The 72,089-nt window shown below is 32.5% G+C and overlaps 2 protein-coding genes, 1 long non-coding RNA gene and 1 pseudogene across 3 annotated transcripts in view; 3 read left to right on the top strand and 1 right to left on the bottom strand.

Annotated features, from left to right (window-relative positions):
- Positions 1-25,661: 25,661 nt before the first annotated feature.
- LOC115983972 (transcription factor MYB63-like) lies at positions 25,662-29,264 on the top strand. The gene is made up of 3 exons (XM_031106841.1): positions 25,662-25,998; positions 27,873-28,002; positions 28,228-29,264. The coding sequence occupies exons 1-3, from the start codon at positions 25,860-25,862 to the stop codon at positions 29,078-29,080; spliced, it is 1,122 nt and encodes a 373-aa protein (XP_030962701.1). The 5' UTR covers positions 25,662-25,859; the 3' UTR covers positions 29,081-29,264.
- Positions 29,265-36,439: 7,175 nt separating this feature from the next.
- LOC115987561 lies at positions 36,440-40,708 on the top strand. Its single transcript, XR_004091146.1, has 2 exons — positions 36,440-36,631; positions 40,151-40,708. It is a non-coding gene; the product is annotated as an uncharacterized LOC115987561 (long non-coding RNA).
- Positions 40,188-42,488, bottom strand: LOC115987560 (annotated as a pseudogene).
- A 28,044-nt stretch (positions 42,489-70,532) lies between these two features.
- The window catches only part of LOC115985898 (putative wall-associated receptor kinase-like 16), a 66,871-nt gene continuing 65,314 nt past the window's right edge, over positions 70,533-72,089 (top strand). Inside the window, exon 1 of the mRNA XM_031108791.1 lies at positions 70,533-71,421. Coding sequence (XP_030964651.1) covers positions 70,560-71,421 — 862 coding nt within the window. The 5' untranslated portion in view covers positions 70,533-70,559. The remainder of the gene's footprint in view (positions 71,422-72,089) is intronic.

The raw sequence follows: 72,089 nt of genomic DNA on the forward strand, positions 1-72,089 counted from the left end.
AGTGATGGATTAATGTAAAAAATTGTCCGCTACTCATACTTGACAACTTCAACAATTGTGAAAGATATTGTTCAAAAATTTGCATATGTACCATTACAATTTAAACAAAACCGATATGGAAAGTAGCAATTTTTCTTTTTATGTCATGTTGACGAATCTCTCTCATATGAGGAAGTGAAAGAAATTTGATATATCAATGTGATACTAAATACCTTCTCCTAAAGTAAGCTTCAAAGGAAAGAGTCTTTGGTTAGCTAACAAGAATATATGTAAGACTAAATAAATTCATTTTCACCAATGTGAGACTCAAAGAAAGGTCGGAACACACACCAATAAGTCCTACACAATAAGTTATAACTGGACTGGCTCTCTCTCACATCAAGGTCAGTGTGTGAACTCTGTTCTATTATTTATGACCCATGTATTTTCACCATCCAAAATTAAACTTTCGATGTTGAGGGCACCTAACGTTTTCCTTGGGAATTGTCACAACATGTTAGGTAAAGCAATGACCCATCAGGAGATCTTAATTTAAAGGAAAAGAACATAAAAATTAGATTTATGGTAAGTAGTATCTATTAGATTGCATTTATTGCTTTGCTTATTTACAAAATCAGCCAGGAAATAAATTTATCATTTATGTTTTTTCTATTTTATTTTGCTAATCAGAATCAAAGTGGCCCATGTTTTTTCTTACTATGGCCCAAACCACAAAGTGGTCAAAATTAGGGAAATTGAAATCTGAGCGATTTTACATTCCTGTTTGAAGATTTCATCTTGGACCAGCTCCTCAAGTATCACTGATATCTTTAATTTGTTTCACTTTCTTTGAGTAAACAAGCAATTTAATGAGTCAAACTCTATGCTTTAATTAGTAACTGCTTTACAATCTAACCAAAAAGTAGATGAGGATTCCCTCAAAAAAAGAAAAATTCCCTCACTAAAAAAAAAAAAAAAAAAAAAAAACAAAGCACCTAAAGAAGTTCAATAGGAATTTGATACTAATAAGAGGAAGAAAATAAGGAGCTTTGCTGTTTAGCTAACTACCAAATTGGGTCAATGTTGATTAAAAAAGTAGGCTATAAATTAATTCATTTTGGAAAAATTTTGTAACGTGTTGAAGTGGTTCTTTATATTTTATTTCTACATCTTGAAATAGTATAAAATGTTCCTATAAAAGTAAAAAAACTAAACATGATTACCGTGTAGATTAAACAACCCGACTATAATTTAAAAATTGTTACCTGTTGAATTTTAATTTAAGGGACACATTTGGTGCCTAAAATTTGGTACAAGTTCAATTTTAATCCCGCAAATTTGGAAAGTTCAATTTTAGTCCATTAAATGTTTAAAATCGAACAATTTAGACTTTTCCATAATTTTTCACCCATTTTGTTTGCTTAACAACATGTTGGATAAATTGATGATGCAACAATTTTAATTGGAAAAATATAGAGACACAATTTTTATGCCACAACTTTGAAGTGGTTGACTATGAATAATAGAAAAAAAAAGTGGTGAATTCATATGAAAATGGTTGTATACCACTGTAATCCACCACAGTATTAAGTTGTGGCGAATTGTGTGGTGACATGGCTTTCTTTAGTGAACATGCATGTATTAAATACATTTCTTTTTCCAATGAGAGGACCTATTAGAGTTAAAAGGAGTGGGTTTAGTTAGCTCAACTGACTAGTAATGTTTTTTTGTTATTGAATAAGAAATATGGACTTTAGCCCTGCCTACACAAAAGCTAATTAATATCTTAGCTAAATGATAAAGAGTAATCGTTATGAAACAGACGTCATAAATTGAAATACTATTGTATATATAAAAAAAATTGATGGAAAATTAAAGGCTAATCATTGTTTTTTAAACATTTGAGGGACTAAAATCGAATTTTTCAAATTTGAGAAACTAAAATTAAACTTGCACCAAATTTTTAGGACCAAATGTGCAATTCATCCTTAATTTATTATAGTATTAGTAAAGAACCAAAGTGAACCAAATATGTGGTTTAAACAATGACTACTTCATGCAAGTGCAAAAGGGCTAATGGGGTTCCTTATGGCAGGTTCAGTCAATTCTAGTAGAAAGTTCTCCAACCTGGGTTTTGTCTATTTATTAATGAAATTGTTGTTAAAGTTGACTTGATGTTTTCCGAATTAAAAGAATCTTTGCCAAAGTTGCTTTGAAGTACAAGTTTTCATGACCAGGTTTAGTTAATCTAAATCTACCAAGTTGTATTGGGTTGCTGTCACTACCATCTTTGGCTCCACCGTTTGACAACAGCAGGTCGAATATTGAATTTGATAATGTATGCTTACTTGACAGATTTTGCAACCAGACCAAATACATCTGACCATTCAAATTTGAGTCAGATTTTTATTATAGAAAAACAATGTGGAATTTTTTTTATACAATAAAATTCAACACATATATGACGTTAGCTTCATGATTGCTTTTATCATCTAATTAAGACACCAATCAGTTTTTGGTGTAGACTAAAATAAAATACAAGATCTCTTATTTGACAAAAAAATGACTTTACTAGTTGAACTAGTTAGACTCCAACCCCATAAATGCATGTGGAATTAGAATAATCTTTTAAATAATAATTCAAACCGGTTAAATAATTGTTTATATAGGTAATTTTTTGGTTAAAATGTATAAAACTATGTCTAGTTTAAATATAATATTCTTGAATTGGATATAAGTTTATAATGATTACCCCCAAGGGCACGTGGAATCAGAATTTAAACCTGGAGAGACCAAAATAGTTGTTAGAAATTCTTAGAATAGAATTAAGATTGTCAAAGACCTCTTGGATCTATCTTGCTTTATCTAATGGCACCTCCAACTTCTTTCAAAAGGGTGATCCGGGATTCTATATGGTGGTGAGCTAGACATCCCCCAACAATATATATACACACACAATTAGACTAAAAAAAATCAAGGAAAAAAAAAAGATTGATAGGGTTATAGAAGAAATAAGAGAAAAATTGAGCACCATCTTGCTATAAAGTCTCCCTAAAAAAAAATAAATAAATAAATAAAATAAACTAATCTAAACTAATGGGTTTGATGTTGAAAATAGACTAGAAAAAACTTTGATATTATATTGTATTAAAATAAGAAAAGAACAAAGTTTGACCCCAAACATATTAGAGTTATCTTTTTCAACTCATTACATGACAATATTTTTGATAGATATGTTTGAAGCTTTCTTTTTCAACCCATTAAATAGCAATATTTTTGATAGATATGATAGAATTTCAATTTATGATATCTACATCATAATTATTACATTTTATCATCAGACCAAGATTTTAATTGGTTTTTAGTGTAGGTGAGGATCAAAACCCAAATATCTTGTTTGTTGATAAGGAACTTTATTCGTTGAACTAACTGGAACCCACACATTACATAGTAATTTATAAGACTATCCATATATATCATATAAACAAGTCGATGACTTATTAAAAAAAGTTAAATAACTAAAACTATACAATGATGATCCCTTTAATAACCACATTATGGACAAGAACAAGATAGTTTCAAATGAGTTTGGAGTCAAGTTTTTTCCAAAAGAAAAATATTCTAAACAAAGTTATTTTATTTTATTTTTTAGAAACATATTTTAAATAAGTTGAGAGAGAATTGACACCTTTCCATACGCAAAGTACTTGTAAGTTTAGGGGATAAAGTGTTCGAATTGCGGGATTAATAGCCTAGGCAGCTATATATTTACTATGAAAGTTTTTGTTACAATGAATCAATTAAAGGGTTTATAAAAGAATACAATGTATATAATGCGGTAATTAGAATATAAAATTTTCCCCCCAAATTGGAAGGAATCTTCTCCAACCATTACATGGTAATATTTTTTTAATTACATGACTTACTAAGTGATATGTTATGTGGCAACTAAATAGGATATGTTATTTAATATACACATGGATGATTATTTGAATTACTACGTAGTGGGTTCAACTAGGAAGAATATTCCATTGAACTAGTTTCAATTAAAATTTGATCCTCTAATATATATAGGAATATAATAGGCCTAATCTTGCAACCCAAAATCATGGTAGCTCATGATATTATACAAAATCAATCCATTGTATTCATGATGTAACCATAGTTATCAAAATATGAATCATATCGTGAATTAATTTAATTTTTTTTCCCCTTTTAGTACTGTGTGTCATAAGATACACAAACTCTTAACAAAACTTATAAAAAAAAAAAAAAGAATTGTCGATATATATATATATATATATAAAGATTTTTATATTATAAATTCATAATATATTTAAATAATGAATAATTTAATAATCACTTATATATTAATATTTAACAAAACTAACTAAATGAACCAAATTAAAATGTCTTTATAACAATCATACTCAAATTGATCAAATGCATTAGTGATAATACATTATATATAAATCAAATGAATAATTTTTTTTCTTACATATTCATCATGTTGCTTAATATACATCGTATAAGTCAATGTTATCATCATTTTCATCATCTTATGAAATTACTTTTTTCATTGACATTTTCTTCATCGCTATCAACATTTACTATTGCATTATTATTTTTCTATTTTATTAATTTTTCCTTTCTATTTTTTTCTACACATTCTAGTTTCAATGAAGAATAGATCAAGACAAGTTTGAGGATGGAATAGAAATTTTTTTATTTCATATTGATGGAAACCCTTGATCTAACTAAACTAAGCTTTGAAGAGTTGTAAACGACAATGGTAAGGACACCTAACTCTAACACCATGCTAGAAAATGCAAGACATAGCTCTCATATCATGTTAGAACAAGAAAACACTAGTGAACTTAGAAAGAATATAAGGGATTAAAGTGGTTCAACCTTAATGGTCTACATTCATTGCAGAAAGCTTGAATAACTACATATTTACTATTAATTTCTATTTTTTACATTAAACTTATTCAAAGGTATTCTTCTTAAAATAAAAAAAAAAAAAAAAAAAAACTTATTCAAGGGTATGGATAGAAATACAAGGCCTTATATATATATATATATATATATATATATGAGAAAGGTTAACCTTTATTTATTTTTTGGTAAAAATAAGTATTGAATTTATAATTTTCACTTAATTATCTGTGGCATGTATGAGATGCTTATATTATGGGGTAATTACACTTTATTATCCTAAACTATACCCCAAATTACATTTTGCAACATAAACTAATAAAATGCACGGTTAACACCCTAAACTATAACATGTGTAATACTTTGCACCACGCCGTTAATTTTGCTGCTGTCTTGGATGGAAAAGCAAAGTTTATAGGGTGCAAAGTGTAATTGAGAGTATAGTTTAAGGTGATAAAATGTAATTTCTCATTTATTTTTAAATGATTGAAAAGAGGAAAATTGAGTCTTTTCACATGATTCTATCAAATAACGGTATAATTGATGATAGAGTGCAAAGTGTAACATGAGTTATAATTTAGGGTGCTAATCGTGCATTCTAAAAGTTTAAAGTGTCAAGTGCAATGTGTAATTTGAGATATAATTTAGAATGATAAAGTGTAAGTTTCCCTTAAAATTAATAAATATTTACTGTTATACAGAAAATGGTGTGATTTATAGGATGTTGTTGAGGTCTAAAAAAGTCACAATACCCAAGCTCAAAGTAATAAGCGCAAGGGGCCACAAAAAAGAGAAGAAATGGTAAGCCCAAGAGGCTTGAAGCCCAAAAAACATCAAGAAGAAAAAAAGGGGAAGCCCAGAAGCTTATGAGAAAAGAAGAAAGAAAAGGAAAAGAAGCCCATGTCAGAGGATTGAAGAAGAAAGCTGAGCCAGGATCCTCAAAGACTGCCAAAAGGCTCGGGATCCCCTAGGCGTGTAAGCACAGTCAAGAAAAGATTAAGACAGTTCAAAAGAAAAAGACAAAAAGAAATACAAGAAACAGAGGAGAGGCCACGTCCTTCTCAAGCATCAAACGACCTAGCAAGAAAAAGAGGAAAGAATCAGCGACCTCTCATAGCGCAAGTGGGTAGCACCTCAGGGAACTAGAATGAAGAAGTATAAAAAAAGGGAGTAGCAGCGGAAGACTTTCAAACCGGCAGAGTGGGATTCCGCCCATTTGAGAAAAAAGATAAAAAAGAAGGATGGCCAAAAGTTGGATCGAGAAGAGCGTGACTTCAGCATATTTTGAAATAGGTAGTCAGCCATGGACTTTCAAAGAAACAAAACTAAAAGGAAGGAAAGGATGAAGAACAGAGAAACTGAACCTACTGGGCGATGGGCACAATACATACTCTAGTACCCAGAGGGCAAAATAGGGGAATCAATAGTTCCCCTGGGACTCCAGAATATCACTATAAAAAGGGGAAAGGATTGCGAAGAAAGAGAGAAAAATTTGGAACGGGAGAATCATTGATAAAATTCTGTCAAGAAGAAAAAACCCAGAGAAAATTAGTAAAATTATTTCCCGGTATCCTAGAGAAAGCCATTATAGCACATATTCGGATTCAAAAAGAATCAAATTTTGCAAGTCTTAAAGGTTAGAATAATCATTTAAGACTGTAATTTTTGAGCTTGCTTGAACCTTGTATCACGTCTTAGTAAGTGTAAGGACTCGATTCGTAACAATCCCAAGATAATATTGGGCTCGTACGTAAAGAGGGCCTAAACAATATCATTTGTAGAGCGTGGGTTTGAAAGGCTAGGTCTTAGTCACCAGACATTAGTTCGAGTTGGCTTCGGTCAGTGAATCTCGTCCGAGGAGTCTGGGGAGCTCTAAGCTCTTCTTATTCTCCTTGTTTCTAGGACACCATGGCTGGGAGGACGGGTTGTCCCCCCCCCCCCTTTCACACTACCTCTCTTAGCTTTTTATACGGGCATTTATCTTCTTACCAACGTCCACATGTAAGCTCAATTTCCTAGGATTTAAGACTTATCCTGTCAGCCCATACCTAGAGTGGTTGGGGGTGGTTGTAAAAGTTGAAGAGCATGGCTCTGTCAGGTACAGAGTATTGAATGGCAGTGATAGCAGCTTTCCTTTTGTCTTTGGTCGTTATACTATCCAGCCTCTCCTTCTCTATTAATATAGATATTTTAGATTTTTTCCTAAACTGTTCTTGTACCATTTTTGCCCTTTCTTCCAGGAGGACCTCGGATATACCGATGATAGAATCATCCTCGGCTATGTCTCAAGATTATTTGGACTTTTATTACACATCCTCGGCTATACCCTTCCTTGGCTCGGGCCTTGGGCCCCAATGTGAAAATGGGCCACGGCCACAAATTATTGGGCCTCACAATAGCCCCTCAAAATCCTGCTATCCAAACTCTTGGTCGGAGAGGAGGGTTTTGGTGATGCCAAGCCTTTATTACGGTTCGTTTAGCTCTGCCCTTCATTAATGTTGGTGTCTCTTCATCTGCTTAGGAAATGCGCCGGGTTACGAGATATTCTTCTAGATTTACACACGATGCGCTCCTATCGTTTCAGTGTACGAAGCGCGTCTTTAATAAATTTCCTTTATGAGGCCAATCAAATCTGACGGTTACAGATGACATTGGGGAGTTGAACAGACGCTACCTTACTTGCAGGTTTTCTTGGAGATATGTACGGATTAAATGCCACTGAATTCTCCTTCCATATAAGAATCCAAACGAAAGGATATTTCCCTTCGCGTAAAGACTCTTTAACCTTCCTAAAACCTCAACCCTCAAGCTGTGCTCAAAGTCTTCCTTATCAGCATAGCCAAAGCTTATAGTGTGACACATTTGAAATAGAAGTGGGGATGAAAAGATTACATCCTTCTCAGAAGCGTTCTGTCACTCCGAAGCTTAAGATGGCTCGGTCAGGGCAGGGATGACAGAGACTCAAGATACCTCTCATCCTCCCTTCAGCCAAAATCCGAAGCAGGGGCTTGTCGCGTCAAACTTTTGGTGCGATTGAGCTGGGGTCACCCATTATCAGTACCAGCCGCTCTCTTATGAGCATAGCTAATATGGCACCAGCATGTTAGGAGTCAGGACTAACGCAGGGGCAAAGTACCCCTGCTTCTTCCTCTCTTCCTTCACTGATGCCTCTTTTTGCCTCCCCTTCTTCTTCTTTCCCATCACCAGATCCATCCTGGTGCTATTCCTTCTTCCTCTTCTTCTCCTCTTCCACTTAGGGGGGTCCTCCTCTCAATATGGGTGCTACTGGGGCAGAATTTGGAAAGACTTCGGAGCAGAGCTTAAAAAGACTTCTGGCTATTTGTTTGTTTTTTTTTTTGTTTTTTGTTTTATTGTTTTTGTAATTCATTTTCTATATAGGCTTATTTAAGCCCTTCATTGTACGCTGTAATACCTCTTGATATTAATAAAAGTCAACATTGCTTTATTTTGTATATTCTGCATCTTCTTTCTGAAATAGTTATGCCATGAATAGACGTACTACCCTATGACCTTTTTTTTTTTTTTTTTTTAATATTCTAAACAATGCTTAGGGCCAAAATCCCAGTTAATAAAAAGATCTTGCTCTGTGTTTATCGAAACTATCTAGCATAATAATGCCAATTTGAACAAATGATACTTAGGGCAGAAACCCTTACTAAGAAAAAAGAAAAAGATATTATGATGAGCTTATTAGAGCTGTCTGGCATAATAATGCCGACCTGAGAAAACAATACTTAGAGCCGAAATCCCTTACCAAGAAAAAAAGATGTTATTATGAACTTATTGGAGCTATCGTGTACAATAAGACCGACCTAAAAATGGGTTGTATACCCTAAACTTGAACGAGATGATGGCTGAATGCTCAGTGCTGTGTAGGAAGTGATCATCCGAGGATATATAACCCAAAATGAACAGCCCCTGCAGGTCGCTGAGTGATAAGGCGTTTCGCCATCTTCCTAATGACCTTCATAGCCTTAGCCCTTTCTGGTATTTGGTCCGAGGACTGAACGACTTAGAATTCTTTTTAAGTAGCTAACTTTTCCATAGTTTTGAGTCCGAGGACCATGCAATACCTTGGTTCTGTTCAAAACTTAATTTTTCAACTAGTTGGTTTCCCCATAGGTTTGAGTCCGAGGATCATGCAATACCTTGGTTCTGTCCAAAACTTGATTCTTTAAGTAGTTGGTTTCCCCATAGGTTTGAGTCTGAGGACCATGCAATACCTTGGTTTTGTCAAAAACTCAGTTTTTAAGTAGTTGGTTTCCCCATAGGTTTGAGTCCGAGGACCATGCAGTACCTTAGTTCTGTCCAAAACTTAGTTTTTTTAAGTAGTTGGTTTCCCCATAGGTTTGAGTCCGAGGACCATGCAATACCTTGGTTCTGTCCAAAACTTGATTTCTTAAGTAGTTGGTTTCCCCATAGGTTTGAGTTCGAGGACTATGCAATACCTTGGTTCTGTCCAAAACTTGATTTTTTAAGTAGTTGGTTTCCCTATAAGTTTGAGTCTGAGGACCATGCAATACCTTGGTTCTGTCCAAAACTTGATTTCTTAAGTAGTTGGTTTCCCCATAGGTTTGAGTTCGAGGACCATGCAATACCTTGGTTCTGTCCAAAACTCAGTTTTTAAGTAGTTGGTTTCCCCATAGGTTTGAGTTCGAGGACTATGCAATACCTTGGTTCTGTCCAAAACTCATTTTTTAAGTAGTTGGGGGACTTAACCCCTCGGCTATGACGTGGGACCTTGGTTTAGGGGGATTACCTCCTCGGCCAAGCCCCTAGAACCATCCATGCAGCTGACGCTACGAAGTGCAGCCCCTAGTGAAGAAACGTAGCCCCTAGTGGAACTTTACGCTAGAACACTACAACCGGCTGTTGGAAATGACAAGGGGACCGTCTCAACCTACCACCTATGCCAACACACAAGCCTTTCTCACAGATGGCGCCAATTGTAAAGACTCGATTCGTAACGACTCCAAGATAATATTGGGCTCGTACGTAAAGAGGGCCCAAACAATATCATTTGTAGAGCGTGGGTTTGAAAGGCTAGGTTTTAGTCACCAGACGTTAGTTCGGGTTGGCTCCGGTCAGTGAATCTCGTCCGAGGAGTCTAGGGAGCTCTAAGCTCTTCTTATTCTCCTTGTTTCTAAGACACCATGGCTGGGAGGACAGGTTGTCCCCCCCCCCCCTCTTACACTGCCTCTCTTAGCTTTTTATACGGGCATTTATCTTCTTACCAGCGTCCACGTGTAAGTTCAATTTCCTAGGACTTAAGACTTGTCCTGTCAGCCCATACCTAGAGTGGTTGGGGATGGTTGTAAAAGCTGAAGAGCATGGCTCTGTCAGGTGCAGAGTATTGAATGGCAGTAATAGCAGCTTTCCCTTTGTCCTTGGTCGTTATACTATCCAGCCTCTCCTTCTCTATTGACATAGATATTTTAGATTTTTTCCCAAACTGTTCCTGTACCGTTTTTGCCCTTTCTTCTAGGAGGACCTCGGATATGCCGAGGACAGAATCATCCTCGGCTATGTCTCAAGATTATTTGGACTTTTATTACACATCCTCGGCTATACCCTCCCTTGGCTCAGGCCTTTGGCCCCAATGTGAAAATGGGCCAAGGCCACAAATTATCGGGCTTCACAGTAAGCATACTGTAATCATAATAAAAAAAATTCAATGAAATATTCTCTACCGATCTGAGGATCCCTAACCATTACTTTGTGCTTTTACTATTTTGTTCTCTGCATTACTTTGGTGTTTTGATTTGTTGTTCAATACAAATATCCTTGTTTGTTAGATTATATGTATTGTAGAAGGCATGCCCTGTGCACCACTTGATTCTTAAATAGCCCTTTAGCTGCGGTGAATCAAAGCCCGATCAACCAAACTACAACTATTCGGCCTGGAATCCTTGGGCCTGAGTGTTACAGAAAAAGCACTCTCACAGATGTCACATCTTATTATAGGTTGACTATCACACATGTGTGCACACACACTCAAGATAGGCTTCATATGATAACTCTAAAATCATAATAGTATTACAAAACTACAATGGCCCATAGTATTATACAAAACCTTTGTTCAAAATATTTATGATATACTCTATATGATTATAATTTCAATGGCATTATACAAAACCAACTACTGCAATATTTTATGATGAGTGATTATAGATATCCTATATTCTATTATATAAACCTTACAAACTGCTTGTGTCTAAAAGTTGACATACAGGTTTATAAGATTTTTGTAATAAAATTGGTAGTAACTTTCGAAATTTCCTTTTCATTTTATGTCTAAAAGTTGACAAATAAATTTATAAAAATTATATTGTAAAATTTGTAATATCCCTAACACCACTCTTCTATCATATTAAATTGAGAGATTGAGGACATAAAAAAAAAGAAAAAAAAAAAAGAAAAAAAGAAAACAAAAGATAGTTCTCTTTATTTAAGTCAAATGGAAAGAGTTCATTTCATAGTTCAAATTTAGTTTTCTTGAATCTAAGAGTGTATATGGTGTCATATTATTTATAATTCCATTATACAAAATAGTAAATAGAAATTGATTTTAAATAAAATAGTATTATATTCACTTTTAAATTTATTAACTACTAAATCTTAATCATAGAATGCATTCTCTCCGTTTCCAAGCAAATAGAGAGGATGCCTTTGGAATTGAAAAGAAAGATTGATGATTGCTCTAATTTTTAGAACCAAGTTGGTAACAAAAGATTCTCGGGAAAGCTTAGGAGGTCAAAATTCTTTAAAGATGATAATAATTTTTTGTCAAGGTGTCAACACTCTTTTAAGTTCAGCAAAAGAAAAGACCAAAAAAGAAAAGAAAAAACTCTTTTATTGAACCAATGGCATAACCTTTTTCCTTGAACAATTTAAAATAAAAATGGGTATGTGGGGCTACAGGTACATGAATCACATGCAATTGCGTGGATTTGGTTTCCAATATGCATATGAAGAATTTTTTTTTTTTGGTTAGGGTGGTGCTAACCAAATGCAAAGGTACACTGGGATAAGTTAGGGTTGCGCAATTGATAGTAGGGACACCCTCCATATGACTGGTTGATATGTATCAAATTAAACTTGCTACATCTTATCAGATTTGGCTCGAGTTTAGTGCTCCTACCTAATCTTGACGTATCTTAGTCTTTATAGATTCAATGCATAGGAGCATTAGACACAATCTGTGCTCCATCTTACTTAATCTTCCCAAGTTTGAATTTGTTTATTGGATTTTCTTTTTTAAAATTAACTTGTTTGAGTTGTTATTTGCTAAATTTGAAAATATTATTAGCGGGTACCCATTAAATTTTGGAAAATCCAATTTCAGCATGCTTTTTGTTACATGGTTCTGCCAATTGTATTTGTCCTTGTTATATCAAGTTTAGGCTTACCAAATATGATTTCTTAATAAGGCATACCCAATTAAAGGAGTGTGCTGTGAATGTGGTAGCCCATGTATTAGCAAAAAGGGCAAAGTCTATTTTGGAGTTTCAAGTCTGATCAGAAGAAGTACCAGCTGATGTTTCTCCTATTGTAACCTGGGACATTTTTATTAGCTTTTCAACAATAAGATTAGCCTTGTTTATCAAAAAGAAAAAAGAAGAAGAATATGATAAATAAATTTCATAATTACTTTTTTGTTGTGTGTATCGAAATTAACACATCAATTTATAAAATCTATATAATAAAATTATAATATCCTAACATCACTTTTTTTATTAAAAAAAAAAATCCTTTTAAATCACTAAATACCAATAATAACCAAATTAATTGCCAAACTCCCAAACCTAGTAATCTTGGAGGATAATTGAAAAAATAAATTAGGCGATTGAAAAAATAAATTTGAGATGCACCAACTAATCTTGGATTTTTTTAATACTAAAATAAAATAATCTTGGAGTTTATAGAATACTACTTGGAGCCGACTTATCTGGGAGAATATTAGTTATTTACTATTTGGATAATCTTTTTTTTTTTTTTTTTGAACTGAAAAGGCTTTCTGCTTGTCATTAACTAGGAAATAATTTATGTTGATCATCCCATTAAAAAAAAAAAAAATTTATGTCGGTCATACTTTTTGTAGGGATTTGAAGTGCATGTAAAACATTTTTTCTCAATGAGCTGTTATAAAAATATCTATTTATCACCTTGAAGGCTTGAAAGCTATCGGTTCAACAATTCACACTCCAATTTCACATCTTAACAAGTTATGGACTTATAATGAATGCAACGTATCGTTTCACATAGGTGAACTACTAACATTTAATTTATTATGTATCAATCACAATTTGACATATTAATTAGGTATAAATTTAAATTCCAATAGGCTTATTGTTGTGCCTTTTTTTTTAGAAAGAGTTTCAACATATGACTTCCGTTCTTGATAATAGCTCTTTATCATTAAATTAAGATACCAATTGGGCATATTATTGTGCTTAAACGCATAAGATGGTTCAAATTTAGATCATTGTGAACTAGCAGATGAGAAAGCAAAATTACAAGTCTAATTAAGCAGCCGTTGAAGAAACTAAAATCTTGAAGTGTGGCATCATTGATGAATTGACTAGATTTCATAATCACTCAACATGTCAAATGCCCTGATATTGGTGATTTCTTGCCATTGGTGATTTCTTACACAAGTTCTTTTTATACATTAGGTCATGCAACATGCTGTCATGCTTTTTACCATTGAGACTTTGAGAGTGTCCCTATATATATTAAATACCCATACGTGTCTATTTAAAAACCTCATCAAATGAAGTTTTAAATTCAAAGCAAAGTCTAAACAGTACCAATGTCAACATATATATGTCTCACAAATTCAGAATATTAAGTCATTTCATTTGAAAATAAAAGGCATGGATTTGTCTCTGTTTTTAAACTGAAATGACTTCAAAAATACCCCGGCATGGATTTGTTTTACTCTTTGAGAGCAACCATTACATTAAACTCTTGGTTAGCAGCTTGTCAAACTCAAACACCCGTGTATAGGGGCAAATAGCCAGATAGGCACTTTTTCTCGTGTTCACAATAACGTTGCTGTTTGTCAAACCCGTATGCATCAATCTTTGTTATGGGTTTAACACATGGATCCACAAGCCTAGCACACATAAGATGTTCGTCATGCATATGTTATTATTTTTATTATTTTTTTTTTTTCTGGTTATAATTTCTCTCTCTTTCACTCTCTGTCCTTGGACTTATCTAGGTAGGTAGTCTTGAAAAGTCTTCAATGGTTAGTGAAACTCTACTAACCCAAAACAAAGATGTCAAGATTAGGTGCCAAATGGTAAAAGCCTTATAATGTTAGTTTCCCTAACAAAAGACTTAAGAGGTGGGGGATTAATCAATGCTTTATTTTAGTCATTGTCAAATGGGTAGACTTGTTAGACTAATTTAGCCTATTTAGGATTGCATGAGGCAGGTTTTTTTGTCATGAAATAAATATTTAAAATGTTAATTATATTATATTCAAGAGGCACTATATTGAGCGGGTGACCTAAATCATAAGACTTGTGGCTTTATCACCAATCACCATGTAGTTTGATTGACATGCACACCATGAATCTCACAACATTCCACTTGCTTTAATCAAACAAAATTTGGTGAGAGTAATCAGGAAAAGAGATAAGATCTTCTGGTTTGTTGCGTAGGGATGAGTATGTTTCATAGCCTTCTTTGACCTATTATACCTAGTCGGTGAATTTGACTGATTTTTGTTTCATAATGAAGTAAAACTCACTCGGTATTAATTACAACTATACTTACACTAATCTTAAGTCTTAACAAGATTAACAAAGTGAGATGACACCACCGCGCACCCTTGGTGCGATGGTCACTTCATAAATTTAAGTGCTTGTGTGGTGTGGGGACAAAGGCCGGAATTTAGGTCTCTAGGAGGAAGTTTCATATATATATATACATTTAAATTGTGCTAGAGTAGAAATTCTATCTTGTAAAAAAAAAAAAAAAAAAAAAAACAAACAAACAAACAAAGTGAGATGACAATATAATTAGTGTCATATTAACTACTTAATAAATAAATTTGTAAATCGTGTTTGGAAACAGGAAACTAACCTAGGATCTATTGCTGGGGGCAAATAATTAATCAAGTAGCGGAACATGTGAGTAGGGATTAACCATGTAACAAGTAGAGAAGATGTGGATGCCCAAGTGGAAAATAATTAAACCAAAGATTAAAGCTCAGAAGGGCAACAAGTGGCGTTAATCTAAGGTAGTTACCTCGAGGAAAATATGGAAAGTTATCTCGAGTGGTTAATGAAAATAGTCAGACATTAAGACACATGCTAATTAAACGAAGATAGGAAAAACAAAGATAGAAAGGAAGTAGTTTCCTCAAGGTGCGTTATAAGAGGTTATCAAGTTCTACTCATATATAACAAGACACTTGCTAATGAGTGTTAATTAAGGAGATACACGTAGAGAAAGGAATCAAGCATAAATGTAGGCTTAGAGCCTCAAGTATAAATAGGGTATGATTCTACCAGAAAAGGACATCATGTATAATTGAGAACACACCAAAACACTTTTTTGAGATCACATGTGGTTCAATTCTTAGGAGATCTAGTAGTTCTTAGGCTTTGTAGAAGGCTTTATTCTTGTAAGTTCATTTCCTTTGTACTTGTAGTGTTTTCTAATCAAGTATTTATCAAGTTTTGATGCGACATTTAGTTATTTCCTTATATTTGATCTTAAATTCGTGCTTACTTTGGATCAATTTAGAATTAGAAAAATTTAGGCTTTAATTTGTTAAATTTCCTGCAATTTACTTTACTTTGAGATGATTTATGTTAACTTGGAGATGATTTACTTTAAATTAGTTTAGTCCAATTAAACTTGTTAACTTAGACTCAATAATTTAACTTGGTCATTTAGGAACTTAGTCACTTAGGACTTTTTATTCTTATTGTTAACATTGGTTTCTACTAAAGAATGTATTGGATGCAAACAACATAAAAGAAAGAGTAACAATAATATGATGATATATTGGTAGAGATAGAAAGATGCAAATAATTTTACAAATTGTTTAATTATTAGGGAGAACAAATTATCTCCAATAAATTTTGAAGAATAAATTATATATTGTATCATAATCACAAAATAATTATTTATTCCCACATATCGCCTAAGTTTGTGACTAGTTAATAATAATAATAATAATAATAATAATAAATAAAGCCGTCTTCAAACTAAAATTTGTTGTATCAATTCTTCCACTACAATTAGTATGCTTTTGTGAATCTGCAAAATCCTTTCTGTGCTTTAATGATTTACAACAAATTGACTACTAATGATAATTGTATAATTCTAAAAATTACTAATAAAATTAATTAACTATTAAGGTGGCGTTTGGTATGGGGTAATCTTTTAGTATACTTGGGAATGTTAAAAAATTCTCACGTTTGGATGCAAACCACACAATGGAATCACATGCCTAGGGGAATTTGAATTCCCACTCAAACCCCTTTTTATAGGAATGTGGTAACCCTTTATAAAAGATAGATATCCATATTCCCATGCTTGGAAAAATTTACATTTTTTAAAAACTGATAATTTTACCCATTTCTTTTTGGCCTTTAAGCAATAAAAAATTAAAAAATTAAAATTATTATAAATTGAAAATTTAAATAATTATTTCCGGATTATACATATCATTTAGAAAATGTTGTACTATAATATTATTGGTTTTTTTTTCATGATTTATAGTTTATATTTATTCCTTTTAGAATTTATTTGGAGGAAGATTAAAAAAAAAAGGTTTCATAAATAATTATAAATTGACGAATCAAAGAATATTTTGGAAAAAATAAATAATTCTTATAAGATTCCTAGAAATAAATTAAATATAAACACCTCATATTCCTAGGATTCTTATTAGATTCCCAATCAAACCAAATATAGAATAATTACATTCCCAAATATCTAAATTGCTAGACATCACATTGACTAAAATCTAGACACGGGAGTAATATAGATTTTCCCAAACCAAATGCCACCTAATAGTTGATTTCATTCATTATTGCTTTATAAGACATTAATTATTTCTATAAAAGAGAAAAAATGTAATATTTTTTTGTTTGTGTGTGAGTAGAATGAATCAATACTTTTTAATCACCGTATTTTAATTGATTGAACTTTCATCGAGTTCTTATATCATTCGTATTATTCTTATCATAATTTCACACCTCTATGAATTTATCATGCAAAAAATTACTCTTAGATAATTATGTTAGTTTACAATTTATTATTATTATATGGTAATAGATTGAACTTTTACTTAATTCTTATATTATTCGCATGGGAGTCAAAAACACTTGATAGAGGTCCAAAACAAGAATTCTTGACTAGCACAACTAATTTCTAACACATGGGAGAGAAGAGTCTACAATGGAAAGACTAAGTAGTTAATCAAAGACAGAAAATAGCTGGATCATGTGTTTATTTATGAAGAAATGATATTCCTATGGTACAAAGATGGGTTCTAAGTGATAGATCCAAATAAAAAGTTCTAACTATCTTTCTCTCTCTTGTTCTTGATCAAGTTCTTTCTTTTTTCTCAATCCCCCTTCTCGGTATTCTCCCCCTCCTTTTATTTCCATTTCCCCCTCATATGCTAGCCATCCTGCTCTTAGCTGGATTTGGGGAATACTTGTCCCATCACCTTCTTACCCTGCTATTTCTAATCATGAAGGAAGACTTTTTGAGGGTGTTTCTACTATTCAGGCCGGTCATTCAGCATTTAATGTGACTAACATTAGGTGGGGGATCTCATTAATGTGGAGGTGACTGTTACATTAGACTCTGCATTTTCTTCTTCTTGTTCCTTAGGGGGAGTGTGGGTGACAGGTGGTCCTGGTTGAGGGAGAAAATTGTTCTTGGGTGATCTTTGTGGTCTCGGGAAAGATGGTTTAAGGGATTACCTTGGTAATGGGAGTTAGGAATAGTAGGTGTGGGGGCTGGTTAATCGGTAATTATTGAAACCGTGTCAATTGGGCCTGTGGTCCATTCGAGGACGTAAAACCATCTGAGGAGGTCCATATTAGATTATAAGGGTAACCAAATAAAAAGAAGAGTAGATACCCACGGAGATAACTTCAGCGCTCGTCCGAGGACAAAATCCTTCTCGGCAATATGTGTCCGAGAATGACCTGAGTGCCAGGTTGTTGCAAGCACACTTCAGAACTACATTACCACTAAAGGTGGGATATGGGACCAAGGGTAAGAAAGAAAAGGTAAAAAAATATCTATAATAACAGTTGTCTCCGCATTAATTGCCTCTCAACCAACTCTCTGGCCGCATTAATGTGGAGGTGATGCTTGAACAGTGATGAAGCAGCCTTACAGCTGCTGGTTGGAGGTTCTAGAAGGTGTTAGATGAGACAGAAAGAGATCCCTCGAATCCAACTTATACGTGTGTGGTGAAGATAATATCAAGAGGGCAGTATATAACATGAAAGAAGACATTGAGGGAAAAGGATCGAAACTTCAAAACAAAAAGACTGAAAAGAAAACCATATGAAAGAAAAAACTGAGCTTGTTTCAAAGGGAAATTAATCGTTATATTAGGGCTAATCCATCTATAAACATGAAGAAAAATCATTTTTCTTTTGGAGTTAACCTAGTTCTTCAATATCCACGCTCTACAAATTTATTATTTGGGCTTTTAACGTTTGAACCTAATACGAATTTGGGATCGTTACAAATCGAGTCCTTACAGTAGGTATCATAGATTACCTTGGTTGTGGGCCCAGATGGCCTCTTTCTACTAGCAGACCCTTTTATCCCTCATCGGACTCTAGGCTTGGTCCACTCCTCAGATTTACCTCTCGGGCTTTTGTTCTCGAGCTGGATTTAAGTCTACCCTCTCTAAAATTTGTATCAATTAACATTTTTTGGTATTTTTAATAAAGTTATATAAAGTTCAAATCGCGTTACTCCTAACTATTCATGTATAAAAAAATCACATTAATAATGTTGAGTAGAGAGATTGCATTTTATTAAATGTTAATATACTTTTGCATATGAAAGTAAAGGTACAATAAGTTTACAAAATTTTACAATTTTTTCACATTTGTTTGTGATATATTTTGTTATTGGTGCTGATACAAACAGTGACACAGTTGTGAAAAGTGATGTACTCTTATTCTCAAGGAAAAAAAAAAATGTTACTTTTTGTCTCATTAGAAGTGTGTTTGAATGAATTTATTTATTTTTAATTTAGACATGAATTTAAATGAATTTATTTTTATTTAAGAAATAATTATATAAATATATAATTTTACTGATGATATAACACTTTGAAAGATTATATAAATAAACAGAAAATTTAAACTAAACCAACATACTCTCATTTTCAAATTTAGAAGCATTTTTTTAAAACTACAAATAGAGTTTAATTGATTTTTCTTCCATGGGCCCCCATAGGTTTTTTTTTTTTTTTTTGGTCTCACACTCACCATATAGGTACAATTGGGGAGGATTCTAAAAAAAAAAGAAAAAAAGAAGAAGGTACAATTGGGGAGGGAAGTTACAAAGTTTCAATCATAGATTTCTGTTGGCAGTTTTTTTTTAATGGTAAATTGTTTCACCTGGTATTTTATTCAACCGATTGTCATTGAATTAAGTTCAAAGTAGTATTAACTCCGAAGAAGAAAGAAGAAAATGACTAATGAGACTGTGGTTTTTTTTTTTTTTTTTTTTTTTTCCTATATGTTGTCAAAGTTTGAATTTGATAAGGTAGGGTGTAAAACCCATATTTCATACTATCCAATAAAAGATTGTCATGTTAGCATTTATTTAAAATTTAATATATCCTACCATACTTAATCAGCATTTTACTTTTTTTTTTTTTTTTTTATAGAAATAATTACAATATGCTGTTAATTTAACTCGAACTCTTTCCCTTCATGAAATATGGTATTAATGAATGTTATCACGTGCGATAAGATGTATTTATATTTTTAGTAATATGATGATGTGATATGTCCTTATTGGATTTTGCAAATCAAAGTATTTACAATAAATACAAATAAACAAGTTAAAAAAAAAAACCAAAAAGAAAAGGAAATTGGTTTCTTTATTTATTTTTATTTTTTCAAATGTTAACAAACACGGTGTCATGCTTGTTAAGGTTAAAATGATATGGGATTCACTTCATTAAAAAATGAATAAATAAGGGAAATTGAATCAATCTGACTCTACAGTGTATAAAAATAACCTTAAAGTGTATAAATAAACCTGAAAAAATACTGACACAAAGACAATTTTTGATACAAAGTTTGATGTTATCACACTTAAGAAAGTTAAAAAGAAGAAAAGAAAAGGAAATTAGTTTTTTTTTTTTTTTCTTGATAAATGTTAACAAACATCAGTGTAATTTTTATTAAGGTTAAAATAATATAAATTCTACTTAATAAAAATAATAAATAGGAGAAATAATATAAAACTGACTATATAAAACTTAATGAAACTGATTCTATAAGTGTTTAAGGCCGACAAAACACTGATATATAGACAAAATGTTAACAATTTATTATTATTATTATTACTTTTACCTAGTCGGTTTTGTGGTCTCTGTACTTTTCAAGAATCCTGCCAATTAAGGTGAAACAGCGTTTTGTACTTTTGCATCATGAGTCATGACTAGCCAGAGCAACACGTGCATAATACGTGCTCTGTTTTTGGGTAAAGGTGATTAAAGCTTTTTTTTTTTTTTTTTTGTTTTTTTAGTAAGCATCTCGATTCTCGAGAACACTTACTTTCATAAATATTTACGATCAGGAGTTTTTTTTAAATATTTTGGTCGGTTAGGATTCATTTATTTTACTAAAATTAAAATTTTTTTTGGCTGAAAATATTATAGATAAAATTAAAAGTTAATATTTTTTTGAGAAAAAAAATTAAAAGTTAATTGAAATAGTATAGTGAGACACATAAATAATATCAAAAAGTATAGTGAGGCTCATAAATAATAGTAAAAATAAGCTGAATAATAAAATAAATTGACTTTTGATATTATTCATAAGTCTCATTGTACTACATTAGCTAATTTTTATCTTTATCTACAGTACTGTCAACAAAAAATTTTTAGTTTCAACAAAATAAGCAGATTCCAAACAGACCATTAATTGAATCCACATGTTATGATTGATAATTTGATATGAACAAAGTTTCTCTTTAAACTAATTTGGAAAGAAACTCTGAAGAGAAACTCTACAAACTCCTCATATATCTTTATATTGAATGTGAATTTTGAAAATCTAACCGTTAGATTGCATGTTCTTATTATATTCTTTATGTATGTAAAATTTCAAAAAGATCAAATATCAATTGTCATCTCATCAGACAAATGTTAAAATTTCAAATTTTATGATCTAAAATTGTATATAAAAATAAATTTATTGATCGAATATATCCAATTTGAACGAAACTTAATATACATGTTAAGAATATGAAATTCAACGGTTAGATTTTCAAAATTCATAAAAAAAGAGATATATAAGAAGTTTGAAAAGTTTCTCTCCAAACTATTTTTAAGAAAAACTTTGTTCATTTAATATACAATACATGTCATTAAAAGAATTACATGAAAATGAAATCACACCACTCACAACTTCATATTTTAAGAAGTAATAAAATAACCAAATAAGTTGTGAAAAAAGATTGTGTTATTAGTATTACTTAACTATGTTGAGCAATGTTATGAATACTGTTTTTGAAATTTGTTTCAGTTTGTCCATTGGAATAGAATGTTTTGATATCAATTTCAGCATACTGTTGCATACCATTTTGAAGTTTTGCTATTTTATAAATATATATTGATAAAAAAAAGCATATGAATTATTAAGGGTTTTAAAGTTTTTTTTTTCTTTTTTGATAGAAAGAGTTTTAAAGTTGTGGATCTAGTTAACGTATGTTTTAAAGGTACATATTAAATTATCTAGTTTTAAAATTATTTTTTTTAAAATTAAAAAAACTATCAATATTTTTTTAATTTCTAAAAAAAAATTAAAAATAAAAATTATTATATACCCTTAAACCACACGTTAACAAAATCCAATAACTAAATCTCACTCTGGAGACACGACTACTCTCAAATCTTTATACACTATTCCATTCCAAGTTACTGAAAAGGTTGTCAGTGGCTCTATAAAAATTTGTCTGCTAGCACACTACCCAAGCCAATTGCATTTCCTAATTCCAACATTTTTCTTATTTTTTATTATTATTTTTTCCTTTTCTTTTTACGACTCATCCGTTTAACACTTGTATACTATCCTTTTTACTTTTTCTCTAGTTGTCTTTGAGGAGTAATGGAAGAATGTACTCATTTTTAATAATGTTTGCTCTGTATTTTCTCTTTCTTTTTTTAAAAGGGGTGAGAATTTGTTTTTTATTTTTGGAAAAATACTAGAACTACAAACAATAAAACAATTTTACTGCAATTAACCATGTGGCAAGTAATAAGTGATGAAAAAAAGTAATCATATAGCAAGTTATAAGTGGTGAAAAAAAGTGATCGGTCCATATGAGTCCACATTTCAACCACTCATAAATCATCATATAGCGAGTTGTGAAAAAAAGTTGTATGATTGTTTATGATCCTAGCATTGATCTTATTTTTGGGTGAGAATTTTGTTCTTTTAATAATAATTTTGTTTTGAACATAGTTCTCTTTTTATTTTTATTTATTTATTTTTTCCGAACATTTGAGCACCATTCAAGTTTTATTTTATGCCGCATTCCTATTTATAAATGGAAAGTGCTGCTTCCATAATATTTTTACAATACTTTCATAATAAATCATAAATGGTAAATTGCTATTGTCTTATTGGTTCAAATTTAAATTTACAACTTAAATTACTTTTTTGCCTATCCATAATAACCGGTAACAACTTACTACTTAGAATTTGTTGTGAAAATATTATGGACATAACATTTCTCATTTATAAATAGAAGTTTTAGGTTTTAGCAAAAATACTTGGTATTAAGTAGTAAGACATTATTTTTTTCCATTTTAAACTTTGACTATTTTATAAGGAAAGTTAAACAAATACATGACAAGTTGTGATTGGTGAAATATAAAGTGGAACACAAAAAATGGTACAGAGGATTTGTATTCGAGCATAATACAAATCTTCTGCTTCATTTTTTATATTTCACTTTATGTTCTACTAATTACAAATTGTCATGTGTTTATTTATTTATTTTTTTTCCATTTAAACTTTGATTATTTTATAAGGAAAGTTAAACAAATACATGACAAGTTGTGATTGATGGCACATAAAGTGGAACACAAAAAATGGTATAGGGGATTTGTATTCAAGCAGAATACAAATCCCCTATACCATTTTTTGTGTTCCACTTTATATTCCATCAATTACAAGTTGTCATGTATTTATTTTTTTTCATTTTAAACTTTGACAATTTTAGAAGGAAATTTAAACAAATACATGACAAGTTGTGATTGGTGGAATATAAAATGGAACACAAAAAATGGTACAAATGATTTGTATTTAAGCAAAATACAAATCTTCTGTATTACTTTTTTATACAACTCGATCAAACCTAGTCAGGACCGAATGGGTTTATACAACTCGGTTAGATTTGTAAAATTTGTAAAATTACATCTATGGGTTCACTTTATTGACTTTTTTAATGTTTAATGTGTTATAATATGGTAATTTAAAGAGGAGATAATGTAAAGAATTTTTTTTTTTTTTAAATGCACTTCTTTGTCTATCTACCTACCTCCAAGTCTCACATCCTACAAAAGACTACTCTGTTATTGTGAAACCTGAATTTTGAATTATATTTGCAAAGTTAATTTAGGCATATACCTATTAATTTAATTTACATATTTTTGTTGTGATTTCTCAAACTTATTTTTATATATATACATTTATTTTTAAATTTTTTTTATTTGACCATGCAGTTCGACTGGTAATCCACTGGTTGAACTAATGACCCGACTCATAGACCAGGTTAATGTTCAGGCCGAGTTTAATAACTATGCTAGAAATGCCGTTTTGATGGTAGTTGGCTAAACCATTATTTCGGCTGCTTGTTTCTATAGTCCGGTCACTAGACCTTCGACACCAGTGGCTCTAGTAGTCGAGCTATCTGTTTTGGTGATTTGCTTGAAAAATTTTACATATCATACCAAACACCTGAAAATAATTTATTGGAAATTTTTTTATATTTCAATTTTTTCTTACATTTAAAAAAAATTTACTTTAGAACAAGCGGAAAGTTAATTACACTTAGGGTCCGTTTGGATACAGCTGAAAACTGAAAACTGAAAACTGAAAAACACTGTAGCAAAATAATTTTTAAATGTGTAAATAGTATCGTGGGTCCCATTTTTAATGAAAAAGTTGTTAAAAAGTGAAATTTGTGGGTCCGTGAACAGTACACAGGACCTACATGTGGCTGAAAATCAGTTGAAAAGTCAAGCTTTTCGGCTAAAGAAAAAAAAAAAAAAAAAAAAGGGAATGCAGAAACGCAAACGCGTCTGGGAAGCGCAAAAAACGCGCTTCCCAAACGCACTCTTAATAGAAAAGAAAATTCCAGCAGCACAACCCAAATCTAAATATGAGACAATATTTGTTTTTCATGTTATGCAATTACTCTATGGTCAGACCTAGTGTCCTTCGTCCCATTCTGTGGGAGTTAAATTCGTGAATTGAATTCCCTTATAAACTTTTGAAAAACAGAAGATCGGGGAGGCTTTCAACTTTAAAGGGTAGGGATCTTTTTTTTTTTTTTTTTTTTTTTAATTTTAATTTTAATTTTTTAATTTTAATTTATTTTATTTTAAATATGTTGGAGAAATTCTAGTGTAAATGGGTCCTAATGCATTCTGTGGAAATTAAATTCGAGGGTCGAATTCCCTTCTTTGCAATAGCATGAATGTGTTCCAAGCTCTAACTCCTAATGCATTGTGAGTGCCTATAGATTGTTAGTGCCTATAGATCATACTATTGTAGTTAAAAGCTCTCGATAATAATTTTTTATTATCAGACCAAGACACTAATCGGTTTTTTATGTAGGCAGGAATTGAACTCTAAATTTCTTATTCAACCATCAGATACTTTATCAATTAAGCTAACTGAAACCCACAAAACTATGAATGGACTTGAAAGAATGAGATAATCATAAATCCTTTCATTTCTGGTTTAGGATATGTTCTAATATTCACCCTGACTTGGTAAGAAAATCCTATACTATTGACCCTACCAAAAGTGAAACCCACAAAATACTGACATTGGAAGAAGCACAAGTTTAAAAATGGCAAGGTCAGACTAAACTTTAAAAAACATCCAAAAGTCTTGGATGTACATGCACTAGATAATTTACCAACAAATGTTTAAAGATCAATTAAGAAAACTCTATGTGATGTCATTTTTCAAATTGGATGGCTCTGATTTAGTCTCATGTGGACTATTATAAGGCTGTGTACCATGCCAAAATTTTCTCACTAATTATAAATTCAAATTCCAAATTGGATAACTACAGGAGAGCTTAGCTTAGTGAAGTAAAAGAAGACTATGTCATCATTAGAGCACAATATATATAATAAATGAATAATTAATTAATTTGTGGAATTATGGATTTCAATAATCTCCCTGGATCTACCCTATTTATTGCAACATCGGGTATGCTACTTCATGGCATGACCCGTGTGGCCTATTTGGAAAGTCCTCTCTCCATTTCTATATATATCTCTAGCTGTGACCCCTCACCACATATACAGACAAAGTTGATGCAGTTGAATGAATCTGATTCATTTGCTAGACTTGAACAAAAGTGGTTCTCTCTTTGAGTAAAGTGGTGAGAGAGTTCAGGTCAAGAGAGAGAGAGTGTGAGGGAGAGATTATATCATGGGAAGAGGAAGAGCACCATGTTGTGATAAGAGTCAAGTGAAGAGGGGTCCTTGGAGCCCTGCTGAGGACTTGAGGCTCATCACTTTCATTCAGAAGCATGGCCATGATAACTGGAGGGCCCTTCCTAAACTTGCAGGTAATTAAGCTCTCTCTCTCTCTCGTGCACAAACACATTTGTTTTTGCTTAACTAGAGTATCTGACCTCTTCAAGTATCTGATTATATTTAAAACTCCCACTGGCTTTCTTTCTTACACACATTATTTTTGTTAATGCGACTGTTCAGGACTTTTCTGATTATATTGAAACAGTGGTATGCATGCATATCGATCAATTTTTCACTTCATTTTTCTATGATACTCGAAACCTTGCATTTTCCTTGGTTTTTTCTGGGTTGAGTTTGGTACCATTCAAATAATATCCCTTTCGCAACATACAAGTCCCAAATTGTTAGATTCTTTAGTCTTCTTATTGAAGGTTCAATAACAATGATTCTCTCAACACTTTCATGGCCGAATTCGTAAGCCTTATTACATATCACCCTATAGTCAATGACTCAATAGTGCCGAATAAAACTGACAAAACGTATGCAAGTTATTTTTACGTTTTTCAATGTAACAATAGGCTCAAGTTTTTGACAGTCAGGAATCTGTATTGACAGTTGTTGGCTCATTAAAACCAATAGCATGAATGTGTCACAAGTGTACAAACTGAGTTGACCGTTGTCTTTCTTACAAGACAATTTTGAAACGTTTTTGCAACTTCTTTTGTCTTTTTTTCCCACCAATAAAAATTGACACAAACCAAACATGGATGGTATTTGAACAAACATGAAAATCACAATAAATTACATAAACGAAAACGAAATATTAGTTGTTAGTATTAGATATATAGTATATACACAGAAGAAATCTGTATTTGTTAATTTTAAAGCTATTTATTAAGCGTGCGTTTGGATTAGGTATTTTGCCCAATTCACGTGATTAACGTTTTTTTAGTAGATCCAATAAATACTGTTCACGTACTACCAAACTCAATAAAATACAGATTTAAAAATTATTTTATTACAGTATTTTCAACAATAAATTTTCAGTTTTCAACAAATAAGCGGTATCTAAATACACCTTAAATATAACAAATCACTTAATCACGGTTCCTCAAGTTTTGGAAATTGTATACACAAAATAGCTCATGAGTGAATTAGGTAAACCTGCATTTGGACCCAGTTTTTTCCTTTATGATCAGTGAAATCTTTATAGGTGTTAATTGTTTTTTCTAAATTTAAAATTTAAATTAAATTAAGCTTCCTTATTCTTACTTTAGTCCAATTGTGGGTCCCGTAAATCAAGTGTACATAATAATTTCTTGATTGGTTGGTCTTAAATAAAAGTTGAGGACATATAAAAAAAAAAAAAAAAGATTGCCACATACAGTAAGTAAAGGAAATCTCACCTAAAAAAGGCCAAGTTAGGAATTGATAGCAACTTCTACTCGACCAAACTTATTGAATCAAATTTCACAATCTAAGTTAATGTTACTTTTTGCTTGATAGCGAAGTACAAAAAGTAGAATTTAGGAAGATAAATAGACAACAAAGAAAAAAGTGATTAGGTAAAAATTGTCAATGCACGTCAAATTTGGAACACGTAAATATAATAATGAAATAGAAAAAACAATTGTATATGTGACGGCTAAAACACTAGGTATCTTTTGACGCCCCCACTATCAAATGTAAAGTCGTATATACATGATTATATATATAAAAAAAGTCATATTATACATAAAACCTTTGGAAATATTAGCCATTTTCGAGTAATGATTTTGAAAATGCACACTTGTGACGAAAAAAATAAGCTGTTAGTATCAAGGTGGTTGGAGAGTAGAAATTATATTTATATGAAGTCATTATATACTATATGTCAATTGTGAACAATATTTTCTCTCTTTTATTATTATTTTGTTACTAAAAATGTGAAGTGTATGTTCACATTAATTTCTTGTTTGATTTGTAGGATTGTTGCGATGCGGAAAAAGTTGCCGTTTGAGATGGATTAATTACCTCCGGCCAGATGTGAAGCGAGGGAACTTTACAAAAGAGGAAGAGGAGTCCATAGTGAAATTACACAAAGCTTGGGGGAACAAGTAAGATACTATGTACTTTTTTTTTTTTTTTGGTTGAATTTAAAATAGGTAGAGGGGGTGATCTTAGTTGACGTCTTCCACCTGAGCATGACCATAGTAACACTTTACTACTAGGCTCGGGCCTGCGGGATATCTTTTGCAATACTTGTAGATAGTTGTATATTTTTCTTTTATTTTGGGCTTACTATTCTTTATGATGCTTAATATGATCACATTAATGTGCAGGTGGTCCAAAATTGCATCTCATTTACCGGGAAGAACGGATAATGAGATTAAAAATGTGTGGAACACTCATTTGAAGAAAAAATTGACTATGAAAGATGGTAATGTTCATGGAGATGAGTTATCATCCATAACCTCCTCATCCTCATCTTCATCTAGTTCGTTTACATCGCGCAAGAAACAAAACATAGGTGGTGGAATTGAGCATCAATCTGAGCAAGTCCCTATGGACAAGAAACCTCATGAAGAATGCAACTTGACACATGATTTTGAGAAAATTCAAGGTTCACAAAAAGAAGACACCGATCAATTTAGCCTTGGCAAGGACCTTATAGACCAATCAAGTTCTTCTTATTCATCTTATGATTCAAACGTTTCAAATTCTAGTCCGGTTGATGCGTTAAGGCCCGAAGAGCAAATGGTTTCGCTGTTCGATTATGGAGAACCTTTTGATGTTAGCAACATATTACAGGAGGTGAACAAACCAGATGTGGATAGTGTGAATGAAATCCCATTTGAGGCTGATGTGGACTTTTGGAACATGTTAGATAATTTAGATTCTGTCATGTCTAATGAAGTCCAACATAGTGAGGTGAATGCTTGCCAAAGCTCCAACTTTGAGGAGGAAGGTAGCAAAAAAGTTGATGAGAACAAGAAGTGGTTGCGTTACTTAGAAAATGAACTTGGATTAGATGCAATGGAGGAGGAGAACAAGGATATTTCAACAAAGGATGCAGCTCAGCCACTAGTCCCAGAAAATGTTTTAGTTTCAGATATTTTCAAGCCAGAAACCAATCCAGATATGGGTTATTTTGAAACGTGGCCCTCTTTGCCTCACAATTCTTCTGCTTTTTGAATAGGCCAGTAAAGTTGTGGTTCTAAGAGTATGTCAAAATTGACAACTATAGTAGGATTCCTAACTTTGTGATTGTCCATTAGGTCCTGATATATTATGAATGTTATTAACACATTACACAGTTGTGTAGAATGAACAATAAGCATGTATTGTTTATGAGTAAAGACTTGTCATTAACCCGTTATTGCACACTTCGTACACATTCCTTTTCAATTCGTGTTTTGAAAAAACGATTTTACAATTCTAACTGAAAATTGTTCCTCGTCCGAAGTAGTGGCTGTCAAACGTCTGCTCAGTGGGTTGGTGATATACTCCACTAATTGCCATTTTGTGAGACATTTTTATCTTCATGTTGACGGAATGATGACAAGTATAATTTGGAAGTATATGCTCTAGTTTCCCACATGAACTTAAATTGCACATACTCTTAATGTCAAGTCAACCAACAACTTTGATTGACCTTGATTTGACACTATCTGCTCAACAACATATTTGAAATATGATAGAGAACCTCGACGAAGAAAAAACTGGTTTTGCTAGAGTTTTCCACTGAAAAATTGGCTTGTAATTAATTGGTATGCCCGCATACAACTTTAAGCACACACCTTAAAAAGTAAGGACAACTTAGATGTAGTTCCCTAAATTAAATGACTGATAAAGCATAAATAACATTATTTTTTTCCAAGAATAATGAAATTTAATATAAAAAAACACAGCATCAAAGAAAGGGATTAGTGATTCTACCTTTAAGAATACCAACAGTATGAGAGTAGATTTAATTGATTTTTTTTTTATTTAATTATTTTTTTTTATGTGAAGTTTAAAGTGTCTCGTATAAAAGTATGGGGTTTATTATATCCCTTAGGGGATAAAGTTATGAATTTCTTTTTTTAAATATATATTTTCTATTAATTTTGGTTATAGAGACAGTTGACATAAAATTAGAATAGATTTATCGGTCAATTTTAAATACCTGACACAAAATTAAAATGGATTATCTTAACCTCTATGCACCATCTAGTACAAGTAGATGCCTAAACCAAAAAGAAAATAAAAAACAGAGGTTGAAAGTTGAAGTTCTACCTACCAAGTATTTATTTGAAGAAAATCTTAACAAACCAGAAGAAATGGTCTCAAATTTCGCTGCCAATTAATCATTCGAACAGAATCTCACCAAACTAAGTGAAGGTCTTATTTTGCTGCTTTGTTTGGAGCTAAGCTAGTGGCATCTTGTCAACGAAAGAAGGATAAAAATTTCTGGAAAACGATATCATCAAATAAAATGTGATTTGGTAACGTCAATGTGACTAGTGTGTAAAACTTGGCTTTAAGAGATGTTAGAACAAAAACAATGAATATATCCATTGACTGTTTAAGCACTACTATTACCATACCACAATGACTGGGTTTATGGTATTGCACACTCAAAGTCTAAAGTCCACACCTACTTTGATTTTCCATAAAGGCATGCATTATCAAATTGAAAACATACTGGATTTGTGTCAATTAATCATTTATCATATGTAGTAAAAGTAAAATACTATTTTAGTTTCTAAATTTTATCAAAAGTTTATTTTTTATTCTTAAATTTTAAAAGATTTATTTATTGCCTTTAAACAATTGAAATGTTCGTTTTTTGTCTCTAAACTATTAAAAATGTTTTATTTCTATTCTTAAACTATAAAAAAGATATTTTTTTTTCATCTTTAAACTATTGAAAAAGTTCTATTTTTATTCTTATTTTTGTCTCTAAAGTCTAAACTATTTAAAAAAACTCTTTAAAAAGTTTAAGGATGAATTTTTATTATTATTGAAGGACAAAAAATAAAAATATTTTACCCAATGCAATTAATATATCAAAATTCAAATATGCCGTGGGATAAAGAGAAACGTGCACAATTGTTTTTTAGACATGATGAAATTCTTATTCTGTTCTTGAGTTATTGAATTTGTTTCATTTTAACTCGTGGTTCGTTGAGTGATAATGTAACTAATTTTTCCTTAATTTATCCGCAAAATCCCAAATTTGTCATTGAGTTATCTTTATTATCCTAATATAAATAAATAAGTGATGCTATTCTAAACAAAAAGAACGTATATGTTTTTCTTTTACCAGGAAAAAACTGAATTAGTATTTTTATGACAAGAAAACCGTAAGTTTTTTTATAGACACTATGAAATTCTTATTTTGCTATGGAATTATTTAATTTGTTTCATACTAACTTGTCATTGGCTAGTGAAAATATTCTTGATTTGCTCTTGATTTAGACATTGTTCTAACACAATTTTTCACAAGCTGTCATAAGCCCACCCAAAGGAGAAGCCTAAAACATACGGACCCTATTAATAGGGTAAGGCCCAAGTCTTCAATTAAAAGCCAGCAAAGCGGCCATAATCATAAATTCTTGGCAGAAGCCCATAAAAGGACTACAAATACAAAATGATCCAAGAATCCACTTTAGGCAATGTACTTACATCTTAAGACAAGTTGAAGAAAGCCCATATAAGGCCCAAGAAGGAAAGCAAAGAGATCAAGAGAGTATGATGAGTTCAGCTTAACTAGACCAGCACAATAGAAATTAGTTTGCTTTAAAATATTTATTACCATCTCATCCCTAAAAAATCCAAAGTACTGAAAGTCCAATGAGTCAATGACATGCACCGCTAACTTCGTCCAATACACTTTGAATTGAGTTCCAAGCCACACACTTTGGGAGTGGGAGTGGGAGTGGGAGCTGAAACTTGGGGAGATAAAGACTTAGGGGTGCTTATTTGAATAATTAATATAACACATAGAAATACTTTAACCCAAAATGTCTAAGCCCAATGGGTATGTGTTTGAATAATTAATATAACACACAGAAATACTTTAACCCAAAATGTCTAAACTCAATGGATATGTGTTCAATTATGTTATATTAACCACTCATTTTTTTCTTCATTATTCAATGTGAATCTTCAATCATTATTCAATGTGAGACTTCAATCACATTCAACATATACTTGGGTGACTCTTTTCACAATCTGAATAAAATTTCCATTACTTATAAAAAAAAATACTATAAAGTGAGTACATAAAAGTGAGAAGTGTTGAAGTTAAGTCTTTTACTATTTTACATTTTCAAAGAATATGCCGACAGTGAAGCAATGAGAAAACAAGAACAAATAGCGGTCTTGTTGATCAGAGTAATGAGAAAAGTTAAGGCCCCTTAAAAGTCATGCCTTGGCAGCTTTAATGTTGGTTGAATTTGGGAAGACTTCATTGATGACATGACACCTTCAAGACGACAATGTTCCCCTCCCTTACAAAGCCTCATTTTTGTTTTTGTTTTTGTTTTGTTTTTTGTTTTTGTTTTTGTTTTTTTTAACTTTTACTTTGGGCCAAAATGTAAAATTAAGCAGGAATGACCAAAATAATTTAGAAATTCTGGAATCAATTGATATAGTTTGTTGCTTTGACTGTGATGGAATTGTGTGGTTGTTTGTACTGGTTTTGTGACCTGTACAAAAAAAGTCTAGCCATAGTGATATGTATCGTATTCTTTAAAACATTGCTTTAAATACAATAAAATGGGAGGAAAAAAAAAGATGACATGCGGCAAACCATGTCTAGTCTTTTGAAGATTCATAACCAATACAAATTTTTAGGATTAGGCCTTATTATGATATTTCTGGTTAAGGAAGATAAATTCTTTTCGATATGTCTTTATTTGCCAAGGGTGTTGCAACTTGGTGGCATATTTGACTCTCCTTCTTTAGGAAAATCAAGGTTCAAATCTCACTTCTCCCATATTTGTGACTAAAAAATAGAAGAAGAAGAAGAAGAAGAGAAGAAGAAGTTTCTTTATTTGTGTACACTCCATCACTTTGGGTTTGTTTGGTTGGGGAAATAGAAAAGTAGGATTATAGAAAAAGGTGAGAGGATGGAAAAATTAGAGGATAGTAAAAATTAATTTTTCCTTTATGTGTGTTTAATTGGAGGGATGAAAAACTTATTTGTTTGGTTAGGGTGAAAGGTGAGAGGATAGAATAAGTATTTTATATAAATTTACTTTTATGTCCTTATTTCATTATATATAAGAAGTAATTTATTTTGTAATAAAATATTATTTATTTATTAGTTAATAAAATAAAATTTTATAAAAATTAAAATATTAAGGCGAAAAAACCCATTTTAGTCCCTACATTTTCACGCGATTCTCACTTTGGTCCCTAACTTTTTTTTCCACCGATTTTAGTCCTGTGGGGACCGGCTCAAAATAACAGGCTAGCTGGGCCCTAGGCTCGTCCGAGGAGTCAGCGTGGCCCAAGCAATCTTTATTCAGGCCCACTGAGGCAAAGAGAACATGTCCGAGGGGTAATTTCTCCTCGGATACTGCAAAATCTGGAGCAAAGATACATCCAAGCCACTATAGTCCATCTTCCAAATACGTAAAAAGGAAGGAAACCCGAAATATCTCAGCAAAGGCTGCCACCACCACATTAAATGCCTTACAACTACTCTCCTGGCCGCATTAATGAGGAGAAGACCCCTGAACAGTGCTACCTTGGCTACCGCAACTCACAAAAAATTGAGAGGGGTGTCTGATGAGACAGGTGCTCAAGTGGGGGTTTGGATGATCAACAAGTGTAAAGCCCAGATAATTGGAAAGGGCCTATATAATATGTAAAGGTCCCCCAAGAGAAAGGGGGGAGAGAAAGGAGAGAATACTGTAGAGAAGTCTTACTGCATTGATCTATTAATCAAGTTTTTAGCTTTATCATTTCTGGAGACTTTTCTACACAGTGGCATTTTCGTTCTTGTTTGTGCATTCCCTTAACCCATGCATCAAACCGTTAAAACTAACTGAAATCGAGTTCTTTAGCCCATACTCTACAAAAATTCATTGTGTGGGATCTTTTGGACCAAGACTTGAGCGACAAGGATTGGGTCACCAAATTGTTCTCCTACAAGTCCCTATCCTGGAAAACACGTCTTGTTTTAGTCCCTGACGTTACATCAGAGATGGAAATTGCACAGCTGGCAAAAGGAAAAAATTAAAATTATTAAAATAATGTCCACTGTGTCCACGTGGCTTTCCACGTCAGCCTCTAAATTAAAAAAAATTAATTTACTAATTCTAACTAAATAAAAAAAATTAAAAACTGAAATAAAAACCAAACCCAACAAGAACAACAAATTTAAAAACCAAATTTAAAACCCAGCAAGAACAACAAATTTAAAACCCAGCAAGAACAAGATCAACAAAACACAAACCCAGCAAATTTAAAACCCAAAAAATTAAATTCAAACCCATATTCAAACCCCCACACCACCAAAACATCAAACACAAAAATCAAATCCAGATTTTCGGCCCCCAAACTCAAAACTCAAAACCCAAATTTTCTTATACTTTATGAGAAACCAAACACAAACCTCAAATCCAAACCTTAGAGTTGAAACCAAACCACCTCCAACCTCAGATTCAAAACTATCAAACCCAAACGAAATCAACCTCACCTGACAACAAAACCATCTCCTCTCTTAGCCGACGCTGCTTTCTTCTTGCTCGTGTTTGCCTGGGATGTGGGTTTGCATGGAGGTGCTTTCATGGTGGAGATCGTGGGTCTTGGGTTTTGGGTCTTTGGTCATGGAAATCGTTTTGTAGATCGGTGGTTTGGGTTTCTTGCTCATTCTCTATACGAAACTCATCGAAGAAGAAGAATCATAGCGTTGTTGTTATTGTTGTTGTTCTTCGTCTTTGTCTTCGTGAAGTTCTCTCCAACTCTGCGTTCTTCGCCACCTCTCGCGCCGTATCGCTTCAAGAACACGAGGAAGAACTAGTCTTCGTTGGTGGCGACTCGTGCCGTCTCCTCCCACTCCACCTGTACCGGCGTCGAGGTAGACCGAGAACTGGTGCGGCGATATTCCGATCTTTCGGCTCAAAATTGATTGGAAACCCTTGAATTGCAACAACGGGTAAACCAACACGCTTCCAATCTTCCGATGTCAGTGTGGGGGTGATGTAGCCGTGGGTATGGTGGATTCCGGAGTGTTTTGTGGTGTGGGGGTTTGAAATATGGGTTTGAATTTAATTTTTTGGGTTTTAAATTTGCTGGGTTTGTGTTTTGTTGATCTTGTTCTTGCTGGGTTTGGTTTTTATTTCTGTTTTTAATTTTTTTTATTTAGTTAAAATTAATAAATTAATTTTTTTTTTTTTAATTTTGAGGCTGACGTGGAAAGCCACGTGGACACAGTGGGCATTATTTTAATATTTTTAATTTTTTCCGTTTGCCAGCTGTGTAATTTCCGTCTCTGATGTAACGTCAGGGACTAAAACTAGACGCGGTTTCCAGGATAGGGACTAAAATCGGTGGAAAAAAAAGTTAGGGACCAAAGTGGGAATCGCGTGAAAATATAGAGACTAAAATGGGTTTTTTGCCAAACATTAAACATATATATATATATATATATTTCTCTTTGTTATTATATTTATCACATTTTTTTTATATTATAAAATAATGGTGAAGAAAAGAGCACTAAGAGAGAGGGAGAGAGAGAGAGAGAGAGAGAGAGAGATGAAAAAACCAACAAAGAAAGAAAATGACTAAAAGAAGGAAAAAACAAGAAAGAGAGATGCATGTTCAACGACTTCAATATTACAACTGCGACCAAAAAAAAAAAAGAACTAGAATGGTTAAGCAAATTCACCTAAATTTTCTCTCTAAATTAGAGAGAAAATATTTGGCCCCACCAATTTTTTCTCCTAAAATCACTCTAACCAAATACTCCAAAAAAATCATTTTCTCTCCACATTTTCTCCCCCTTTTCCATACCCCCTAAAATCCACCCATCTAAACAAACTCTTAGGTTCTTAGTTGAAAATAACTCAATTGGCACTTCATCTTCACAACATACTTGGATGGAAGCTAAGATTGTGGGTTAATGCCCCACTGTGTGCGTATATTGAATTATCCAAGCCTTCCATGGTCTTATAACCCGTGTTTAAATTTTTTATTCCTTCTTAGCATTGGAAGCACGAAATTTTAATCAATCCCTCGATCTTAATGTACAAACTAGTGAATACATTAAAGAAAAGGTTAATGAATACGCTAAGGACATTCATTAGTGAATTATTTTAAAAGAAATTTGACAATTTTTTTAATCTCTAATAAAAATTATATAATAAAATTTTAAAAATAATTTATTAACAGTTATCTTAAAAATACCGTAACTCATAAATAAATAAATAGTAATACAAAAGTACAAATTATAAATCATAAAGAGTGGCTGTACAACTAACCGTTTAGCTAAGCCAATCAAACAAATATATATATATATATATATATATATTTTTTTTTTTTTCAAAACCCCTAAATTTTACTTCACTCTACACATGTTAGCTAAATCGTAGAAACGGTGGACCGGAACCCGGTGGTGGTGATAATCGGAGAGACCGGTTCAGGAAAGAGCACCCAGCTCTCTCAGATTCTGCACCGCAGAGGCTAAACCAAGTCTGGAATCATCGGCGTCACTCAGCCTCGTCGAGTCACTGCAGTTTCAGTCGCCAGGTAGAGTTTCGAAGAATTCTTTCTTCAATTGTTAGAATTTGGGTTTTAAAGTTTTACAGTGTTGTTCATTAAAGTTGCCAATGTAAAATCGTTTATGCTCTGTTTGGTTTCTTGGAATGTTGAGGAAATGAAAAGAGATTAGAATTATGAATGTTGCTTTTTCCAATATAATTATTATAAAAAATAAAAAATAAAAGCCAACAACCTTGAAACTCAATTGATACATTCGGTTGTTTTTAGTAAAAATATCATGGGTTCGAATCCTCCCCCAAGTCCCAACTATCAAATCTTTAAAAAAAAAAAAATGTATGTTAAATAATTAATTCATTGGATTTTGGTAGTTACAATGCAAAATGAGGAATTTGAACCTTGGATAGCTCTATAGGAAAACACCACTTTATACCAGTTATGCTACAAGACTCTTAGCTTATTAGTGGTGGTTTCCAATTTGTGTCTTTATACTTCTACTTTTGGATTCCTTAATGTTAAGTATTATTGATCCTCCAAGTAAAAAAAGAAAAAAAAAAAGAATAAAATAATAGACCATTTAAGTTTTTATTTTATTTTATTTTATTTTTGTTACAGGTAACTCAACTGGGAAATTTTTTATTGTTGAATTATAGATGTGGAATTCAAATTCACTTATACCAAAAATTGATTGATGTCTTAGCGTGACGATAATAACAATTATGATAGAGGTGATGCTATAAGTTGAAATTCTATTCCATTTAAAAAAAAGGGAACTCTTGGTTGCAATTACATAAAAAAATTAATTTGATTTCTTTAATTAATTTTAAGATGTTACACAGATGGGGAAAAAAAAAAAAAACTTCTGATTCATTCAACCCACTGGATTTGGCCTGGTTAATCTAGTCCGTTTAGTTTCCCATTTTCTACTTCTATGTTCACAGTCTTTCTTGTTCCCTATCAATTCCTGCCTCCAAATGGAAAAAACCGATAGAATTACTTACAGGCAAGTTCATGGATGAAGAAGAATAAGTTGAAGAAATAAAACCAGAAGACGCAAGAAAAATCAGCTAAAACCCAACTGTATGTAGCTGTTTCAGTACTCTAAGAAGCATTCCTCTGCCACTGCAATCCCTGTTTTTCTTCAATTCCTTCGCATATGTAGATGAAATGAACCCATGTGGGACACGTTGGGATAGATTTTTTTTTCTTCTTACTGTACATAGAGATTAAAATTGCGGAAGATTAATAAGATAAAATAATGTGGAAGAAGGTGCATGAGCCTCTATGTATGAAAGAAAACTTTAGAAGAATTGTCATTTTAGTAATTGGATCAGTTAGTCTGATTTTTCCATGCCATTAAACAGAAAAATTATATTCTGTTTTATCAAGGCAACGAAATTTTAATATTCATTATCATTTGAAAGTAATTTACTTTCTTTGAAAAAATAAGGATAGTGCGGATAGAGAAATCTAATACACATTTGTGGTTTATATATGCCTTTCGTTCTGTGATGTATTTTGATTTCTTCAGTATTATTATGCCTAATCTGGTGTTTCTTCTTAGCCTTTTTAAATTATTTTGACTGCTTGGTGAACAAGTGAAGTGTAGATTTGGTTTTTTTGCTGGTATATGGTTTTTTCTTCTCAGCTCTTTTTGAAAATCTTGGTAGAATCTAACGGATTTCATTATGCTCTGTTACTTGTTTGATATCTGTGGTACAGTGCCCTTTCTGCCTGGATATTATTGGCAATTAAAGGAAAAGAAAAAGGGAATTTTAGGTGCTGTTAGGTTCCGTTTCAATTTTCATTTTCTGCACTCATTTTCTCTTCTCAAATCCTGTATTCATTTTTTGTTTCCAACTTAATTTCTGTTTGGCACTGATTTTGGTCTAGTTTTTGTTTTTCTCAAATGCTTCTATTTTCTGACAAAACTAACAGTCACCTATCACCTGCTCGAAAAGTTTTGTCTCCTTCATCAAACCCAGCCACAACCCCTCATCTTCATAATCATAATCCAGAAGTTTGACGCATGACTTGCTAATGGTCAACATTACAAACTTGGAAGTTCATTTTCTAATGAATCTGTCTAGAAGGTTTCTCATAATAATGGTTTATGGAGTGATACTTGATTTTGACTGGCTATCAGGAGATGTTGAAGGAGATGCTTAAGTGTCATACTGATGTTCCTGACATCTGGAACCTTCTAAGTGTGTCCCCATTTCAAAGAAAGCTCAATCTAAAAGAATGAACTCTGTTTCATCTTACCTATAGAAGCACGTCCAGTTTTTACAGAAGTAATCAATTTGAAAATCCAAGTTGTAGTTCCAAACGTGATTGCTCTTATGTCGTGAAATAGGAGTTCTTTAGCCTTGGAAGTAGTTCTCAAGAAGTTTAGCAGTATTGTTTTGGGGATTGCTTGTTGGGATTTATAATGCATCAACAAATGCCTTTTTGGATTTGCATATATTAAGCCAGCTCTTAGTTTCTTTTAGCTGAGGTTTACTACTCTATGCAGAGGAAGGATATACCTTCACCACCTATTTCAAATTTTAATGTCTTTTCCATCTGTTATGTGTGTTTTGTTATTAGTAAGTTAGACATGAAACATTTCTTGAAAAGTTAGACTTGAAACCAATGGATTTTGAAAATGATGTTTTGATTTCCTTCCTTTTTCCATGTTTGTGGTCATGTAGCAAAGTCAGCTACAACCTTGTTGCCTTGGCCTACTGCTTTTTGTGCTATTCACGCAGCAACTTACCCCTATGTTATGCTCAAAATAAACGTTGAATTGGAAAGAATATTGATGTTTTAAAGTTTTAACAAGTGAATATCTATAAGAAATATAAGTGTATTGATCTTTGCAATAGTTTCATCATACCTTGGGAATAAAATATTTGTCTGTTTTTTTTATTTGGTTGAAGTGTGTTGTTTACATTGTAAACCTATCATTTTAAGAAAGAAAGCTCCCTCATGAAAAAGAGGAAATAGAAAGGCCTAATTTTTCTAGACAGGATAATGAAAAATCTTCAAATTTCTCTAGTAAGGAGGTCATAATCTCTTTGCTCCTTTTAGTTAGTTAGTAATTGCTGTAGGGGAATATAAGTGCCCCTGAAAAACCCCATAATAATTTGCTTGTGTACATAAAATGGAGAGGATCTGTTCCACTGGGAAGAGCTTAAACATAATTTTAAAAATAATAATAAAAGGACAAAACAAAATTGGCTAGGATCTCTGTTGAATCAAAATGATCAGATATGGTTCTATTTGTTCTTTTAACTTTTTTGCTGGAAGCCAAGGAGATTTAGCTCAAACGGAACCTTTTCTCCCAAGTCCCGCCTGTGTGCAAAAGAGGCAGGCCGTTGCTTATTTTTTAATGGCGCAAAACACATCCATTTTGGTAGACGTTGATAGAAAGGGACAATGCAAACTTTAATTTAATCATAATTTCTTTAGTAAGTAAATCAATGTCTATGCTGTTAGTTTTTTACTTCCCATTTTTTCCCGCTTCTTGGGAGTGATCATTGATTTCTATTGTTGACTTTGTTATAGGTTGCTTTAAAGATCATCTCTAGCGCATGGTCTGGAGTTGAGGAAACCACCGAATGGGGTGTTATAGCTATATAGGTGAAAAACTACACACGAAATGCAATATGTTAATCCCATTAACTAATATGCAACATGCCACTCGTGCAACATGTATGCTAGGGTAAAGTCACTAATTCTGAGTGGTATTTGCTTGAATGAGCCCATCTCTAATCTGTGAAGCATTGTCTTTCACAGCTCCCGGTTTGTGTGTGATGACAATGCACCAACTTCTTTCATTGTGTCTAAATATTGAGTCACCAGAACCACGTCCATGACATCCTTTGACGCAGTCCCAGGTACATTCACAGAGAAAACAAGCACACTGTCCCTCAGCAACTTCAATGGTCTGATGCTGCCATGCTTTCCATGCTCAGTCTCCCCTGGCATGTTTTATTTTCAGGATTTTTTCTGCTTCAGCCTTCTCGTTAGCCACCACCTTCATTCTTGCAGCTGTTTAATCACATGTAAAAGGTCAATGACTGGTTAATTAGTATTCAAGGAAAAAGAAGTCAAGCTTACTCAGAGAGAGAGAGAGCAGAAACAATGTTCAATTCAAAATGAACACTTACAGGCATTTAACTCACTCATAGTCCTCTTCACGTGTTCATCAGGTTCAGCATCCACAATGACCGTTTGAACAATCTCAAATCCATAGGGCTGACATGGCCTATGCATGTAAAATTCAAAGATATTAAAAAGAAACAGATTTACCTTGTAACTTGACTGATTCTAAACCAGATTAGCAGACAGAGAAATACCTTTTCGTGTTCCTCTTCCACAGCTTTCGTGATCTAATTCTTTTGTTCAGAAACAGAATCCAGCACCAACTTAGGAGCACATGCACTAATAACTAGAAGAATAGGGATTTAAGCCTGTTAGTCTCTCCAAACGATAGGCAAATGGGTAAAATTGTCTCCTGACATAACAAACAAGTATATGCATTGATAGTGCCTAAAAACTTTCCCCAACCTCAAAGACGTTATTCTACACAGCAAATTTCGTTAACTACTATGCGAACTTTTTTTTTCTTCTCTTTTTCTGTCACTATCCACCATTTGTCCTCATAATATTCACATCAGATACATTACCTCCATGGTCCTCTCCACATGAACATTATTGTTAATATAATCAATTTTCCAAGTCCGACTCCAAGAAAGGATATCATATTCATAGTTAATCATGATGCTTTAAGCAAATCATAAAGAACATTAAAACATTAAATGATTATCCTATATAGCTGTTTCACTAAGAACAGAAATTTCAATTGTTTTAGCATAAACTTCAAAAAATCAACGTCAAGCTAGAAAAGAAGTCCATACTTCTCAGCATAAACTTCAAAAGTCAATATCAAGTTAGAAAAGCCCAGAGTTCTCAGAATTTATTTATTTTCCTAACAAATACGGACCCATGGGACCTTAATTAATAGTAAAGGCATGACTCTTTTAATTTCATTATTAAGACTAACATAGTGACTTTCAACTTCAAGGTCCAGTTACACATCCATACCATCAAAGACATAGGATTGGATCTGTGCTCTGGTGTTGCTGAGTTTGTAGAAAGCATCAGAAGCTTTGTCTGAAAATGCCCAGTATTGAATAGAAGTAACAACAGTAACAAACACAGTATCCTGAAAAAATATATAAATATATAGATCAGAAGCCACTGAAGGATCATGCCTTTAAGCATATAAAATAGTTTAAAACAAAATGACAGTGCTTAGCCTAAAATATTCGTGCTTTACTGCATTTAACTCAAAAAATCAAAATAAAAAGTTCCAGATCAATTCGGCAGTCACTCATGATTTGAAAACAATTAAGCAAAACACATCTTCAGACAAACATTTCTTGCAAATCTGTATGATACTAATTCTTTCCAGTCAGTTTTGGGTTCCCTTGCTTCAAACCCAGAAAAGAAGAAACGACATTTATACAGTCAAATTGATTGTGTTTACTCTATCTGATTGCTACAGAACAGAAACATTATTGTAAATTGCAAATTTAAAATGTTACCTTTGTCTTCCCATATAATTTCCAAAGTATATGATTCTTTTTTTCACACTATTACTAATTCAAAAAAATTAAATCCATCTAAGACCCAATGATACTACGTGGCTATCATACAAAACAACAGTTTACAAGCATGTTCCAGCTAAATTCCTAAGAAGAAAAAGAAATGAGAAATTAAGGCCAAAAAAAAAAAAAATGCAACCAACCTTTTGTCTTTGTTTCCCATCAAACATCTTGCTGCTACACACGCAATTAAAGGTGGCCAGCTAACTGCTGTCCCAAAATCCAAGGCAAACAATGGCATCCGGGCTCAAGCACATCATCAAACTTCCCAGGGTCCTTCAACAAACAAGGGTCCTTAGTAAGAAAGAGGGGGTAAAAATAAAAAGCCTAATTGAACTAGAGTATTTGGCCCTCAAAAAAAAAAAAAAAAAAAAAAAACTAGAGTATTTGCAGTAGCTGGTATGAGTTTCCCTTTAAAAGCCCCTCATAATAAATTAATTAGAAAAAAAAAAAAAATATTCGCATAATAATTAAATTCAATCTAAGAAATAATGACTACATTCCAAACAGTGCTTCTTTTTACCATACGAGCACCTCTATTCTTGACACAAAATATTTGTCGCTTAATTTTAAAGGCAATAGGTGCAATTTCTATTTTGTTTCTCCCTAGAAAAATAAGATTTATGTTATTATGATGTATACTCTTTAAAATGTGGAAAATGTGTTTAGTCTACGTTCAGATAATTTGAAATAATTGAAACGAGTGTGTCCAAAAGCACCATAATTCAAATAAGCATGATTAGTCTTAGGTCTACTTTGCTTCCTAGGTGAAGTTGGCTACAAGTTGTTGTGTTGGCCTGTTGCTATTTGTACTAAGCGCTCAGCGACTTAGTCAATGTATAAGTTCATCGAGGTAACCACCTTTGTTTTGAAAGTAAATGTGAAATAAAAAGAACTTTAACTTCGCTCTTGAAGCGATCAACCAATAAGATCTTTGTTCTAATCAATAAATAACCAAAATTCCCATAAATAAATATTATTTCCTGAAGCATGCGTTTATACATTACAACAATAATGATTAACTCTATAATAAAAACTATGGGAAGCAGCCAACATCAAAGAGAAATGGCACGTGTGAATATAGCTATGAATTATAAATTAGTTCAGTGGATTCTGTTTCTCATGTCACTAGGTAAAATTATCATAGTTTATCAAATATTTCTCTGGGTTGATACTATACTCTTTCCAATATGCTCTATAAATGTCGAAATATCTGATAAAAAATGGTGAAGATATTTCAGCGCGTTCTTTGCTTTGCATGCTTCTGCAACTGCTGACCTTTTATCTTCCATTTCTCATTTCCCCCTGGTTGATTCTTTTCTTCTATCTCTCGAACCTTGCGCTTCTTGAAAATGGTTTCCACATGAAAAGGAAAACAAAGCAAGATACATTACAAACTGAAATTAAAGCTTCATTTCATAGAGAGATTCTGGCTATCCCAAAGGAATTAAATCAAATACAAACACGGATAATCATAAAAATAATTGGGCTCTTCACATGATTAAGGACAAAGGAACAACTTCCTAAAATATAATCAAAATCATTGGGATTTGGTTAAATGTAGCAATGGAAACGTGTAAGGTGCACAATAGAGGACTCCAAATTAGCTTTTGCAAGGGGGTGAGTCAAGATGGAAGTTTCTGCTGGAAATAATGTCTAGAAATACAAATCATAAATAACAAGGTCATCTTTCTGGTGCCCCTTGCCCCCTCTTGCCCCATATAATAGTATATGTTCTCTCAAGTTTTTATATTTTTGTTATGTATGATGACCATGCTTCACATCATAGCTATTTTCTTAACAAATTAGGCCTGTCTAAACTCTGAAGTTCTTTTTTGAGTCCATTTGAAAATGACAACTAAGATAAGCATGCTCTTATGGCATTTAAGCCAACAATTAGCTGAATTCATCTTAACCATCTATTTTATATAGGCAAAAGAACAAAGTTTTATGAATGACAACAACAACACCACCACATTCTTTTTACCCTTTAAACTCAACCCATCATGTTGTGATATGGTCATATGGTTTTCAACCCAAACACAAGATAGAGTTGCATATCTCACTTGTACTCAGCAAGGGTACAATCAGATAACAACTTAGTTGCAATTGTTTCTTTTCTCTCCTTCCTTGTTAGTCTACCTATGAAGAAGTCTGATGCTGACTCTATCACCATCCCGATCTAATTGTCAAAAGACCAAATGGTGTATGAATTAGCCAAGCCTATATAACAAAAATGTATACCACCCAAAAGAGAATATACACACAGTCCTAGTTACAACTTCAAGATATCACATACTATACTATTAGTCTAGAAATTACAAATAGACTTACCAGAAATACTTGGGCAATGTTTTGAATTTTGAATCACCCTTCTTGTAGTGCCTCTTCAGATCAATTTCACTTCTCAACTGTAATTATGAACACGAGCAAGAATTCAGAGATCAATAATAACCTGCCTAAGTTATAAAATCTATACTCCTAGCAAGCAAATGAACCATCAAAGTCGATTAGCAAGTGTCCTATTATCTTGATAAACCCATAACCAGTACATGCATATGCAAACTTCACAATACCTTATCACCCCCTCCCCCCATAATGATTATTTAATTGTAATTATTTAGTACACAAATTTATTTTCTTGACACATTATAATAGGTCCCATGAATTAAATTCACGGTAGGCCCCATCATTCATGTGAGTAGAGAGAGCATTACTAAAGGAGTATTGAATAACTTTCCATCATTTAGATAGATATATAATGACAAAGTCTAAATGAGTTCCAGCACAATTCAAAAATAAAATGGGAGATTGTTTGAGTGAGACTTGTTCAACACCAAAGAAATCCTAAGATGAATTAGGTCTAGTCCTATATATGCAACATGTTATGATAAGAGAACACTCACTTTGGTCAAAGTAAGAGTCCATCATAATTTAAAGCATGTCTTAAATTACAATGTGTTTTGATGGCTTCTTGATATGAATTTCATGTAAACAACTAGAATCATGTGCATTCTAGTCAATATGATGCAAACAAAACTTTTTGAGTGAAGTTGAGATGCTGAATCAACATTTTGAAATTGAAACTATAAATATCCCAGATAAAGCAACAAATCAAAGATTCCAGGATACCACCATCATAATTACTTGAAGTCTTGCCCAAGTTTTATACTTGAGTATGCCAATGCCATTTTACAAGAAAACTAATTGGTTGTATATGACTAACAGATATCATTTATATCCCTGGAAAATCATCTGCGTATGGTGCAGGGTAAATCCCTCTCACTAAGGATGCTGCTTACAAGTTATAGAAGGCCTAAGGATGCTGCTTACAAGTTACACAAGGCATGAAGAAGATCAGCAACCCTGTCAGCATCATTGGCAGAAATATTATCAATTCCAGTTCAACTCATGGAAAATCAACCAGTTTTCAGTTTCAATTTGGTATTTTACCCATCTAGATTCAAATTTTACACAAATGTTATTTTTTTGGTAAGTAAAACTTTTACATTCCATACATAGAAAAGAATTTTCGAATGCTAAACATGGATCCAGTCAAAGGCTAATGACTGCATATATATTATAGAACATATTAAATGCATCAAAGGAAGTCCCCTACCATCTACTTCATTTCTATTTTTCCAGTTTGTTAGTTATCTAAAGTCAAACAAAATCTTAAGTAGAAGAGTAAGATTTAATTATACCTTAAGCTATAACCTTAATTTACAAAGAGGCATTCAAATAATTTCCCTAATTCCATTTCTGCATGACAATGACTCAAGTTGCTTAATTGCACATTCCCTAAAGCACACAAGTTGAAAGTTGAAACACTAAGCAAATTCTCGAAAAAGAAACAAAATTTTTTTTTTTTTTGATAAAAACAATGAAGCAATTAAAATGTTACAGAGAATCATTTGAGCATAATTGAAAACTAGTGCCGTGGAAACAAATTACATGGAAAAAAATAGAGTTCACCACACCTTCAGTAAATGCAGATCTTTTTGAATCTCTGGGGCGATGGTTTGTGCAGGCAAGTCAAACCTATGTACATTTTACCAAAAAAAAGAATGCAATCATTGTTAGCAGGAAAAGAAAAAGAAAAAAGAAGAAGGAACAAATCTTAATAGTTGAGACCCAAAAAAAAACTAAATTCCTCCACCCATTTACACCTAAGACCATTTGAGGAGAGAGTTAGTGATTAACTTGAAAATGATAGCATTAAAGTTTATAAAATTCAAACCTTTCCTCTCTTTCCTTTTCTCAACAAACCAATCAGACATAAGAAAATCTAATGAAAAGCTAAAATAGAAACTCCTTGTCAAGACACAAACATACCAGCCTTTCCCAGTAGTATCTTTGAGCTGCTTCAACTAATGTCTACACTCTATGCCATACCAACTAAAACACAGGCATACCAACCAAAAGCATTAACTAATGTCTACAGACTCTACACTCTATACCATTGCCTTTATATATGGACTAAAAAATTAGCACAAACAAGAAATTTAGAAGTCACAGCATCTACAATCAAATATAGAACATATGAAAAACTAATATGAAAGAACAAAGATCTCAAGAGTTCATTATGGCCAAACTGAAACTTAGAAACTGACCAAGGACAAGGAGCAGTTTCGTCGGACCAGACCTTGAGATCTAGTCAGAACATTAAGACCTGACATCTTCAACATCACCTGAGCAAAGTCCATTTGAAAGATTAATCAATCATTTGAAGCATAAGCCCTTACCAATCTTGAGGACTCCTCATTAGCCATCAATTGCTAATTGGCATAAAGGAGTCCTCTCCCCCTTAAAAAGCTCTGATAGTAGTGAGTGCCAATACCTGGCCCAGATGATATTGAAGATGACAATGCCTACAAATATGACATCCCCCACTGCAGATTCACTAATTTCCAATGAAGCCATGGATGAAGAAGGATGAGTGGTGGTCCTAATACTGTCTTGGCACCTCATTCTCATCTCAGCAAGGAAATCAGGAGTTATAGTTGGGTCTAGCTACCCTATCCCCTTGAAGTCAGAGAGGTGTTTCTGTATGAATTCATAGCCAATCTTCCCAGTTTTCTGTGCACCCTCAAATGATCAAAGAGGCCAAGATGCCTAAGATTAGGTGTCTGTTGAAATATGAAAGAATGCTATCTAGCCTGTGATGTCATGTATAGTTGTTTATATCAGAGAACTCCAATAAAAAGAGTTATCAATATAGAGTTGTTCTTGATTGTCAGTTTAACAGAAATTCGAATAAGAAAAGTATTTCATTTTATTTATTTTTAAATTTTTTTGACATTTTAGACTTGAAAAACCATAACTAAAAAGAACTTGAAACAACTAATTGGTCAGTTTTGGGTTCCCTTACATCAAACCCAGAAAAGAAGTAAAGACATTTATACTGTGACAAATTGAATGTTTTACTCTCGCTGATTGCTACAAAAAATAAAAATATTGTAAAATGCAAATTTAAAATGCTACCTTTGTGTTCCCATATAATTTCCAAAGTATATGAATCTTTTTTTCACACTATTACCAATGTTGTTAAAAGCGCTGAGCGCACTTAAGCGCAAAGGCCTCCTGGAGCCTAGGCGCAAAGCGCAAAGCGCAAGCGAGCGCCTGATCAATGTGAAGCATACATTTAAAAAAAAAAAAACTAAAAAAAAATTATTAATGATCAATACAACAATCAAGTGATCAATTAATCATATAAATTACAATAAAACATTTTATATAATTTATATAACATTTACATAATTCTATTGTGCTTTACAAAATATATGCAACCATGATATTTGATAGCCATAATTACAAAACATGGTTGAATCAAAATAGAAGTATAGAACCAAAAGGCAAAGGCTAAAAAGTACTAGAATGTTAAGTAATATTATCTTTGCCTAACAAAATATCTTTGCCTAACAAAATCAATGCAAATATGCAATGAAATCCTAATCTACATAATCATCATCATCCTCATCAAGCAAGGGACCATCATCATTTTCATCACAAGATTTGCAGCCCTCATCATTTTCCTCATCCTCTTCATCTCCATCATGAGGAGCATGTTATGAACTAGAACTTGAACCTGTAGCTTGTCCTAATGGTCCCATTCTTGATCTGAAGTTGAATCTTTCTTCTTCAACTCCAAAAGCTCTAGCAACATTGCCCCATGTTAGAATATCATCATTAAACACAAGATCATCTTCAACAAATTCTTCTACTTCATCTTCTTCTACTCTTCCAATCAACCACTCATTGCTATCAGCTACATCTTTCAAGGAGATTGGATCAATTGTGTCACGCAAATTATATCTCCGCTTCAAGGCTCTATTGTACTTAATATATACCAAATCATTCATCCGGGATTGTGCTAACCTATTTCTTTTCTTGCTATGCAGCTACACAATCCATATAGCCATATATTAATATGCATAGATGATGATATCATGATAATTAAATCATGAAATAAATTTCACAATTAAGTTCCTAACTTTTTAGTCACTCACATGTTCAAACATACTCCAGTTTCGCTCGCACCCTGATGAACTACAAGTTAGGCTAAGAACTTTTACAGCAAATTGCTGTAAACTTGGAGTTGAAGCTCCATAAGCAGACCACCAATCAACTATTTAGGAAAATAAAAAATGGTCTTAACTCTTAAGTCTTAACCCTTAACTCAAACTTTATAAGAACTAAATAATTTTTCCATTTAATAAAATGGGCAAACTAATAAGTAACAACTAACAAAAGCTAACAAAGCAAATACCTGGTGCCTTTTTCTTTCTTTGCCTCTTAGCCATTTCCAACCCAAAGAGGCCCTCTTCTCTCTTATATGATGTCAACTCTTGAAGAATCTTATCTTGTTGATTAATGTTTGGAACCAACCTTTGTATGCATTTGTATAGGCCAGCCATCACCTCTTCATCTCGCTCAATTTCAGAGCGATTATCATAAAAAATTTCTGGCTTCAAGAAATAGCCAGCCGCATGCAAAGGCCGGTGGAGTTGACAATCCCACCTTCGATCTATTATTTCAAAGATTTCTTTGTATCTTTCTTCCCTTCCATTAAAAGATTTTTCAATTGCTTCTTTAGCTCGATCCATAGCCTCATAAATGTATCCCATGGCAGGCCTTTTCTCTCCATCAACCAATCGAAGCACATAAACAATAGGACCTAACACTTTAAGGCTATAGACAACAGTGTTCCAAAATGTAGGCATTAGAACTGTTTGAGCCACCCTTTTTCCCGTTAGCTCCTTTGCCCACTCGCTATGGGTCCAATCCTCCAAAGTAAACATCTTTCTCAAGTTTTCCTTTTGCTTGTGTATACTTGATAATGTGAGAAAGGATGTAGCAAATCGAGTTTTAGCGGGCCTAAGCAAGTTCTTTTGCCCTGTAAACTGTCTCATCATGTTTATGAGACCAGTACGATTATATATATACCCAGTAAGCTCAATTGCCCTTTTTATTGTTCTCATGATTGTAGGAAGTTTTGCAATGTCTTCCAACATCAAATCCAAACAATGGGCAACACATGGGGTCCAATACAAATGAGGTCTTTTTGCCTCCAATAATCGTCCTAATAATGTAAAAATATAAGTATGACAATTAGTAACAATTAAAAAAAATAAAAATAAAATATGAATACTATTTTCTAATTTCATGAGATTAAGATATATAGTTCTATATATAACTTCTTACCTGCCATCACATAACTTGAGTCATTATTAGTTATAACTTGTACAACTTTGTCTTCTCCAATTTTCTCCACCATGTTATCAAGTAGTTGAAACATTCTTTCTTCGGTCTTCATATATGAAGATGCATCAATAGACTCGATAAACATGCTTCCCTTAGAGCAATTCACCAAAAAATTTATCAAAGATCTATGACTTTTATCTTTCTAGCCATCAGACATAATAGAACATCCAATTCTTGCCGATTCTTCTTTATGGCTCTTCATTATATCATTGGTGTGGACCACTTCCTTTTTCAATAAAGGAAGTCTCAATTCATGGTAACTTGGGGGCTTCATACCAATTCCATATCGTCCAATGGATTGAATTGCAGCATTGAAACTATTATAATTAACAGCATTGAATGGAATTTCTGCTTCATACATCCACCTTGCTATATCAACACAAGCCTTTTCTCTTAACTCTTTCTTGTAAGCATCATTAATTGTTGTTTGGACCCCCTTTCCACTCTTTCCCATTTGTGCTGATTTAGGAGGAGAGACAAATGCATCCATAGGACCTACATGCCTTGGCTTCTTTTTACTAGTGCCACTACCACCTACATTTTGCACTCGTTTGCCATGAGCATCAACTTCAGCAACCTCATCCTCCTCTTCATCAAAAGCCACATCATCAAATTCAGCCATCAAATTTACTTGCTCTTTTTCTGTTTTTTTTCTTAGCATATATTGATTAACTTCTTCCTTCACATGTTCAGGGCACTTTTGACAGCCAACAATAGCTCTATAACCTCCAACCAAGCGTTGCTTAAGTCTATAATCCCCTCCTTTTGCAACTTTCCCATAGAAATTGCAAGTTAAATAATTTTTATTGTTTTGATTAGCTAGATACGCATACTTCCATGCAATATCTTTTCTTGAATTTGAATCTCCAGTAGCCATAATGCATTAATGCCCTATAACTAATCACTAACATTAGTTAATAATTTAATCACTTAATAAATTTAAGAAAAATCCAATATGAGTCTAAGTGCTATGTTGACATATATTAAAGTAACTAAAGTTACCAAACAATTAACACATATAAATAATTTCATACATTCATACATTTTTTTTTTCATGAATGACCCAACTAAGAAAGAGAGGAGCTTTGGGTTTCATTAATGAGGGAAAAAAATGGAACAAGTTTAAGAAAAAAGAAAAAGAAGAAACAGAGGAGCTGTGTGACTGGGTCGTGGGTTTCAAAATGAGGACAGAGAGAGAATGGAACAGGTTTAAGAAAAGAAAAAAAACAAAAGAAGAAAGAGGAGCTATGACTGTGTCGTGGGTTACAGAATGAAGGGGAAAAAAAAAAGAGAGAAAGAGGAAGAGAAAAAGATTGAGGTCTGGGTTTCAAAAAGAGTAAAAAAAAAGAAAGGTTTAAAAAGGAAGAATATAAAAGAGAGAGAGAGAGATGTACCTTTGAATCTTTGAGCTTGATACCGAGAGAGCACTATGCTGTGATTGGGAGGGAGCAGTGGGGTTGGTAGTGGGGTTGGGAGTGTCTGATTTGTTTGTTTGTGTTTGTTTAAGCGTGGGGTTGGGAGTGTCTGAGGTGTTTGTTTGTGTTTGTTTGAGACTTTGAGTGGTTGTGGTTAAAAGTTAAAAAATATCTAGAGAGATAGGCTTAGGTGTATGGTAGCATACCACACTATTAGTTTTTATATATTAGATCAATGACTTATATCAAAAATATTTAGATCTAATGGCTAAGAATCAAATCATGACTTTTTTTAAAAAAATATATGAAAAGCTCAAAAAAGTGTGCTTTGCGCTTAATAAAAAAGCTCAAAAAAACACGCTTAAAGCGCGCTTTTGAGAGGGAGCTTCGCTTTAGAGGGAAAAAGCCCCAAAGGCTCTGCGCTTTGTGCTTAAGCGCGCTTTTAACAACACTGACTATTACTAATTCAAAAAAATTAAATACCTCTAGGACCCAATGATACTATGTGGCTATCATACAACACAATAATTTACAAGCATGTTCCAGCTAAATTCCTAAGAAGAAAAAGAAATGAGAAATCAAGGAAAAAACAAATATGCAACAAACCTTTTGTCTTTGTTTCACATCAAACATCCAGTTGCTACACACGCAATGAAAGGTGGCTAGCTAACTGCATTTGGGCCAAGCACATTATCAGACTTCCCAAGAGCTGTTCTTTACTGTCAGTTTAACAGAATTTGGAATAAGAAAAGTATTTCTCTTTTCTTTCTTTCTTTTTCTTCTTCTTTTCCTTTTCTTTCTGCTTTTTTTGAAGTTTTTGACTTGAAAAACCATAATCAAAAAGTGCTTGAAACAAATAGTTGGCTAATTAAAGGTGACTAACAATTTGTGGAAACCAAAACAGCAAAAATCACTAGGAACATATTCTCAATTCATTCCCCACAACTAATATGTACTTTATAGACTCCTCTCTCTCAACATAAAAAAAAGTAAAGAGGTACCAACTCTTTTAAAGTCTGTTTCTTACATTTTACCCAAGTTTCATTCAAGAATCATTGTCCACAAACAATCATCAAATCCTAAACCTTAAAGTGTTGCTAAAGGACTCTGGATATTAACAAAAATATCTTTAAAGAGAGAGCGAAGAGGAAGATTAAGGATCAAGAATAGACCAACATAATGCCATCTCTTGTGGTAATAGAAACAATATTAGCACATGAAACTACCCCTAGACAAGCCTTTTCGAGCTCCTCCTTGATGAAACCAATTTTATTGAAAACCCTCAAGGTCTGAAATGGTTTTTATTACAATTGCTATCATCAAAAAGGACCGAAGCACCACTGCCCTGATCAAGAAAATCCCAACAAAAATTAAGACCAACAAATTAGTACCTAAAAATAAATGGCAAGAAATTAGACACCAAAAATAAGAGCATACAATTTTTTATCATCATCTTGTCATGGAATGTCAGCCAATGATCTAAATTATGAATGAATGTTGTCCCTCCATCCTGTTAGAGAGATAGAAAGGGCCACCAGCCTGTACATAAGAGCACTCCAACAAAAAGAATTATTAAGAGCTGTTCTTTATTTTTAGTTTAAATGAATTTGGAATAAGAAAAGTATTTCATTTTTTTTTTTTTGAAATTTTAGACCTGAAGAACCATAACCAAAAAGTTCCTAAAACAACTAGTAAAGGTGTATGTAACAATTTGTGGAAACCAATACAGCAAAAATCACTAGGAACATTTATTCAATTCATTAAGTTTCTAGGCTTTCCCCACAATCAATATGTAACTTTAGAATCTTATCTAATTGAAAATATAGAGGAAATTAGTCTACTCTTCCAAGCATCCTAGGTAGCACTAGGGTAATTAACACCACTCTTCAGTAAATAAATAAATAACCACTCTTCATGCAAGGATGTAATAATAATAATTGAAATATGTAATAGAATATAACCCAATATTTGAAGCTGCAACTAAGTAGTGAAGTTGGCCCTTTAAAAAAAAAAAAAATCCCAGACCACAAAACAATGGAGCATAAATACCCAGATCCTGTAGTTAGAATTGCAATGGAGAAGAGAAATTTGTTCTCACACTAGAGCATAAAGCAGGGTCATTCATAAAGCAGGGTCATTAAATGAAGTCTGACATAAATAAAGCATTAAAATGTGGTGGTTACATAGTAGTAGCCTATATACTCTCTGGTATGGCTATACCTTAAACATAAAAGGTTTTTTTTTATTTTTTATTTTTTTTTTTTATAAGGAAGCATAGAAGCTTATGCACCCAGTAACACTAGTAATAAGCCTCACATTAACACAAGTACAACCATTCCAAACTAGCATAATGGAAATTCTTATTCAATGAGTTCGCCCACGAACATTCTTCTAGGATCTTCCTAACTTGTTATGTTTTCCTCCATAAACAATATTCACTAGGCATTTCAGTTTTCCACTTGAGAACACAAGATAACCCAAACACAATCCAAACATGAATCCACAACCATACCCCAACAATAAAACTTTCCAACGAAACCCATTTTCAAATTTGAAATCATCTTCTTGAATGGTTGATGATGGCGATGGTTGTTGTCCCTCATCATTGCCACAAGCTTTTGTCATTGGAAATCCACATAACCCAAGGTTCCCATAGTAAGAATCATTCATAAAGGTATTGAATTGTTTACCTTGGGGTATATGTCCAAAAAGATAATTTTCTGATAGGTTTAAAAATGCTTGTGAGATCTACCAATTGTATAGGAATTTCACCTGTGAGCTTGTTTGAGGAGAGATCTAACCATTCAAGATTGGTTAAATTTCCCAACAATTGAGGCATACAACCTGTAAGATTATTGTGTGAAAAATTAAGCCCCTTCAATGTTCGAAGCTCTCCAATTACCTTTGGAATTTATCCTTTGAAATTATTGTTGAAGAAATCAATGGTTGTGAATAGACTTTGGATTTTTACCAAATTAATGAAAAACCCTTTCATCACCACTGTCACAGAATCTTGATAATAATCATCACCCATATATTTCAATTCACCTTTGTTTGCACTCACATTCATCATGGCTTTTAAATACTTGAAAAGGTTTGTCAGCAAATGCCCATGGAACTCATTGTGAGAGAGGTCTATGATTCGCAAATTTGGGAATGGGAATTTGGTCTTGGGGTTTCTTAAGGCGCCACGAAAGTTGTTTGATTGCAAGATAAGAACCCGCAACTCTGGAAGAGTTCATTAATCTTGTTGTTACCAAAATCTAGAACTTCCAACTTTCTACAATGGACCAATGATTGTGGCAATGACCCTATCAATTGATTGCCATTGAGTTTAAGACTTCTCAAGTAACATCCCTTTGCAAATGTTGTTGGAATGGTGCCATTAAGGTTGTTACTTCGCAGATCCAAATCTATGAGATAATCACTTTAGTTTCCCAAACATGGAGGAATCATGTTACTCAGTGATTATAAGACAAATCAAGGTATTGGAGGAAAATGAGATTGCAAATCAAGGAAGAGATTTGTCCAGTTATTTTATTCCTTGCAACTGAAAAAAAAAAAAAAAAAAAAAAAAAAAAAAAAAAAAAAAAAAAAGACAGGCCTAGTGGAGGTACTGGAAGTGGTTCTTGAAGCAAGTTAGAACAAAAATCAAGATATCCCAAGTTCTTCCATGGAAGGTGTCCTACACTTGTCAAGAAGTTGTATGAAAGATTCAAATTGAACAATGAATCTTTCCCCACCTCCAAAAACCACTTCGAAATATTGCCTTTGATTTGGTTTTTGGAAAGGTCTAAGTATGCTATATATTCTGCAGTTCATAAAAAGTGTGGAATTTCAGTTATGTAGGAAGAAGACAACTGTAATGAAAAAATTTTGGGCAAGATATTGGTGGCAAAGGTGAAGGAGCTTAGTGACAGGAGAGGATTATTTGACATTTCAAGAGTTTCAAGATTTTTGAGCTTAAAGAATATTTTTGACTCCACATTGCCACTTAAATTATTGAAGAAAACACTTAGATGATGAAGGCTCACCAATTTAGAGATTGACTATGGAAGGGGACTACGTAGGTTGTTATTAACCAAAGAGAAACCAATGAGTTATGCTAGAATTCACCAATATGCCCAGTGAATTGGTTATACTCAAGAAATAAGTAACACAAAGATGGTATTGTATACACCCAAGATGGTATTGTCCCATTCAATAAGTTACCAGATAAGCGAAGACATTCTAGATTGGAAGGAATCTTGTTGACTAGTTGACTATTAGATGAATTATTTGAAGAGAAAATTTGGGTCAAGTTTGTCGTAACTTCCGAAAGCTGCCCTATGAAATTGTTGTAGAGATCTAAGAAAGTAAGAACTTCAAAGTTTAGGAGGGACCATGGAATTTGACCACCAAAGTTATTCTATGAGAGGTCCAAAGAAGTGATTTGTGTGAGATTAGGAAGAAATGTCGGATATGATCCTATGAAATTGCATCCACGGAGGAGCAATTTTTTTTAAGGACTTGAGATTGCTGATTAAATTTGGTAAGTCAATAGGGAATCCAGTTTCAGAGAGATCCAAGGACTTGAGAGGAGTACTCTAATTATACCTTGTAAGGGAACTGGTGAGATTGGAGTTGGAACCTACATAGAGCAGCTAGAGGTTTGGGAGGTGGAATATATTATCTGGGAATCTCCCTTTCAAGTCAAATCCAGAAAGACCAGAAAGACAAAGAGATGTCAAAGAGGAAGACAAATTCATGAAAGAATTAGGTGAAATCGAAGACATGTTAACATAATCCAAAACAAGTTCACTTAGATGGGTTAGGTTTTGAACAAGCCTTTGAAGACTAGAATTAACATGTGAATTCATTGTACATGAGGAGATGTCAATTCAACTGCAAAACTCTTGGTCAACATATAATCTTTTTTAGACCACAACAAAATTGTTCAACACATCAAACCATGAGGCATATGCTTATTGCCCCAACTTCGTGCATCTCTAATGTGGGAAAGAAAGCAAGGAAGGGACCTTTACAATGCTCAATATATATATATATATATATATATATTTTATGTAAAAATCATATTTCTTGTTATTTGATAAATACTATGAAGAGATAAATTAGTATTGTTTTAAAATTTTAATCTTTTTAACCATCTTTTGATAATTTTGGTCAGAGTGCAAATAATTTTCTTTCATAAATACCCTTAAGTTATTACTATTTGTTATATAATAGACAACATTTTTCTAAATATGTATACATCCATATGTAATATTTTAATAACAACTAATTGGGGAGAGTTGGTTTAGGGGTAACAACTAAGAAAAATTTAATTAGTTGCTTTTATCTCTTAAAATTTTTATGAAAGAAAATGATATCATTCATTTTTTAAGTCATTGATACGCCAAATTCCTTCAACTTTGAAAACATGTAAATTGAAAGGTCTTCTTCCACGAAATTTTCATGGTTTTAGTTTTCCACAAATAATCACAAGTCTTTAGTCTTAGTGAAAAAAAGAAAAAATCTTAGGCCTTGTTTGGATCCCTTTTTTTCATTACTCGATTTTCGTTACTCATCACTCATTACTCACCACTCATCACTTAAAATACCTTACCCGTTTGGTACCATCACTCACTTGTCATCACTCAATATTTTTCACACTGTTTATAGGCCCCATACCTGTCACTCGGTGTAGCTTTTTTTTTTTTTCAAGTATCACCGAACCCAGTGAAAAAAAAAAAAACCAAACCAGAAACCCAAACCCACTGAAAGAAGAAAGGAAAAAAAAGAAAAAAGAAACCCAGATCAGATCACCAAACCTAGTGAAGAAGAAGAAAAAAGAAAAGAAAAAAGAAACCCAGATCACCGAACCCAATGAAAAAAAAAAAAAAACCCAATCATCGAACCTAGTGAAAGAAGAAGGAAAAAAGAAGAAGAGGAAGAACTGAAGACCGAACCCAGGAGAAGAAAGGGGGAAAAAAAAAAAGAAAAAGAAAGAAGAAAGAAGAAAGAAAGAACTAAAGACCGAACCAAAGAGAAGAAAGGAAAAAAAAAAAAAAAAGGTCAAAAGGTGCGGTTGACCTAACTAGTGGGTCCCTCCATGTGTGTTTAATTACAAAAATGCTATTGAAAATGGAATTATGGAAATTGAAAACAACTAAAATGTGTTTTCAGTTTCCATAACTCGTAACTCTAAAATCAAAGAATTGAGTAATGAAAACAGAGTTATAGTGGTGCCAAACGGACTTATAGCTATGGATCCCACTATTTTTGAGTTATGAGTTATAGAAACAGAGATATGAGTTATGGAATTTGATGAACCAAATAGCCTCTTAGTCTTCAAATTGCACTGATGTGACTAATTGTTGTTGAATAATACTAAATTACTAATTGGTTGAATATTAGTAACTGATGTTACTAATTGTCAGTCATTGGGTGGGTGGCTCAATAATCACAAGTCATCGGTCTCAGTAAAAAAAAAAAAGAAGTTTTAGTCTTCAAATTGCATTGATGTTACTAATTATTGTTGAATATTAGTAATGTATCTAACATCAGTTACTAATATTAGTAACTAATGTTACTAATTGCTGTTGAATATTAGTAACGTATCTAACATTAGTTACCAATATTAGTAACTGATGTTACTAATTGTCAGAGTATGATAGTCATAGTACACAAACCACATTGGTGAGTGGCTAAACAGGTCAGAGAAGACAACCCACGACAACTTGTATAGTAATGTAAACGGTAATATTTTGGTTCAATGAGGATTCATTTAAGTTGTGTGACATCATTTTGATAAGTCTATTAACTAAAGCTAGACGACATCATTTTGATCTTGCTTGTCTTCCTCCCAGAGCTTCAGCTTCCAAGTACCGTTTGTAATTAAATTGTATTTTCTTGATTATTACATGGGAAAATGTGTATTTCTAATCATAAATCTTTTTTTTAATAAACTTGAGCAAAAAGAAAGGGATGACATAAAACTTATTCGGATAACATGATTGCTACATATTTAATCGGTTGCCACACGTTTTGTCTATAACTTTACAAGTTGCATCAAAAAATTCTAATATAGTCCAAAATTCCAAGACTATAGCGATTAAAGAAAAAAATGTTGAGACTTGAATTTTCAAAGTCTTTCGAAGTTCTAAAGAATGATCAAAGACTTGTTAAAATAGGATTTAAGTAGGAAAATTATTCAAATGATACTTTGCGCATGTTTTAAATCATTGATATACTAGATCCCTTCAACCATGAAAACAAGTAACACCATTAGAATACTTTAATCTTGCTAATGTATCACCAAATCTTTGGTCATTGTTTGAAACTTCCAAAGACTTGGAAAGCTATAGTCTTGAAATTTTGGACTATATAAAAATTGTTTGATGTAAATTATAGAATTACAAATTGAACATGTGAATTCATTGTACATGAGGAGATGTCAATTCAGCTACAAAACTCTTGGTCAGCATATAATCTTTTTTAGACCATAACAAAATTGTTCAACACATCAAACCATGAGGCATATGCTTATTGTCCCTACTCCGTGCATCTCTAATGTGGGAAAGAAAGCAAGGAAGGGACCTTTACAATGCTAAAAATATTTTGTTTTTGTTTTTGTTTTTTTTTTTTTATGTTTTTTTTTTAATTTTTAATTTTATGTAAAACTCATATTTCTTGTTATTTGATAAATACTATGAAGAGATAAATTAGTATTGTTTTAAACTTTTAATCTTTTTAACCATCTTTTGATAATTTTGGTCAGAGTGCAAATAATTTTCTTTCATAAATACCCTTAAATTATTACTATTTGTTATATAATAGACAACATTTTTCTAAATATGTATACACCCATATGTAATATTTTAATAACTACTAATTGGGGGGAGTTGGCTTAGGAGTAACAACTAATAAAAATCTAATTAGTTGCTTTTATCTCTTAAAATTTTTATGAAAGAAAACGATATCATTCATTTTTTAAGTCATTGATACGCCAGATTCCTTCAACTTTCAAAACGTGTAAATTGAGAGGTCTTCTTCCACGAAATTTTCACGGTTTCAGTTTTCCACAAATAATCACAAGTCTTTAGTCTTAGTGAAAAAAAAGAAAAAGTCTTAGTCTTCAAATTGCACTGATGTGACTAATTGTTGTTGAATAATACTAAATTACTAATTGGTTGAATATTAGTAACTGATGTTACCAATTGTCAAAGATTTGGTGATACATTAGCAAGATTAAAGTATTCTAATGGTGTTACTTGTTTTCATGGTTGAATATGTGTTTTTGAGATTATTAGTTGGATTTTCTCATATTCTTGGCACTAGAGATATGCAATATTAGGGGAACTTTGTGTCCCACATGTGATGTGCAGTATGTTGTAGACTTTGTACACTCCATTTCTTTTAGAAGGTGATTCTTATATGATATATTCTTTAGGAGCTTAATAAATACTGTGGCCTAAAATGAAAATACTATTGATGGCCAAGACGAAATTAAACAATTTTTTTTATAAGTGATTTACAAACCAAGGCATAAAGAAAAGAAAAAAAGAAATCAAAGTGTGTACATAAAGTGAAAAGTTTTGAAGCCAAGTCTTTTATTGTTTTACATTTTCATAGAACTAGCCGCGAACCTGCGCGTTACGCATGATAATTATTTTTATGGTGGTTTTATTAAATTTTTTTTATACAAATTAAACTAATTTAATAAATAGTAATGTATTTTGTAATTATATTTTTATTTATTATAAGAATAATCATAAATGTAATATAGAAACAATCATAAATCATAAAATTAATAATTTTTGTCGTACTAAAATGAAAAAAATACAAATTTTCTCAGAAATTCAAAAGGCAAGTTAACAAAAATATTTATTTATTTATATAAAATTTATAACATTTTGTGAATCATTAAAAAGAATATAAAATTTGGAAATTATTCTTTTAGTTTTAAACAAACTTTCTCAAACTTTTTTTTTTTTTGCCTACAATCCAAAATACTGAAAAAAGTAACTAAAAAAATTAATAAAACTTAACTATGATTAATTGGACCAATTAGGAAAACAATTTGTTGTTTATAATCTACTAAGGTTATTTTCTTTGCAGAAATTGTAATTTCATCCACCCAAAACATATTATCAAATAAAAAAATTATTAGCAAAACCTAAGAATTAAATTTCTATATATGCATTGTTATAAAATAATAATAATAATAATAATTAAAGTAAAATTCCGAAAGATAAAATTTGTCTCTCATCCAATAATTTTTGTTTAGCCAACCTTTGCTTTTCTCTAAATAAATGGCATTATAGAGTACTTTTAATACAATTATTAAAAGTACTTTGTCCACCACAAAGGATGAAAAAATAAACAAAAATGATTAAAGTCTCATAGTTTAACATCTAAATTGAGTACTATAAAAATCATGTTATCAAATTACAATAACTACCAAATTAAATTATCCAAATCATGCTATGTAGTAGAATAATATTATATTTTTATATGCTATATTTAATCCTTTATAACGCAATAGGATAACATTTAACAATCAAAGAGAGAGAGAAAAAAAACAAAACTGAATCCCATTAATCTAAAGTAGATTGAAGAATATAAAAAATTATCAACCTAAAGCGAAGATGCAAGAAAAATAAAAAATAAAAATCCACCCAAAAATTGTGTGTGTGTGAGAGAGAGAGAGAGAGTGAGAGAGAGAACCTTTTTTCTGGAAGGAAAAACTATACATAGAATGAAAGAGATAGTGACAAATTTATATTAAGAGGGTGTGAATAAGAAGAGACAAAAATAGAAGAAGATGAAGGGAAAAATGAAGAATGATATTAATGTAGAAGGTAGTGGAGAGATAAGAAGGTGAGGGAAGGAGAAAAGTTGGAGAAGTAGTGGGGAGATGAAAAGGTAAGGGATGGAGAAAGGTTGGAGAAGTGTAAATATGAAGTAAAAAAATATTAAAAATAATTATAAGAAAATGGAAAGAAAAAAGATAATGACGTGGATGCTGATATGGTTCAGCATGAGCGCAGTAGCGTTAAACGCTACGCGCAATTGGATAACATTTAACAATCAAAGAGAGAGAGAGAAAAAACAAAACTGAATCGCATTAACCTAAAGTAGATTAAAGAATATAAAAAATTATCAACCTAAAGCGAAGATGCAAGAAAAATAAAAAATAAAAATTCACCCAAAAATTGTGTGTGTGTGAGAGAGAGAGTGAGAGAGAACCTTTTTTCTGTAATGGAAGACTATGCATAGAATGAAAGAGGTAGTGACAAATTTATAGTAAGAGGGTATGAATAAGAAGAGACAAAAATAGAAGAAGATGAAGGGAAAAATGAAGAATAATATTAATGTAGAAGGTAGTGGGGAGATGAGAAGGTGAGGGAAGGAGAAAGGTTGGAGAAGTAGTGGGGAGATGAAGAGGTAAGGGATGGAGAAATGTTGGAGAAGTGTAAATATGAAGTAAAAAAATATTTAAAAATAATTATAAGAAAATGGAAAGAAAAAAGATAATGACGTGGATGCTGATGTGGCTCAATATGAGCACAGCAGCATTAAACGTTATGCTTCAACTTTTAGTAATATATAGATATGCTGGCAATGAAGCATTGTTTGTTGCGTAGAAAACAAAGAACAAGTAGTAGTCTTGTTGAACAAAGATATGAGAAAAGTTGAGGCTCCTCATGCCTTGACAACTTAATGTTGGGTGGATCTAGCAAGACGTTGATGGCTTGACACCTTCTTGACAGCAGTGTCCTTCTCCCTTACAAAGCTCAAGTATTGTTTTGTTTTGTTTGTGTTCTTTTGTTTAACATTTTGGACCGAATATTAATACTGAATTTCTGGAACCAATCGATATAGTCCTGTAATTTGACTAGGACAGAATAGTGGGTTGTTTCTACTGTTCTTGTGGCCGGTACTAAAAGTTCAGGCCATACTGACATGTACGGTATGTTTTTGAAAACATTTCTTCAAATAGAATCGAATTGCAAAAAGAAATACATGTGGCTGAATATGGCTAATTTGTTGAGGATCCATAGCCGATCACAAATCTTGGGACTAGCGATTGGTAGTTATTGTAATATTTGTGCGATAGGAAGATGAATTATATTGGTTCTCATTTTCTTTATTTGCCAAGAGTCTTGTAGCTTGGTGACATAACTTGCTCTCCTTTATCAGGTAAACTAGGGTTCCTAATTTGAGTACTTTCCATCATTTAGATTCTCAGTTGAAATAGAACTCAACTAGTACTTTCTTTTCACATAATACTAGGATGGAAGGTGAGGTTGTGGTAATGATCCACTGAGTGTATGAGTAACTTACCAGTACAAGAAGACAAATTTGTTTTAGAGTTATATATATATATATATATATATATATATATGTTCATGTGTGTGAAACTTAAATTATCAATGCCTTTACACCGGCTTGTCTCCCCATTTGTAAAATTTTTATTCCTTCTTAGTTTTGCAAGGACTATCTCTATGTAGTTAAAAATGATTGGCTTATGAGATGTTGGTATTCTGCTGAAAAATGAAGGCTGGCTAATATTTTGTTGATATTGGGAATATATAGCAATGGAGAGCATTTTGTTCAAGTTTAATGATTCCAAATGATATAGAAGAAAAGTTGGATCCATTTTTGGTTCTTGCATAACAGTTGCTACCCCATACCCAATCCAATACAGCCAGCAGCAAGCTTGGTTGTGCTATATATATATATATATATATATATATATATATTCTAATTTATTATTTTTTTGGGAGATATGTTAGTGCTAGATACGGCTAAGATAATTTGCCGCTTCAGTAGTTTTTATCAACTATTGCCCATTTGAATCAATATGGTTTTTTTTTTTTTTTTGGTAGAAGTAATAACATGTAAAATATTATGATATTTGTATAATTGTTATTTACGTTCTAGGAACTCTTGTAAATATTTTCACTGTCATGATAATTATTATTTATTTTCTAAGTAAAAACATTGAATTATATTATTGACTTATCTTTATATGCTAAAATTTTTAGATGTACCACCAATTTTTCTTCAACGAGCATTCTTTTTGGATTTTTGAAGCATGTTATGTCATTCACCACAAATGATATTGACAAGCCATTCTGGTTTTTCACTTGAACACAAGATAACCTAAACCCAATCCAAACATGAATCCACATCCATATCCCAATAATACAGCTTTCCAATGAAACCAATTTCCAAACTCAAAATCATCATCGTGAAAGGTTAATAATGGCGATGGTTGTTGTCTGTCAACATTGTCACAAGTTCTTGTTAGTGGAAATCCACATAACCCCAAGTTTCCAAGGTAAGAAACATTTTCAAATGTATTGAATTGATTACCTCGCGGTATCATCCCCACAAGATGATTTTCTGATAGATTTAAAACTTCAAGTGATGTAATATCTGCTAACTATCCTGGAATTTCTCATGTGAGCATGTTTGAGGAGAGACCTAACCATTCAAGATTGCTCAAATTTCCCAATAATGGAGGCATATGACCTATAAAGGTAATTGTGCAAAAAGTTAAGCCCCTTGAGTGAGTTAAGCTTTCCAATTGACTTTGGAATCTCCCGCTTGAAACTATTGTTTGAGAAATCAATGATTGTAAAGAGATTTTTGATTTTCACCATTTCAATATAAAATCCTTTCATGGTGACCATCACAGAATCGTGATAATAACTTTCACCCATATATTTCAATTTACCATTATTTGCATTCATGCTCATCATGCCCTTGAAATGATTGAAAAACTTTGTTGGCAAAATGTTAGGTTTTGAGTTTGTAATGTTGGCAAACCATGACAAAAACTAAGTCTCATTGGTTTAGAATGGTTTACATTGAAGTCCAAGACAAAAAAAAACTCAAGTTCGGGATGAAAAAAAAAAGAGTTACAATCTGTTTCGTTCAATTGGTACTCGATCGATCGAAAGTCATTCGATTGGTACTCGATCAATTGAAAGTCGCATATCAGCAAAAAATCAGCAGATGTAAAAAACCCATAACTTAACCATTTGAAGCCCAAATCGCAAGCTGTTTTTTCTAGTATTTAAAGGGCATTATAAACTAACCCTAGAAAGGGTTTTTAGAGTGCATCTTGTGCCTTTTTTGTCGATCTAGGGTTTTGTACCCAAAAGCTCTCTAAAGTCTTCTACCGTTGTTATTCCTTGAAGAATCTCAAGATCCGGTGTTGTAGAAGTTCCTGCATAAACGTCTAAGGAGATCCAAAACCTTCGAGTGGAGTCTCAAAGTCACAAGTGTGGGTGCTTATGTTGCAAAGGCCTAATAGAGAAGGAGTTCGTGAATTCGGAGCTTGCACGTGGTCGTGTCAATAAGTTCTACATATGGTAGCAATAGGATGTTAGTGGTCTAAGTCTTATTGTAAACTTCGATTCTCTATAGTGGATTTGCTTTTTACCTTGAGGATAGCTAGGTTAAATCCTCCCCAGGTTTTTTACCGGTTTGGTTTTCTTAAGTCATCATATCGTTGTGTTTTTTATATTTTCCGTTGCCTTGCATGATATAATTGTTTTGATTTAACCTAGATCTGAATAATAAACCTAAATATTCACTTGGTTAATTAATTAGGTTAAACAATCTAGTTTACAGGGATCTAAAACATACACAAAAGACTATGGAAATCATTGTGAGAGAGGTCTATGATTTGTAAATTTGGGAAAGAGAATTTGGTCGTGGGATTGGCTATGGCACCATGAAATTTGTTTGATCACAAAACAAGAACCCGTAACTCTGGAAGCTTTTCCAACCAATGTGGAAAGGTGCCATTTATATTGTTGTTACCAAGATCTAGAACTTCCAACCAACTGCAATTGATCAACAATCTTGGCAATGACCGTTCCAATTGATTGTCATTGAGGTTAAGACTTCTCAAGTAATTTCCCTTTGTAAAAGTTGCTGGAATGGTGCCATTAAGTTTGTTACTTCTCAAATCTAAGACTGTGAGAGAATTACTAAAGTTTCCCAAACACAAAGGAATCATGTTTCTCAAGTGATTATGAGACAAAACAAGGACGTCAAGGGAAGTGATATTACAAATCAAGGAAGGTATGTTTCCACTTAAATTAGTCCTTGAGACTGAAAAGAAATAAGTGCCCAATGGAGGTATTGGAAGTGGTCCTTGAAGAAAATTGTAACTAAGATCAAGAACTTGCAAATTCTTCCAAGGAAGGTGCCTAATATTTGTCAAGGAGTTGTACAAAAGATTCAAGGAATACAAAGAATCCTTCCCCACCTCTTGCAATCACATGGGAATATTGCCTTTGATTTTGTTATTGGATAGGTCTAAGATATCTAAATTTTCCATGGATTTTTTAAAATCCGGAAAGACACTTATGCTACAAGATGACAAATATAAATCCCAAAGTTAGGGCAAAGTATAGTCTACAATACTATAGGTGCTGATTGATAATAGAGGATCATATGAATTAATACTCCATATTCCTTCAGCTTTGAAAACGTGCGACACCATCGAAAGTTTTTATTTTTATTTAGGGAAATACCATTAGAAAACATAAATCTTGATAGCGTTTTAACAAGTCTTTGATCATTCTTTGGAACTTCAAAAGACTTTAAAAATTCAAGCCTTGGAATTTTTTTCTTTGATCGCTATAATCTTGAAATTTTGGACTATATTAGAATTGTTTGATGCAACTTGCAAAGTTATAGACAAAACATGTGGCAACCGATTAAACATGTAGCAATCATGTTATCCGAATAAGTTTTATGTCATCCCTTTCTTTTTGCTTAAATTAATTGAAAATAATAATTTATGATTAGATATACTCATTTTTCCTATGTAATAATCAAGAAAATTCATTTTAACATAATGCATTTAATTACAAATGGTACTTGGAAGCTGAAGCTTTGGGAGGAAGACAAACAAGATCAAAATAAGGTTAAAAGACTTATTAAACGACGCCACTCAACTTAAATGAATCTTCATTGAACCAAAACATTACCGTTTACATTAACTATATGGTACCGTTTCGTAGCTGAGTTGGAATTTGACCATTAGAAACATAGCCGTTAGAATCTCCTTTTCCCCATTCGTTTGAGAGGGGATGTTGAATTAGACGAGATCATGGTGGTTAGACAAAGACTAGGTGAAATGCACGCTGGTTAAATGAAAGATATCTATCAATTTGTACACCAGAAAACAAAATACAACTATTCTTACTATAATGCATAATGAAAGATATTTGTCATCAATTTGTGTGGAAGAAAATAAAATAAAATAATTTTTACTAAAAGCCATTGAAAACATGTGGTATAGGTTAGATTTCCAGTTAATGCTTCTCAAGTTTTTGGTCATTGTTTGGAACTTGCAAAGACTTTGAAAAGTTGTAGTCGTGGAATTTTGGACTGTATAAGAATTGTTTGATACTGATTGTGGAGTTGCAGAGATAATGCGTAGATATTATGTTATCCGGGTCCCTCTATTATTCATGCTAGATTGAGAGTGTAGCAATCAAGTTTTTGGGCCAGTTTTACTTTTATGTCATTTGTTTTTCTTTCCTCAAATATTTTATTATTAAAAAAAATTGGTATGCTTACAATTATCGAGAAAGTTCAACAAAATTATTTATTTATAACAATATTATTTAAGATTAAATTTACAATTAAATTCTCTCTCTCTCTCTCTCTTTCTCTCTCTATATATACATATATGATTGGTTTAAGCCATCCTATAATTTATAACTTATCTTTTGTTCTTTCACCAAGTCATGTCATTGTTCAAAACTTCCAAAGACTAGAAAAGTTGTAATCTTAGAATTTTGGACTATATAAATTCTTATGATGCAAATGGAAAAATTGCAAACTAAACGTGTGGACATTGAACATGTAACAATAATGTTATTTGGGTCCCTTTGTTAAACCAAGCCAAAATGAATATGTAGAAATCATGTAATCTAGGTCCATTTTACGTCATCTATTTATTTTTTCTCGAAATAAATTAGAAAAAAAAAAAGAAAAAGAAAAAGAAAAACTAATTTATAAGTTCAGATCTACATGCAATGATCCTTTGCAATAATCAAGAAAAATCAATAAAAGTTGTTTTTATACATATTTATTCAGGTTTAAACTACAAAATACATAACTTTAATATGTTTTCAAATTTTACATTCAAATTTGATTTCCCCCCATTTTAGTCTTTCAACTAAAATCTATTATCAATTTAGTCATTCTAGAAATTTTGTCCAATCTCACCATAAGTTTTAGATTTTTCACTTTATATAACGATGTTGTTTTAGTGAAACCTATGAAGTGGATCAAATGGAAAAGCTAAATTAAAAATGAATGAAAATTAAAGGACTCAAATAAAAAAAAATTAAAACCAAAAAAAAAAAACAGTGAAAAAAAACACCAAGTTGAGAACAATGCAAAATTTGAGTAAAATTTGTAATTTAGCCTTATTTAATGAGTTTTATTCAATAAATCAATTAGATAATTTATAGAGAAGGATAAACCTAATTTAATTAAAATTTATTTAGAGAAAATCAAACCTAAGTTAATCCAAACTATATACACTATGTTTTGTGTATTGTTGCATAATCTTAAAAAAAAAAAAAAAAAAAAAAAAAAAAAAAAAAAAAAAAAAAAAATGAATTATGATTTGCTCAAATTAAAACTCCAAAAAGTTGTCAGGCTCTATACTTTCTTAGAAGAGAGGAAAGTATCACTAATCTTCGCACTAATGATGGTGTTGATGGATGTAATAAATCCTAAAACTACTTGGGTTGGTGTCTATGAATGATTTCTATATATACAGACTTAAAGTGGTTTGTGTATGCTGTGAAAGGGTGATGAAAAATTGAAAAAAATAGAAAGTGAATTTTATGGCTATGGGTATGTAACCTAAGCTTTAAAGGTTTTCAGCCTAGAGGCACCCAGTGGGAGACCATAAGGTCAAAAACCACGATTATCAGGCACAATTAAATTCTAATCCCTAGTGTTAGTGTATTTTATGGGTTGGGTTTTTCTTTCCCTTCTCAACTCTCATTATCTTTTAGAAAAGACTTTAAGCCAGTAAAATGTGTCAAAAAGTCTTTGGCCCATGACATGGAAAATTAAGGTCTCATGTCTCCTCAAAAAGACAAAATTAAGGTCTTGTGGGTCACTCCACTCTATTGACTAGCGTGAATTGTGGTATGTGGAACTGTTGTCACTTGTCAAAGACATGGAAAATTTAATCTCTTGTGGGTTATAGTATTATTATTATTATTTTTTTTTTTTGACTAGATGGGTTACTCTAATTTTTTATTTTTTTATCAGAACTAGTTTTGAAAGTGAAAAAAAATCAGATTATCCAGCTTAGATTTTAAAAACTAAAAACTCCTTATAAACAAGTATCATAATAATCCCATATACTTTAGATCTAGATTCACTCATATTGGTACCCACAGTGGATATATTTGTCACTGTCTATTTAGGACCATCAGCTTATAAAAATAACTAACCTATGACATTTACGCTAGACATTTTTTTTTTTTTTGGGGTAAAAAATGCTAGACATTTAGCACATTGTAAAGGACCCACCCAGCAAATAAGAAATAAGGCATCCTCTTAAGGTATGAATTTGAGGTATAAATTGGCTGAAATATAAGCACTTTGGAAAACACCCATTGGAGAATCTTTTTTTTTTTTTGTTGAGAAACACACCCATTGGAGGATCGAAACACCATCTCTGATTCTATCTTGCTGGACAGTCAAGATAACGATTCTGTCTAATGCCTTGTAATCTTGCTGTTTGTGTTTTAGATTTTAGTAGTCTTTTTGTTCATCAAAAAAATCTGGAAGGTCCAATTTGGTGTTGCATTTTCAATTTCATGTATCATACTCAATTTCTTTTTGGTAGAAAAAAAGGGGAGGGGGGGGGGGGATTTCTTATGACTGACTATTTTCAATATGATTCAATGAAATACACTTCAAAAAGAATAATAAAAATAATAATTTCATTGTTTTCTTTTTCCTCTTTCTATTTGTTATGGAAAAAAATTGAAAATACTAAAATATGTTGTTACTAGGATTTGAACTTTAATGCTAACTAATTAAATGAGACAGATTTATTAAATTAAATGCATATTTTCATTAACTTTTGAAAATTAGAAACTGAAAACAACTTTTTGCATGTTTTCAGTTTCTTTCACAAATTGAGTTTTAAGAACAATTTTTGTTTTCTATTCATTTTCGGTTGCCAAACAAGTTATTTAGTTTCAAAAATAGAAATTTTTTTTTGAAAATAGAAAATAAGGGAAAAAAAAGTTACCAAACATACTCTAAGACTTTACGAAAATTAAAATCACAAACTTATTTAGGGTTTAAGATTTCAGCAAAAGAAAAATTCATCAAATTTAATTTTAACATTTTGGAGCTAAAGGAACTCTTCAGTTAGATTTTGTTTGCAGCTTCCTCCTTAAGTTCTTTTCATTTAATTTGCCTATCATCTCCGTAGCTAATGGAAGAACCAAAATCAACTATTAGTCACACCTAAAGCCTTCATGAGTTCTCAAACTAAAAGAAAAATAAATCTGAATGCAACGTCCATTGAAAACTCATCTAACATATAGTCAATCTCTGCTTGAACTTTGTTACTAGAGTTAAGCAGCTGTATGAGCCTTCCAAAATATGTGTACATTTTATAATATTTTAATAAGTTAATGAGGGTAGTGGACTTATGGGGAAAACAGTCTTCCAAAATAACAGATAAGAAAAGTTTAATTAGTAGCTTCATCTCCTAAAATTTGTGTGGGAGAAAATAATCGTGACTCTTTTTAAGTCATTGATATGTCAAATACTTTTAATCATAAAAATGAGTGACACCACCATTAAAAGTCTTTAATCTTGTTAACGTCTCGTTGAGTCTTTGGTCATTGTTCAAAACTTCCAAAGTCTTTTGGTCATTGTATGAAATTTCAAAGACTTGATTGCACAGTTTGAAGACGATGAAGCATATATGAATTGAGCAAACGTCAGACTTGACCGGGCTGCTTTCCATATGGCTATAAAAAGTCCAACATCTATGCAAAGTTTTCCATGCACAAAAACAATAATCCTACCTCCTCTCCTTGGGAAATATTGGGGGATATGGGTTTCCTTGAGACTCTTATACGAATCACTTGCCTTAGTGTGATTTTATCTGAATTTGCAGTCGCAGTTGTAGGATTTACTTATCCTATAGCGCGGCCAAACTGCTCTGACAGGTGTGGAGATATGAAAATTCCATATCCATTTGGCCTAAGAGAAGGTTGTTACCTAGATCATAATTTTTTCGTCAATTGTACCAACTCCTCCGAACCATTCATCCCTGAAGACATAATTGTTAAAAACATTTCCCTTCATGGCCAGATTGACACCCTGATGTATATAGCCCATGATTGTTATAAAAAGGGTGCGATGGTTGCCTCGAACAATCCGTGGCTCAACTCGCCCCTCAATTTCACCGTCTCTAGCACCCAAAACAAGTTTGTGGTTGTTGGTTGCGACACTCATGCATACCTTCTCGGTTACCAGCAAAATGAAAGATACGCCACCGGCTGCGCGTCCGTATGTGAAAGCACTAGGTTCATGGTCAATGGGTCTTGCACTGGTGTTGGGTGTTGCGAGGTAGACATACCCATAGGGTTTAAAAACGTTACTATGGAATCCCATAGTTTTCAGAATCATACAATGGTAGAAAATTTCAATCCTTGTGGGTATGCGTTTATCAGCAAACAAGACACGTTCAATTTCTCCATTGATTCCCTTCGCACTCTACGGGACCAACAAATGATGCCAATGGTTCTTGATTGGGCCATCGGTAATGAGACATGTAATGATATAGAGAACAAATCGAATTACATATGTGGAGATAATAGCTCATGTCAAAATTCCGAAGATAGGTCTGGGTATCGTTGCAAGTGCAAGGACGGTTACGATGGGAACCCATACCTCCCTACTGGTTGCCAAGGTATTAATTTATGTATCTACTCTCTACCATCCCCTATCTAAATTAATTTTTCAAAAATAATAATGATTATAATAAGGTAAAAGTTATAATAATTTTGCTTTGTTTTTTGTTTTCCAGTACTTTGAAACTTGAAAAATATTAAAACCAATGACATGATTGGATAGAGCCATAGTTTTAAAAAATCATACCGGATAGGCCGGTTCAACCGAAAATCGAGATAAAAAATGGTTCTTTGATTGTATTGCTTTTTAAAACCAAGGATAGAATTTGACAAAATGATTAAATTAAAAATAGATTACTGTGCAGGGGTTGAAATGTTTTTTTTTCTTTTTTTTTGGAAATTTAATGACCTCAATTGAAAGTAGTTCAAGAGTTAGAGCATATAACTTATAAATTACAAAACACAAAAATAGGAACTCTATGTGCAATAGTTTTCCATTTCATTTCAATAATGTCACTGCTTTTCAATGTGCTAATAGTTTGTTTGGATGGAGGAGTAAATGGGAGTAGAGTAGAGGAAGAGAGAGTAAATTAAATTATCTTGCATGTTTGAATATTTTTTAATGGAGGAGGGGGAGGGATTTGGAAAGGTTTGGAGGAGTTCTAATTACTTCTAACCCCTAATTTTTAATTTCGCTAAATTGGAGAGATTTGGAGGGAAAATAAAG

Source organism: Quercus lobata, chromosome 4 (genome assembly GCF_001633185.2).
Source record: "Quercus lobata isolate SW786 chromosome 4, ValleyOak3.0 Primary Assembly, whole genome shotgun sequence".
Lineage (NCBI taxonomy): Eukaryota > Viridiplantae > Streptophyta > Magnoliopsida > Fagales > Fagaceae > Quercus > Quercus lobata.

What these genes read in the sequence shown, in the direction of transcription:
- LOC115983972 (XM_031106841.1), top strand. Translation starts at nt 25,860, where the DNA reads ATGGGAAGAGGAAGAGCACCATGTTGTGATAAGAGTCAAGTGAAGAGG. An exon ending in GGCCCTTCCTAAACTTGCAG is followed by an intron (nt 25,999 to 27,872) that starts GTAATTAAGCTC and finishes TTTGATTTGTAG; the next exon opens with GATTGTTGCGATGCGGAAAA. An exon ending in CACAAAGCTTGGGGGAACAA is followed by an intron (nt 28,003 to 28,227) that starts GTAAGATACTAT and finishes ATTAATGTGCAG; the next exon opens with GTGGTCCAAAATTGCATCTC.